Source organism: Miniopterus natalensis, chromosome 16 (assembly GCF_054644295.1).
Source record: "Miniopterus natalensis isolate mMinNat1 chromosome 16, mMinNat1.hap1, whole genome shotgun sequence".
NCBI lineage: Eukaryota > Metazoa > Chordata > Mammalia > Chiroptera > Miniopteridae > Miniopterus > Miniopterus natalensis.
The window spans coordinates 16,318,228-16,390,316 of NC_142096.1; positions in this window are offsets into that span (position 1 = coordinate 16,318,228).

Here is a 72,089-nt window from a genome sequence, read left to right on the forward strand (position 1 = left end):
GTGGCATATGGATACTGCAAACACCCTCTCAGTTGACTCACTGGCAGGATGCTTTGTTTTGGGGAGAACACTGCTTTATTGATTATCCCTGAAACTCCAGAATGTATGGGATGCCTGATAAACCCGCCAGAACCATATAGGTCTTGATTATTGGAATAACCATATGTAAAATATCTTTCATATCTTAAAAAATCACATATGCACTCAGAAAGTTAAATAATAATACGTTTCAGGTAACTGTAGAATCTCAAGTGTGGTTTTATGAACTGTGGAGGAAGTGAGGGTGTGATAGGCAGAATAGCAACCTCTTAAAGATGCCTGCATCTTAATCCCTGGAAGCCGTGAATCAGGGTTGCTTATCAAAGCAAGGCTGCTAATCAGCAGATAGAGAGAGCACCCTGATAATGTGGCGGGCCCAGTGTAACAAGGAGGGCCTTTAAAGGTAGAAGAAGGAAACAGAAGAGAGTCAGAGGGAGGTGAGTACAAAAGAAAGGTCAGAGAGATTCAATATTTTGAGCTTTAAAGATGGAGGAAGGGGCTTCAAGACCAAGAATGTGGGTGGCCTCTAAAAGCTAGAAAAGGCAAAGGGATAAGTTTACCCCTAAAGCTTCCAGGATGAAATGCATCCCTGCTAATACTTTGATTTTAGACTAGTGAGACCTATGTCTGACTTCTAATATACAGAACTCTAAGATAACAAGCTCACATTGTTTTGCCAACAGTATGTGGTAATTTTTTATGATAATCATAGAAACCTAATACAGAGGACTTAGTCTAAATAATATTATTTAACTTGAGTTTCCTAATGTACTGTTTTATTTATGGATATCCTATCTTTATACAATTTTCTCTCTCTCTTGCTAATTGCTGTCCTTAAATTATCCATTTTTCTATGTGTGACATATTGCACTAATATCAGAATATTACATTTTAATTGTTTGAGAAAGGGTGATAATGAATCAACTTATAGTTGCAATAAAAAATAGAAATTAGCCCAGCCAGGCGTGGCTCAGTGGTTGAGCATAAGTCTAGGATACAGGAGATCGTGGTTTGATTCCTGGTCAGGGCACATGCCCGGGTTGTGGGCTTGATCCCCAGTAGGGGGCGTGCAGGAGGCAGCCCATCAATGACTCTCTCATCATTGATGTTTCTATCTCTCTCTCTCCCTCTCCCTTTCTGTCTCTGAAATCAATAAACATATATTTTTAAAAAAATATAAATTAGCCTGGAGACAATATCTTTTCTCTTTTTCAACTGGAAATGGGACTAAGGAATTGGACACATATCTAAGGTATTTCTATTGCAGGAGAACTTAACCAGTAATGCGTGCACCTACTGTACCACCTTGAAACAGTATCTTTCATCATTATTGCATCTCTGAGGATTAGACAGAAAGTTTTATTGGTAAAATGAGGAACCTTTGGGGGTCTTTTCTCCTCCCAACCTCCAAAGAAAGATCTGACTGACTCTGAACACCAGCACAAGCTTTTCTTCCCATTTCATCTCCCATTCTTAATACTAGATGATTTGGTATAGTAATTTTAAGTCCTTTACTCTTAGATTTGAACTTCAATTTTTTTTCAAAGTAAAAAAATGATGGAGAGAGGGGAAAGCATCCTTGATTTTTTGCCAAATTTTTAAATTTATCCATCTTATTTAGTAAGAGGGTCATCAACTTCATTATTGCAGAGCAGTTTAACCAACAATAAACCCACAGTTGTTTCTATTGAAGAGACAGACTATCTGGAGACAACTGGCTGAGAAATAATTATTTATCAGTGTAACTGGAATTCTAGGAAGTAAAATGGTTCTCTGAGTTCTGTCAGCTGCTTCAGCAAACTAACAAACCCAAGGAGGAGCTCATTGGAACTTCTTATTTATAGCTGGTTGGTCAGAAACACAGGTGACACCCTAAGGTTCTGACTGGCATCTGAATTGAGGGGAGAGCAGTCTTGTAGAACTGAATCCTTAACCTATGGAATCTGATGCTGTCTCTGGGTAGGTAGTGTCAGAATTGGGTTGAATTCTTGGACACCCTACTGGTTTTAGAGAATTGCATGGTGGTGTGGGAAACAACCTCCACACATTTGGTGACTAGAAGTGAAGTGTTTTGTGTGAGTAGTGTAGGAAACTCAAAGGAAAGAAAGACATTGGGAAGAGCTGGGGTTTTCTCTAGACAGAAGGGGGAATACTGAGGTTTTCCCATTACACATTCCCTCTACACTGTCTCCTTTCTCTCAACTGGCCTCTGATCCTTTGTTCATCCTCCAAAAAATAACTTATAAGGCCCTTTGTGATTACCCTCTGCCTGTCTTTCTACTCATTCATAAACAGCCACTATCCCAAGAACATCCAGGATTTCTGCCCTGCCTTCTTTCCATGGCAGTTTCTTCAAGTGTCTCTTCTCTCCTCTGGAAGACCCAAAGTCATCCCCATTCCCAGCCCACTGCTTTGACCTCAACATCTCTTTCTCGAAAATTCTTATTTGTTCTCAAATCTTGGTTCTTCTGATACTGTTTTTGCCCTCCCTCCTTGCCTCAGATAATTTCTGTATGTTCTGTACCTTGACAGTTTGACCCTGAGTAACTTTACGGCTTAGTTGCTATAAATTTATCTTTTTTTATCCCCAAAGCTCACAATAGAACCTTCACATATAGTAGATGTTCAATAAATATTGAATTAGCAGATAAACAGGTAAAACAAAACCTGACATAATATTTTTATATTTCTCTAATTGTAGACTTAAACCAAATTGTTAACAGACGTCAATCTGTTGAAAAAAAACAAAAATCAGGATCAAGCCTGTTACAGCCAAGTACTTATCTTCCTCTATAGTTTCAAAGTTCTTTTAGAGAAGAATTAGTAGTTCTTTAATCCATAAGCACTATAATCCCTTTTCCCAAAAAAGGCAGAGGTCACCTAGATGTTGAATGGCTGAGCAAGGATTAAAACATAAGAATAGGGGAACTTTGGTTAAGTTAACTGGATCACTGCCTCCAAGTCCTTGTTAAATATGCTTTCTGGACCAGGACAAGAAAGAATCATGGGGGTCATGGGTTGAAGAGGTTAAGGGGGAAAGAAGGTTTATTGATTGATTATAATCAACTCATACTATGCTTCTCTTCTTCTGATTGGACTGCTTCTGTGTTTCAATCCACTCGCCTTCATTAGTGGTAGATAAGAGTCCCATGTCTCCAGATTTTTGTGATGCTTATTTCTGTTACATGGTTGCCATACTCTGGCAATCCCCATGTTAATAAAAAAAAATCCCCACAGTGTTTAAAAATGGGTGGCGAGAACTTTAATTTTTTTGAAGAATAAAAGATGATATGAAATAATCTGATTCTCTTTTGGAATTAACCGTTTGCCTCTGCCAAAAGAGATATTTACCTATAATGGTGAATTTCCCCTCCAACTGTAGACTGAAATCTCCCATAAATGCCACCAAAATTATTTCTCTAGTTTATGGTCATATCTCAGTGGACTGGGGAAAGTGAGGGAATATTGTGTCGATAATAACCTAAGCTTATGTCTTGGTGAATCTCAGTAGACTTCAGTCAAAGAACAGGCGAACTATAGGCCTGAGTACTTTATGTAACATACTCTATTGCTAATCTGAGCTGACATTGTAAGAGGCAGAGACAGAAAGAGTAGCTGCCTGAGACTAACTTTTTATGTACATTAGTCTGGCCATGCTTGTTGGGTTCCATGAAATCTTCTGCATCATTAGATAAAGCTTCCTTTTTTTGTTGTTTGTTTGTTTGTTACCTTTTTTTTTTTTTTTTTGACTGGGTGGTTATAAAAAAAATAGCAAAAGAATTTAGTACGCCAAAGAATCTTATCATGTTCTAAGGAGAGAATCAATACTTACTAGACCCTTACTCTGCACCAGGCACTCTGCTTGGAACTTTATATTTTATTTTTTCAGTTTTTTAAAATCATTTTTTATTTTCCAATTATAGTTGGCATACAATATTATATTTGTTTCAGGTGGCCACCCCAGTGATTAGATATTATGTAACTTACTAAGTAACCATCACAATAAATCTCATACCCATCTGACACCATACATAGTTATTAGAACATTATTGATATACTCTCTGTGCTGTACTTTACTTTGCATTTTATATATGTGTATAATGAATATTAAAATGTACATAATATATTTTGAAAAGTTAACTTATAAGGCAAGTAGTATTCAATCCATTTAACAGATACAGGAACTGACTCTAAAAGATATTAAGTTACTTGCTCAAGCTCTTCTATCTAGTAATTATGCAAGGTGAAACTAAAGTATTATTTAATCTCACAAAAATTTTGTCAACGTTTTTACTACCGTCAAAATGTGAAATCTTGCAGGAAATACAAAGGCAGTGGAAAATCTATAGAGAATGGAAAGGAAAACTCAAACGAACAAACAAGAGCATTGAGAAAAAATTGTGCCATTCTTCTAGACGTAGAATAGCATGAATTGTGTGATTGAGGGTGAGAGTGGGAGAATGTGAAGGCGAGGAAGAGAGGGAGAAACAGGAGTGGTCCCTTGATGGAAACTTTTCTGAATCCAAGTACTAAGGGGATTACCAAAGCTGAATTTTTTGAAATGTACTCTTTGACTTTGAGAACAAATAGAAGAAAAATGCTTCTCTTACTTAAAACTTAATAAAACATCGTCAATAAAACCAAATGATGCTTTCATATCTATCTTTCCCTCATTACACTTTATAAAGCAAAAAAGAATCTTTATGTGAATGATTTCAATATGCCCAGTTCTATGGTTCCTATTATGTCTAATTTCATTCATATCATTTCCTTATTGTTGGGTCCACAGCTTCTAAGTCTAGCTTCTGAAGGAGTTCCTTGCTTGTCTTGAACTTCCACGCACTTGCCCGGAGATTAGTGTTACCAAATTTAATTTCATAGCTGTAGTTTGGTACAGTATTAGCAAATACATGGAAGCTATGATTATTTGTGCTTGGAAAATATGAGGTTTAGCAAAGTTACACAGTTTTTATTTTTTTCCTTTGCTTATTAAATGACAGATATTCTCAGAGTCCATCTGAAACTTCATGTGCAGGACTTCTCAAATATTTTTGATCCCAGTTTCTTCTTTTAGAGGAAAAGCTCATGATGCCAGTGTTTTGGGAAACACATAACAGGAACTTGGTTGTTGATCAAGATTCCACAATACATAGACCTGGAAATATCAGTTGATCTTCAAACTTTGCCTAAGAGGGTAGGACTTGAGTTGTAAACTTTTGAAAGGGTAAGATCTTCCCATGGGATCTACTAGGCTATTGAGTTTGGGGGAGTGATGATGGAGATGATCACTGTACCCCTTTAATAGGCACATTTTGGGTCAAGAGTCCTGCTCCTGAAGCATAGTGAACTTCTGAGTGGTCTAGATATGACTTTTAAGTGTGAACACTGTCACAGATGACAACTGGAGAGAGGGACATTGGGGGGAACAAGGCAGAGAAATAATAGCCCAGGACACCCCTAAGATTATAGCTATATGCCAGCCCCTCAACCAGGAAAGAAGGAACAGTGGCCTCAAAGACCCTAAATACTCCTTCCATGTCAATTGGTTTTCTTCTTTATCTGGTTTCCCAAATGTGGAATACATAGGAAAGGTCAGGGAGAAGAGTTTGGTTCAAGCCAGCAACTCGGTTATTTAGATTTACTTTAAATTTTGGAAACAAAACAAAACCTTGGAAGGCAACAATTAAAAGACCCAAAACAATAAAGTTTTAGAACTCTTCTCAAAAATAAGTCACGCTAATTTAATATAATAATATTATGCTTTTAGAATTTAGAGTCATAACATATGGCGGTGAGTGCTTGATGCCAAAGCAAACTAGGAAAAGCCCTGCCGTTGGCCACTCAGCGCTAGAGGGGGCGATTGCACGCAGATAGAGCTCCGCTCCCGGGCCGGACGGTCACCCTCGCTCAGTGCAAACTTCCCGCCTCCACTAGCTGGTCGCAGCTTTTTGTTGCCATGGGAATCCCTAAACAAGGGATAAATACGTGGACAATAGCCATAGACAATTTTATTTCCGTCCCTGTTTAATGCATGGCAGCCTCGCAGCCCTCCGCCTGCAGCCTGATGTTGCTCAGTGGCAGGTTAAATCTGGGCAGCGCGAGCCACCCATTACTGCCAAGGGCATCACCGCACGTGGCCTATTCGCACCCTGTGGTGCACTGTAAAGGTCCCTCCCTGCTCTATGGAAAGAAAAACAAACAAAAGCCACAACTCTTTTTCCCCCTCCCCCTTTCCCTAGCTTGCTCCCTTTCCAAGCGCAGGCAAATCCTCAAATGTGGAGAACTCCTGAGCCCAGCTGTGTCAGGCCGGCAGGCACTCAGAATGATCAGACGCGGAGAAAGCCCCTATGATTTGGGGCAAAGAAGACCTGAAAAAGAGACATTCGACTCGGTCTTTGGGGCTCAAAGGTAAATGTTTGAGGTGCTGTGATATAGTTAAAATAATTCAACTTACTAAAACATATTCCTTTGAATAGAGTCTGGGATAAAACTAAAGCTGACAATATCGGTGTCTCTGCCTTCACTGTGCACTATCAAGACAGTCCAGTCTCTGGGAGACCGTGCTAAGCCATTAGGAAGAGCCCTAGACAGGGATGTAAATTATACAGAAAATGGGGCGAAAATGGGGCAGTGTTACCGGTAGCAAGTTATCTTATTACCTCTGCCTTGATCTCCGTGGTCGGGCTCACCATTTCCTAGGTACCTACAAGGTCTTAGGCACTCTTCTGGATGCAGGTGTTAGTAAGATGACCCTGCCTTTGAGATGACTACAGTGAAAGGAACTTTTTACCCCCTGAAAACTGGACCTAATCCAAAGAAAACTAAGTTTGCTCTAGCAATGACACACATTTCTAACTCACAGTTAGAGCCCTCCTCTCTTCCAGGCCCCTTCTCATGTAAGATGTAGGAAGAGCTCCCTTATTGTTGGGGGGCAGAGGAGGTGCAGGGATTTAGATCTGGTTCCTTAAGGCCCAGAACTAAGTCATCTGGTTCATAGACGTACCCTTGTGGATATGCCAACACATAGCACAGGAATAGACTTTCAATAAATTTGTGCTCACTAAATAAAAATATAGATGGATGGATGGATGGATGGATGGATGGATGGATGGATGGATGGATGGAATAATGAAATAGGGGAAGAACTTTGAGGATTCTTGGGGGACATGTTTAGAATGACAAAATATTTACTGTATCACAGAACATCAAATCTGGATAAAAAAAAATTAAAACCTTCAATATTCAGCCTTTAATTTTAGCTTAACTTCCCAAGTTTTATTTTTCAATGAGCTTAAATATCTTTTATTACTGTAACCAACAGAATATTTAAATTGTAGCACAAATAAATCCCATTTTACCATCTTTAGCATAGTAAAATTCATGTGTAAATTATTAAGGAGGGGAAAGGAAATTAAATAAGTGGCTGTCCAGTTTTGGGAAGGGGTGTTCCAAATGCCATTCCTGCAGAGAATTGCTGGCTTTTCCTTGAAACTTACATTGATACTTTTGGTTCCTGGCACATGGGAAATTCCCCTCTGGGTCTGAGATTTCCCAAAGAATGTATCCCTGGGAGCTTCAAGGCCATAAAGCTAAGAAGGATGGAGGGGTCTCTGGGTTGTGGAGCATTATGCAGCCAAGGATGATGCACTATGATGATTGCTGGTCAATCTTGGCTGCTTCCCAGAAGGGCCTTAGGGTGTCTACTTAACTGGAAACACACTCTGAAGTTACAGCCAAGAGGGGCGACCTTTCTCCAAATGGTTCTTGTTTTGTGATTCAGCATGTGAGTCATTTGGTTAATAACAACTTCCTTTGTGTCCCAGACACCCCTTAAACGATTTTTGATGTCTTGATTTGGAAAGAAATCCTGGGGTTATTTTGCTAAGGGTTTGAGACTACTTGTCAGTGGAGTGGAGACAATGGAGATATTGGAGATGTAGTCTTATAATGGATTCCACTGAAATAGACTCCCAGACAAAGAGTTTTGTGCAAAAGTTTATTGGGGAGTGGTCTTGGAAGATATATACCTTTAATGAAGTGAGTAATGTAAGAACAAGGAGGGTGGGGTGCAAAACTCACTCCCAATGCCATTGAAACTCAGACCTCAGCTATACTTTTGGTGAGCACTGTAGCTCTGATGACCCTTTAGATTATTTTGAATGGAGGCAAATTGGCAAAGCCTTTGTTTCTCCCCTTCAGAGAGTAATTTGTTTCATGCCAAGCTCTGGCGAGAGTTATAACCTTGAAAAAGGTAATTCACTGAGGTTGAGAGCAATTTCAAATAAACATTACAACAATGATCGAATTGTTACAATCAGTATTACCACCTGAGGGTGAGGGATGGGTACATTGGCCTTAAAGAAGGGATTTGGAGCACTATAGTGTTGATACTTGAGCATTGGCTCTTTGGGTTTGGTAACAAGACAAGCAACATCAGCATCTCTGGACACTTGCTTTTTATATGATGTTTTATTGAAATTAAAATTGTACCATCTCTTCCTATAACTTTATCTTGATTCCCTCCTCATTATATCTATTTCCATAAGTAAATTTCTTTGTATTATAAAATACATCTTATGGTGTCAGAAGAAACAGTACAACCAGCAAAGGACTAATAGGATTTTGTGACTTCAACTACTATATTCAACTTGTTTGTCAATATTACCTGAGTTAACAGGTAGGATATTTCAGGCTATAATACTTTCCAAGCAAATGCAAATTCTTGAGACCTTCCCCAGATTTACTGAATCAGAAACTCTGGGGGTGGGATGAGCAACCCTGTGGCTTAACGAGCCCTCCAGGTGATTCTCATGTACATGAGAATTTGGGGACCACTGCATCGATGATGTGTCTATTACAGGCCCCTGACAAGATGGCATCAATAAAAATAATTTGTTATCAGAAGACATTTTTTCCTGGTTAGACCTTTCTTTGGATAATACTGCACTGGTTTTTGCATCTGGTTATTTGTGTGTGTTTTTTACAGACTGGAAAATCAGGCATGATTTAATGCTTTAGTGGGTTTGGTTACAATGGCTACCTGTCACAATACCCACCTGTCAGGAAAATGTAGACTGCTAGTCTCTATCATGCTATGGGAGCCTAACCAAAGGAAATAGCTAAGAGGAGTGAGTGAAGAAGACCAAGAGAGATGCAGACATCATCTGTGTCCTTCTTTGTATGGGCCTGTGGAAGTGCAGCATTGGGCAAACCTCTCACTTGCATTGGGATGAATTTAGATAGGTACCAAATGTCTGCTATTTTGCTTTTGGGAAGAAAACAAACACAGTCTTCCTGTTCTTATAGAAAACTTATACAAACATTGATTGGCCATGAAGATAACACCAATAGCCATGGGAAAAAACCATGCTGCCAAATGGTAAATGATATGGTGTTTACAAAGTGTGGGCTGTCTATAGACCGTGAAAATCAGAACATATTTTTAAAACGAAGAAAACAGGAAACCAAACATGAAAGTGCTTATTCATGAAATCTTGTTTCTGAGTTCAGTTACAAAGTTCATTGCAAAGCTGGTATCCTTGCCTCCAAATATGAATCAGAATGCCCATGTTTTAGAAAGCTCTGAGACTTTGTGAATCCTTAGATACCACTTCAGTTTATCCAGTCTGGGTGCTATCTGTTTCTAAGAACTATTAGATAAAAAAAAAAGATTCAAGGGACAAAGGCTATATTTAGCCTCTCCCGTCCAATTTGGTATTTGCATTGATACCTGTGTTGTTCACCTGCAAATGTCCCAGCATATTAAAGAGCTCAGGGCTTAATCTTCTCTTCTTTTCTAGCAGCATTTGGACTTCATTTACTTTCCCAGCTACTACTTAGTTATTGGCTGGGCTGTTGCAGCTCCCCAAAACCACTTTTTACTGTTTGAGTGGGAGGCTTAGATAACCGGGAATTCTTAATTAAATGCAATATATTTTTCCAGTGAGTCCTTCATGGTGCACTCATTTTTAATAGCCTCTTAAGCTTCTTTAACTCCAGGACAACGGGTTGTGAATTTACTAACAGGCAGATTTATCGTGGAGATGTTAACTCTGGGAAGTCCAAAGATGCTCTTGTGTGGCTCTTCACATCTGTTGTATTTTGCAGCTTGGGTTCCCAGTCAGTCGGGGAAATGAAAGCATTCTCACTGCATGGAGGCTCAGCTATAAACTTCAATCTAAAGAGATGCTTGGCTCATTTCACAGGAGTCACCTTGAAATACTAAATTCCAGAATCCTCCACTATGGAGAAAATTAATAACATTCCCAAGGCAATTCTTCCTCCCTGAGATTTTTAAATAACAAAGATTGGTCTTTCAATGCATTTGAAGGATTTCCTAAATGGCAGGATGTTCACACTTATCTCAAAGAGAAGCTCTTTAATATCTACTCATATGGTAGCTCATGTTCAATTGGCTAAAGGAAATGGCCCCTTCATTTTCACATATGTAAACAGAACAGTGATTATTTCAGTTTCCGTTAGTTAATATTTGTCCAGTGCCAGCAATGCGCTGGATATTCTGAGAAGCACTAAATAATAGCCCCGTTTGTTTTTTATTTATTTATTTATTTATTTATTTATTTATGAGTAAAAGTAGTCTAAGTTAAATAGTAAAGGAATGTATGTGAATCTTATGTTGGTGCCTTAAAAATTGCTTAGGAAAAAAATTCAATACAGCATGCATGAAAATTTGAATAAAGAGATACATTAAATGCTCTTATTAATATAATTTATGAACAGTTTTCTGTTTGTTGTTTCTGTTGTTGTTAAAAGAAACACCATGCACCCTGGCTGGTTTGGCTCAGTGATTGGAGCACCGGCCTGAAGACTGAAGGGCCCCGAGTTTGATTCCCGCCGGGGGCATGTATCTCAGTTGCCTACTTGATCCCTGGCCCCAGGTTGGGGTGTGTGTGGGAGGCAACCGGTTGATGTGTCTCTCTCACATCGATGTTTCTCTTTCTCTCTCTCCCATCCACTCTCTCTGAAAAGTGGGTAGTTAATTAAACTCTTAAAATAATAAGAAGAAAGAAACACCACGTGTGAGAAACATGTACTGGTATTTTTTCCTGCATTCCATGAGGCAGCATAGGCTCATCTAAATTCCTCCTCATATGAGCTTGTGAGATACCCCGGTTATTGGCTGTGTGACCTTGGGGAAGCCACTTAATCGCTCTGTATTATTGTTTATGCTTCTGAAAAATGGGGGACAATAAAATCCTTACCTCATAGAGTTGTTATGAGAATTATATGAATTAAAATATGGAAAGTAGTTAGACCAGTGCCTGACACTTTGTCATGTAATGTTAGCTTTTATTTTTAAGTAGCTATTTTTATCTGTTATATCTAGTAGCTATTATTGACATGTGATAATATTCTCTCTACACCACTTGGTCCTCTAGAACACCAGGAAGGTCAAAATTTCTAGCATCTTTTGAGGAAAGTTATTACCATATGACTGAATTTTGGCAAATGCAACATGAATGAAAACTACAGGGTGGGGCAAAAGTAGGTTTACAGTTGTTTGTATGGAAAATAACACAAGAATTAATAAATAATAATACAAGAGTGAACTCTGTTTCAAATACTCACAACTGTAAACCTGCTTTTGCCCCAACTTGTATATATCATTTCCAGTCTGAAGCACTCAAAGGACCAGTGTGCCTCTGTTTGTAAATATGTTGAAACCAAAGGAGCTCTTACAGGCTTTTCCATTTAACTGATTTTATTTAACTAATTTTAAAGTAGTTTTTACTACTATGTCTGAAGTGAATGCCAAAAACAAATTAAGGGAACATCCTGTGTTCCCTTTGTACCCCAGCACTCAGAAATTGTACTGTGTACCCCAGGGTTTGTCAGAAAGTGGAAATATCATAGCTCAATGTTTAAAAGACATAGCATATGGGTCTAAAGAGAATTCTTAGAGTTTTTGTGAGGTCTGGGTAACAAGCAGTATCCTAAATAGTAATTGCTGTCATTATTATTATAAGCGTTTGATACGCACACACTGAGTAAAAGGCATGCTCCTACATCCTAGTCTGCAGCTGTGTGATTCCTGCTCTATGTACAGGTGCCCTGAATGCTAACACTGTGTGGTTCAATGATGACTAAAAGGACAAAATTCTGGATCAAAGTGTGGGCCTAAGCCTTTGCCTGACCTAAATGCTTTTTGTTTCTTTTTTGGTTTTTCTGTTTCAGCATTTTTGATGAACTCATTTTCCTATACTCCTAAAGAAAGAGGAGCATGTCAGTAGAAGGACTGATCAATACAAGGCCTTCCATCAGTTCTCAAATTATCCAAATCTGAATGAGATCAAGTGTCCTAAATAACTCTGGGTGCATTCTTTTGGCATACAGATATAGCTTCTTATGCATTTAAACTTGAGTATAACAGGGGTGAACTCCAAGTCTGCCTGGCATGGTTGGGTGTGTATGTCTGGCTCCTGTTATTGCCTGGGAAAGCCTGGAGGACAAGCAGCATCTCACCTTTATCTTCTGTTTTGCATAGTCCAGTCCTGTGTAAGATCTAAGTAAATAGCTGCTGGGTTGAACCGAAGAGCTGGATGTGGTGGGCTGCTGTTAGCCTTCAGCTGTCATACATGTTTCTAGTGTGCTCTATATCCCAAGGCAAAACCCCAGGGCTGCGTTGCCAAGATCTCTTTCCTCTGTTAAGAGTTTGCCAGTTGAGAGGTTTTCTTATGAGTTCTAGAGGGTGGATGAGAGGGAGAAGTCACTCCCGGCTGCAGCTGCAGCAGGATGCACGGGACAGAGCAGAAGGGGGTGGGCAGGGGTGCCTGGCTGCTGCAGGCCGCTGGTACCCACGGGGCAGCTCTCCTGCAGCTTCTGGAACTCATGAGGCTTCTCAGCAGACTCCTGGGGGCCACGCACACGAGTTCTGCTGGCACCCGAGATAATCACCTGTGTCTTCCCATAGTCCTAATATGTCCCGAGGTCAGGAACTCCAGGCGGCGGCTTCCCCAGCCCCATCAATATTGGTGTGAGCTTTTAATTTATTATGTATTGGCACTTGGAATACAATGAATGAGTTTTGCTTTATTTATAAAACTCTGTCTGATATACTGAGGGATAGAGAACCAACCAACAGAAGAATTAAGTTGCAGGTTCTTCAATGCTATCTGTCCCACATCGCCTAAGATTAAAAAAAAAAAAAAAAAAAAGGTTCTTGGTAATTTCTTGCTTTTTAGCTGCACTAGCTCAAAACTAATGCTTATGAGATTAGGAAATAAGCAAAACAGGCCAAAAAAAGTACAGAGCTAAATGCAGTATATGTGCCTTTCCACCAGCAATTCTCACACAATCATCCAAATCTGAATGAGATCTAAACCTATTTCAATTCTCCCTGGATTGCTGATGAACACAGAAAGGTCTCACAGAGGCGGGAAAAAAGAACATTACACCATTTTGCTTGTCAAAGATATTATCATTGGCATAACCTGGGTGCTCTCCTTAGAAACGCAGAATCTTGGGTATTTTAACAGGTGATTCACAAATGTTAAGAACCACTTCCAGGAAGGCTTTGTTAACACAGGTCGCTGGGTCCCACTCCCAGAGTTTCAGAGTTAATTGGTCTGGAGTTTGGCCTAGGCATCAGGGTATTTAAAAGCTCCTTGGGGGTTCCCTGCGCAGCCAAGTCTGAGAACCTCTCCTAGAGCTATTCTGGTATCTGAGACCTGCGGGAGATTTGGCGTGGCTGGTGAGTTAATTGTAATGGCATTTGTCTCCAGGTGCATTTTATCCTTAGCTGCACTGGGTCCAAGTCCTGGGCTCCTCTACAATGACTGGGATTTTTGGACTTTCGCCAGCATTTTATAGGGTTGCCTGGCTAAGTTAGCACCTCATTGTCTATTTCCTCCTGAGCATTGTGACTGCAGTTCAGTTAATAGCTACAAAGTAAATGGATGCTTTTTGGAGGGGGGGTTAGCTTTGCGGTCTAATGAGCTAGTCTTTCTAAAAAGGTGGGGTATTCATTTCCTATTACTGCTCTAAGAAATGACCACAAATTTAGTGTTGTAAAACAAGACAAACCTATTATAATACAGTTTTGGAGGTCAGAAGTCTGAAATGAGGCTTACAAGGCTAACATCAAGGTGTCGGAGGGTTGTGCTCCTTCTTAAGGCTTCAGCAGAGAACCCATTTCCTCGGCATTTTCAGATTCTAGGAGCTGCCGGCATTTCTCAGCTGATGGTCCTTCCTTCGCCTTCAGGGACCATCACTGCAGCCTCTGCTCCCATCATCACATCTCCTTTTTTTGACTTGGACTCTCTTATTAGGAGCATCAGGAGTCGATAGGTGAAACATCTATGGTAAATTTGAAACAAACATTTCTGTTCTTAATTACAATATTTGCTCATTTTAGTCTGCTCTTACTCTGACAGCTATCCCGTTAAGTTTATTATATGTGCTGACATATTCAGCATGCCTTACCCCCTTCCTGCTTAAATTTGCTCCATTAATAGCACTTAATCATACCGAACATACTATATGCTATATTTATTTTATTTATTGCATGTCTCCTACCCTTAGACTGCAGAAAAAAATGAGAGTAGAAATCTTTGCTTTTGGGGGTCACTACTCTCTCCCAGTATTTAAAATACAGCCAACATATAATAGGTGTTCAGCAAATATTTGTTGAATGAATGAGTCTAGTTCCACCCTTCTAATAACACTATCAGAGAAGTACATCATTGGGCCCATTTTACACATGATGAAACTGAGGTATTGGAAGTTAAGTACCCAATGAGAAAGTGGTAACAATTATTTCAAATCCAGGTATTCTGACTATCAATTCCACCCACTTGACCATTACTTTATAAGGATTCTCTCATCTGCTACACTATTGAGAGTAATTCTATAAAAGCAGCACTGTGGTAAGAAGCTACTCCTCACAGTTAGCTGTGTTGCCTCTGAAGGTTCCTAACTTGGTGTCTTTGGGCAGGTAAGATCCCTCTCTGAACTTTTAGCTCAACATAAAACAGAAACAACTACCTGGCACATTGTGGAAATGGTTGAGGGGTAGGAGATGATACATTTCTCCTCCTCTTCTTTGTTTTAATGAGCAAAGTTTTTCCCCCACAGAAACTCGTAATACAGGTGGGTGCAGGTGATGCAACGATTTCAGGGTCCCCCTAGTCTTTGCTCATGGCAGGTCCATGGACAAAGGAAAGGGAACAAAAAATTTGGGGATGAGAAAGGCATTTCAGGAAATAGAAGTTTACTCATCTCTGTATTGGGAACATTTTATGCAAAGGTGAAAGAAGTGTCCTTCAGGTTCCGAAAAGAAGATTATTTCTGTGTTTGCTGTGCGTTTAGAATGTTTAATTTCACACATGATCTATAACTTTGATGAATGTACCATTGAAAGGAAATTGATTAATAAGTATCATTTGTTTACTGATGGAAGGACTTTTTAAAAGAAAATTTAAGAACTAACTGTTGTTGCATGGTTTTTGAATTTGCTGACTTGCTCTTTTGAATGTGAATTAAGAATTATTAGTTATTTGCTGGAAGAGACAATATGTGGTTCTATGGATGAGGTGTGACACTGAACATTTTATTTATTAATAACAGCTTTGTGGAAATAAAACTCACATACCATGTAATTCACTCTTTGGAAGCATGCAATTCTTTGGTTTTTAGTATATTCATGTAATTGTGCAACCATCACCACTAGTTAATTTCAGAATATTTTCATCAACCCCCCAAAAACCCCCTGATCCCTTTAGCAGTCACTTCTCCGTTCCCTGTCCCCTCAGTGCCTAGCAACTGATATCTACTTTCTGTCTCTATTTATTTGTATATTCTGGACATTTCATATAAATGGAACAATGCAGTATGTGATCTTTTGTGTCTGGTTTCTTTCCCTCAGTGTAATGTTGTCAAGGTTCAGCCACGTTGTGGCATATATCAGAACTTCATTTATGGTTTTTTTTTCTGCATAATAGTTCATTGTAGGGATATACCATGTTTATTTATCCATTCATGAGTTGATGGGCACTTGGTCATTTGCGTTTTTTTCACTTTTTGACTATTATGAATAATATATGAACACTTATATACAAGTGTTAGTGTGGAAATATATTGTCTGTTATCTTGAGTATATATATCTAGGACTGAATCTCTGGGTCACATAGAAATTCCCTTTAACAGCATTATTCATTTTGGTAAAATGGGCATTCTAAGATGGAATCCATTAAGTAATTCAAGTGTCAGGGTGAGGGGCATGTCCCAAAGTCAGACACTTTATATTTACTATCCAATTCCATCTTCACAGTTGCTGTGAGATAGACACCCATATTTCTATTTTACAGGATAAATAAACTTAATCTTACAGAGATCAATGCAAGAAATGAAGTAAAAAGTCATTGCTGAATCATAATCTAGAATAACTCATTCAACAATAATTACTTGAATATAGTAGAACTACATATTCCTTTACAGAATCAATTTCTTCAACTCTACTTTGTTATAAGAAACTATCCCCAGTTCCATGTCATTTATTCACTCATTCATTCACTTATATAACAAAGTTTTATGATTACTTACTTTGTACCAAGAACTGTCCCACCCCCTGGGAACTTGTTGTCTGTCAGGACAATTTGCAAAGTGCAAAATTAATAAAGGGTAGAAGACTCCCTCTTCCTCTGTGACACTTGGAAGAGTAGTCCCCTATATTTCCAGTTTTGAAAGCTCTGCTAAAGTTTGTCTCTCTACTCAAGATTCTGTCTTTTCAAATAACTTCTTCCAAGTGGTATGAATGAAAGGATGAATCACCTAGCATTCTATAATAGTAGAGGGACCTTAAAACACGAATGAATTAGAATATATCTTTCAAAAACAAATGGCCCATAGAAGGCTTGCTTAGAGGTGTCTTCATTTGTAATGACATAGAAAGAACCCCAATAATAACTGAGTCAAAAAGACCCAAAGCAATAAATTGAAAACCAGTGTCAGAGGCAGGTGGTGAGGAGTAGAATGCAGAGCCTAGAGAGGCAGATAGAGAAGATGAAGGAGTGGAGTCTTCTACAATTTACAGTTCTTATCACAGGGACCGCTGTGCATTCCCACTTTCTAAGTCCCCATCACATGGCGGACCTGACAGTGTACACACACATCGGTGCATAAATAAGCTTGTGCCTCCTGCCCAGTCTTTTAGAATCAAAAGGCTTCAAGCCTGGCCGGGCGTGGCTCAGCGGTTGAGCGTCGACCTTGGATCCAGGCGATCGGGGTTCGATTCCCGGTCAGGGTACATGCCCAGTTGCAGGCTTGATCAATGACTCTCTCATCATTGATGTTTCTGTCTCTCTCTCTCCCTCTCCTTTCCTCTCTCTGAAATCAATAAAGATATATTTAAAAAAAAAAAAAAAAAAAAGAATCAAAAGGCTTCGAGAACTTGCGAGAACGTAGAGACCTCCCCAATGTCTATCAAGGACAGTTTACTGACCAAGGTGGGAATTTAAGACACTACAGAGCATAGTTTTTCTTATCAACTAATTATTTCATATTCTTCCTTTTGCATTGAAACTCTATGTGCATAAGTGGGTTAAATGTCTAGTTTATTACTTATTTGAGGAAAACTTTGGCATTTATAAATTATTATCTAAAAAAGCACTGGGATGTCTGGTTTCTTTCCTTCAGTAATTTTGCCTGCTTCCGTTTGACAGAGGCATATTTATCTCAGGTTTCTGCCTCTTGCCCCGTACAACGAATGACATTTCTTTCAGACATTTCCATTTCCAGATGTGATATTAGGTAGCTTCAATAACATAGAGAAAAATATCAAAGAAAGGAAAACCTTACATAGGAATGTTCTTTTAAACCAATATCTTTCTTTGTGATAATTTTGGGAAGACATCTGTTACAGACTTTTCATATGCACACACATATACACAACACACTTTTAATTTATAGGATGGTTTAAATTACATGTGCAAATAACCTGTAGTGAATCTTTTTGACATAATACATCATGGGCTAAGAGGTAGCTGGAGGGTCTCTGCTTTCAGTGTTATAGAAAATCAAGAGATATAAACATTTCATCACTCAATAGGTATTATTTTTTAAGAGTATAATTGTCCCTGGGTCTTGGAAATATTTTTTTCATCTGCCTTAGTCATGCTCAGCAAGTCAGAGGCAAATATATAAAATAACCCCAACTTTTGTTTGTATTGCTCATAATTCATCAATTTCTATTTTGGGGCAATATCCTTTGCAAGCCAAATGTATCCATCTTTCTTCTTCCAGCTCTTTCTTCAATGAAAATCACTTCACTCCACAGGACAGTGGCTAAGAAAACTACACATGAGATGCAAGGACAGTACATAGAGTGCTGAATGTTCACTACGTTATTGAAATACGAGTTACTATAGCTGCTCTTGAAGCAAATTGTATGCAACACCCATGTAGGATGATTTGTGGGAAAAAGAAAGTCCCATGGTCAAACATATTTAGAAAAATGTGTGTGTTTTCGTAGAGAGTAGGGTGCTAAGAATTGTGTGAATAAAAATACAGAACACTCAGTAAGTTTAAACTTCGGATTAACAACAAATACTTTTACAGCATAAGTATATCCCATGCAATATTTGGGACATGTTTATACTAAAAAGCTGTTTGTTGTTTATCTGAAATTCAAACTTAACTGGGCATCTTGTAGTTTGTCTGCCACCTCTATTAAAAAGTCTTATGTTAGCATTTTCATTGTGTTTTGTTTGTTTCTTTTGCTTTTAACCTCGATTTACCATTGAGGAATAGATAGGATTTCTGAGAAAACAACATAAAAAAAGGGGGGAAAAATAGCAGAATACTATGGGGAGCAACGGATACTTTTTTTTTAACCCCTCACCCAAGGATATTTTTTCCTTTGCTTTTTGGAGAGAGTGAAAGGGGGGGAGAGAGAGAGAGAGGGAGAAACATCTATGTGAGAGAGACACACTGATTGGTTGCCTCCTGCACACGGGGATTGAGCCTGCAACTGAGGTACATGCCCTTGGCTGGAACTGAACCTGAGACCCTTCAATCCGAGGGCCGACACTCTAACCACTGAGCAAACTGGCTAGGGCAGCAATGGGTGCTTGTGTTTGGCTTCACTCCCTGTAATAAATCTGAAGTGAGGTTGGGAGAAAAAAAGGGTAGAGAGATGCAATGGATATCTTTTGCTTTTATCTTACCAAAATCTGTGTCTCTTTTATTTTATAATATCAACAGTATTTCTTTGGGGAGCCATCTGTCTTCCACTCTCAGCTCGTCTGAAAAGGGTGGAGCTGATCCAATCTTAGTCTCATCATGGGCAAGTGATTGAGGCCTGACCACCCAGTGTATTTCTTCCTCCTGTAACTGCGATCGACTCAGGGAGAGGCTGCCAGCCTTGGTCCTTGGGTGGCATGATTTTAAAAGAGGCAGCACTTCCCCTGAAGTTGTTATAGGGTGGGCCAGAGGTGTTGGCAGCTATTTTTCCCCTTCTTTTGGAAGAACCTTTCCGAGAATGAAGCCAGCACAGATGAAGCCAAGCCAAAGGAGGGAGCAGGAGAGAACTCGGTGACATCACTGAAGCACTGGGATCTGGCTGTGGCGAGGCCAACGCTGAAGTCAATAACCTAACCCCTTCCTCTCCTTGTCTTTCTCCCTCCTCCCCTCCCTCCCTCCCTTCCTTCCTTCCTTCCTTCCTTCCTTCCTTCCTTCCTTCCTTCCTTCCTTCCTTCCTTCCTTCCTTCCTTCCTTCCTTCCTTCCTTCCTCCCTCCCTCCCTCCCTCCCTCCCTCCCTAACTCCCCACCTTCCTTTCTCTCCCTTCTCCCTTTTCTCCTTTTTCTCCTTCTGTCTTTTCTTTGTCTGAAGCCACTTTGAATTAGGTTGTCACTTGCAACCTGAAGACTCCTAACTTCCACATAAAAATAGAGTTGAGTTATTGAAGAACTTTGATGTTAGGCTAAGGGTTTAGGATTTTAGTCTGGCCTGTTACAGAATATCTCTGAGCAAGGGAAAGGCTACCATGAGGAAGAATTAATGAAAAGGAGGATTTAAGAAGAGAGAACATCAGTTAAGAGACTATCAGCAATTTTTTGATGAGCAGGGATGGGGCACTGGTCTGGAATTTTGGACACAGCATGGGCATAAAAGAGACAACAAAGAATGAAGATAATTTAGCCAGTTAAATGATGGCAAGGAGAAGGGACTTTTTAAAAATTTAGTTCATAGTTTTTTTACTAAACTTCTAGGGCAGTGCAACTTATTATCAGGGTAGATCTTGAAGTAGTTTCCCAAGAGACATAAAGAACATTTTTAAAAACTACAATGTGGAGGAATTAAAGGGACAGAATAGACCACTTGTAGAAATTCACTGGAACTTTGTGGTTCTATTACTTGATTATAATACAATTGTGATAGCTATTGCCAGAAGCTGAGACACTTCCTCTTTGGACTTAGGTCCAATTTATGTTGCTGAATAAACATTCACTTTTAAAAGCACCACCATTAATAATGTGTCCACTTGTACATTTTTCCAAACCACTATGTTTCCCAGTCTATTGGTTAGCATGTATGCAGTCACTGTTAAGCTTTTAATGGCAATTTATTTATTTCTGCAGTATGTTCATTTAAATGTTTTCATTGAACATCTAGACATTTATTAGTCATTTGTTTACCATTGCACAAATTTATGGAACCATTAAATGCACCATCTTGGTGAGCTGTCAGAGAAGAATTATAGCACAGAAGAGCACATTGTTTGGAATTTGTTAGAAGCTCATCCCAATACTATTAATTCTGTTTATTAGAGAACTGAGGCGATCTAAGGAATCTCACACAGACATAAAAATCTGACTTGAAAAACATATTTCCCTTCAAATTAAGAGGCTATCACTTGAAGAGAGAGAGAGAGAAAAAAAAGGGCCAGGAGGAAGATGGTGGTTTGTTATAGGAAACCATTAGAAAATGAACAAATAGCAAAATAACTGAGAGTTTCATAACACATAAGACTCCAGATATAATATTCTCTTCTGGGCCTATGTTTCAGAATGGCCAATGAAAGGGCTTTCTGATAATTCAATAATAACTCTTTCTTGGATGGGTTCTCAAACCCCTATTTAAACTGAAAATTCTTTGTTAGCTTTGCAGCACGTTTTTGAGCTCTTTCTCTGATATCCATGATTAATAAAACATGGTCTTTTAGAAGCAAACAAAAGAAATAAAATTATAAACTTTGAAAGTGAGTCATCTTTGTATTTGAATCCTATCTCCGACCCTTCCCTGTTGTGCAACCTTAGATAAGTGCCTTGAACTCTGAGCCTCAGAAGTCTCATCTGTACGATGCGGATTATATTTACTCCTTGTTGGAATTAGAAAAACTGATATAATGCATGTAAAACGTTTACAATAAGGCCTACCACTGTAAGGACATGGGGGAATATTAAGTGTTAATATCACTATTATTCCCATTCTTTCTCTTTAACATTATCTTATCCAGTGATGCCTTTGGGGAGGTTATCTGTGCGCTGCTTTGGCTGATTTAGTGCCTAATACTTACACAGCATCAAAAGACATTTTGCTGGCCCACAGTTAGAGCATGATGACAATTTAACTGAATTTCTGCTTTTACTCAAGAGTTAAGTTAAAGCTCCTGTTCTTAATTTAAATCCTAAAGTGGGCTTTCTCTGCTAAGACTCCGAATACTGTATTTTAAAGCAGCATACAAGGAAAGTCACAGTATTTAAATGGGGGTATCCCTCTCTGCCCACTCAGGGCCTCTAGGTCAAGTCTGGAATGTCAGCAAACTTTCCTCCTTGGTTGGGCTCCAGCCCTCACAGCTGAGCAGGGCCCCGGAATCGCTGGCTCCTGCATGTTCTTCCCTCCCACTGCCCTTCCATTCACTCAAGACAATCTCCCTGCTCTCTTTGCTGTTAAGTCCTAACTCAAGAATGAGCTAATGCCTTTTGATTATAGCAGAACGTCCACAGTATTTTAAGACAATGAAGAGGAATGGAAATAAAAGATCGATAGGAACTAAATGGGGTCATCAGTTTATGTTCCCATCTGGCAGATTGGCTTAAATGGCCTCTAATCAGCATCTCAACTCAATCGACTAAACATAGCATGGACAGCAAGATTTTCGTTTCAACAAGAAACCATGTGTTGCACGAAATATGCATCAGTCCTCAATTTTAATTGTTCATCAGAATGACCTGTAATTCTTTTGAAAAATACAGCTGTAACCTCTAAAATCAATAGGTCTGGTAGGTCTGGGATGGAGCCTAAGAACTGATTTGTGTTTTGTTTGTACATGTCCACTGATTTTTTGATGCAGAGCTAGGACTGAGAATTCGTGAATTATGAGAAAGCTTGTAGGTTTGGCACTAACAGAGGGTAGCTAGTTACCCCGCAAACTAGCCTTACACTATTACAAAACAAGATTTTAAGGGATGAGGGGACTGACACACATCAGTATGGAGGGTCTTCCAACAACTCATAAGAAAATTGGTCCCCCTTCTGAAAGATGTTACTAAAACATTTACTTCTGTCCAGTGTGACCATTTCTAAACCATTGAAAGTTACATAGCCAGAAATGAACTCTTGCAGCTTCTCACCTGACAATTCTCATCAAGTCTGACAGGTACAGTTGTGGCTGGGAGAGGAGAGGCAGTTCTATAATAAAAGGATTTTTTTGTTGTTGTCGACTCAAGTTATCTATGTTTATCCTAAGCAACCACAGACTTGAGTTTAGATTGTTTTCAGTAGGAATGTTATTGGACCAGAGTTCAGATACCATCTTTGAGTTTTCTCACCTACAAAATAGGATTTAATAACATTTACTTTCTAGGTAAACTACAAGGATTAGAGATATAGCCTGTTGAATACCTGTTAATATAAAGCTCTGATGTTATTACCTAGTAAATCCTGAATATAGTTCTTTTTGTTTGTTATTTTTGTTTGGTTTTGTGAATCCTTACCCAAGGGTATTTTTTCCATTGATTTTTAGAGAGAGTGGAAGGAAGGGAGGGCAGGGGAGAGAGACAGAGACAGAGAGAGAGAGAGAGAAAGAGAGAGACATTGATGTGAGAGAGTCACATTGATTGGTTGCCTCCCACACATGTCCTGACGGGCTGGGGATCAAACCTGCAACCCAGGTACATGCCCTTGACTGGAAATTGAACCCATGACCCTTCCGTTGGTGGGCTGACACTCTAACCACTGAACAACACTGGCCAGAACTGAATATAGCTCAGGAGTAGGAAAAGGTACTAGAAATTAGGGTTTGGTACTGGGTAAAAGCCATCAGCACCTACACAGTGAAATCCCCTGCCATGTAGAGTTTTTCTTAAGGAGGGTAAAGCAGCATTCATTTTGACAACTATTAACCCCAGTGGCTTTTTTTTTTTTTTTTTTTTTCTTTTCACTTGGTCAGAAGCTCTGGACATACTGGAGATACCATTTGTTAACATCTTAACATTTATGTCCCAGTTTTTCATTTTTCATATTATAATCTTTATAGGGATATAAGACAGGCATGTTTATGAAGACCCACCAGCATTTTCCAATCTAAATGGGACAGTCAGTCATCAAAATCCATGGTAGGTAGCATTTTCATTGTGTAAAACACAAAAGAAAAAAGGTCAATTTAATGTGGTTATGAGTATTTAAGGAGGCTCCTGGAATATTGGAATTTTCAGGTTTAAAACCAGGACAATCCTGGGCAAAACATGACACCCTATTTGTTTGGTCACCCTGTCACTCCAATTTCATTTTAAGTTCATGCACACTAAAGCCTCTCCCACAGGGTGTAATTTAACAGCTAGACCATAATTGGGAACCAACAACAATGTGTAAAACTGCTTCCCATTCTCCATCCCTCACCCTTATCGTGAGCCAAGGCTAAGTTAGAAAGACCAGGAATGCCACCAAATGAAACAACTAGGAAGGCTCCATATTGGTTATCACTGGCAATCATTCATTTTTGAATATTCACAAAAATTATTATACAATGCCTACATATTCCCAGATACTATTGTGTCTGGAAGTCTTTGAAAATGACTAAGCCCATATAAACATTCCGTGTTATTATTATCACTACAGAATAAAGGCACTTGTCTTCTGTGAACATTATAGTTTCTTGTTATTTAGTAAGTATCAATAGTGAACTATTTAACATCCAAAGTGTATGCTGATGCAGAAATCACCTGTTTCCAATGTGACACAGACCGATTGTATAAGAAAAGTTCTACAACTGACTTTGCTATCAACATCTGCAAAGAAAAGAGAAGATTTCGCAGAGAAAGGATAAGGCTATTGAAATGAGTTTCTTTTAAATAGTTGAAGTGAAAGTGAAAAAGGCATAACAAAGCCCAGATGTTCCCAGGGCAGCGATGGGAGGGTTAATTTTATTATGGATTTCATAGCACTGGGAAGTGTCAATTGATTAAGGGCGTTTGCAGTTCTGAGTGTTTTAGCCAGCCACCCATCTGTTTCACAGAAGTTTGTTAACACAGCTGGAAAAGAGGGAGTTCCCAGAGCTTTCTTAAGCCTTTCAAGTCTCATCTTTTTTTTTTTTTTTCTTCTTTTTTTTCCTCCCCCCCACCCCAGTAAAAGAGTTAAAAACAATTAGAATGTCTTCTCCAAGGAATTAAGGGGGGGGAAAGTCTTTTTCTTCTCTATTCCTTTGCCATGGCTGGATATTATCCATATTTTTGGCACTATTAAAATATAGATACAATAGTAGTTTTTAGCAGAATTGAATATGCCTGTCAGTTGCTCTTTTATTTTTTTAAATGAATTATCTCATGGTGTTCAAGTATACATCATCACAATTTAGCCAGAGGCGAAAATCCCCCCTGAAAAACAATCTCTGTAGTTGAATCTCCCAGACCCAGTTTTAGTTTCCAATTCACATCTCTTGCACATGGATTGGTCCTAAGCCACACATAGTCCTAAAATGGCCATGATCGAGAAAATACTTTCTGCCAACTCAAGTTCAGGGCTGTACTCATTACCCTTTTAAATTCCAATTAAGAACTGCCATGCTCCCTAAACATTACTAAGAGTGATCACCAAGGCCAGGGGGTAGCGACTGCTTGCCAAAAGCTTCCCTGGTGGTTTTAAAAACAATTTCCTTGAACCAGGGAATCAGGCAAAAAGGGGCTATCATTCATTGACTGTCCTCTCCAGCCAGGCAGAATGCAAGTTCTGTATTTATATCTTCTTATTTAATTGTGTGCTCACAATCACACTGTAACATTGCTATTGCCTTATAGATGAAGAAACTGGAATTCAGAAAGTTCAAGTAAATTGGCAAAAGCACAGAGCTAGTGAGTGCCTGTCAAGTCTAGAGGGTTGCAAAATCTGTTTCTTTTCCACTATATCAACTTCTTGGCCAAAACATAGGAGTTCTCACTGGGAAGGTTTTAAGGCCTTTTACTTGTGATAAAGGGTATTAGACACAACTTTTCTATTTTCTTTTTTTTCAAATCCTCACTTGAAGATATGTTTATTGATTTTAGAGAAAGAGGAAGGGAGAAAGAGAGAGAGAAACATTGATTGGTTGCCTCCCAGTCACATCCTGACCGGGGACCAAACCCACAACCTAGATATGTTCCTTGACTGAGAATCAAACCCACAACCTTTTGGTGTACAGGACAATGCTCCAACAAACTTTTCTATTTTCATGTTTAAATAATTGTGGCATTGAAGTGTGCTTAAACTCTTTGTCTTTCAGTTTCTCCATAAGAATAGGACTAATAACTGTGTCTTTGATATTCAATCTTTAATTTTCAGTTATTTAAAAATAATTGATTATGGGCCTGTTACATGCCAGGCACTGAGTTCAATGCTATAATACCAGAGCATGACCTCTGCTCTCAGAAAAACATACACTTTAGTAAAATGGTTCTTGAACTTTAGTGTCAATAAAATGTACCTGAAGCTAACCTCCCATAGTCATGATTCTGAATTTCTGGGATGGTGTCCAGGAGTCTGCATTTTAATAAGTCTTTCAGGTGATCTTTATATGCAGAGAGGTCCTTAGAGAAATACTGGGAGAGACAGACTTTAAACAAACATTTAGGTTGCAAACTGTATTCACAAATCATGTTAAGAACATTGTAGGAGCTGAACAGAATGCTATGGAAGAGACTAAAAGAGACATTGAGCTTAGATGAGGCATCAGAAGAGGGATCTGATTTTCACAGAGAAAGCAGGAATTAGCCAGGTAGTGCCAGGATTGGAGAAAAAAATGCAGCTAGGACAACGAAAGGTGATAAAATTACTGCAGATACTCTATAAAAATGAGTTGCTTCTTTGAAGATATAATTGCTTTTACTGATTTGTGCACAGAAATTAAGCTTTGCATAATGAAGAAGCTGACATTTCCACCAGTATCAAAACAAGGAAGGAATAACTTTTTAAACTTAAGTCCTGGACTATGTGTGGGCTTATGAGCCCCTGAATGAGGCCACTGCTCTGGAATCTGACTTCAGCTCTTCCCTGTTAATTCTGAACAATCTCAAAAGGAAAGATCACTTACTGTAATCAACCAAGCTCAGTCCATTCTCATTGTTTTGATGTGTTGAGGAATTTTTCTGATAACTACTTCCTGTGAGAGAAGCCTGGCTGATCCTCAAATTTCTATTATGAAGCGTCTAAGGGGCCATAAACCGAATGCTTAAGAATCCAGATGTGGGGTGAGCTTTGAGACTCGCAAACAAGTAATATTGTGTGGACCTCATGAATGTGATCATTTTGTGTGGCCTGGTGAGGCAGGGGCGGTTCTATGGTCTGTGGAAGACCAGTCTCTACAATATAATCAGTTCCTCTGAGGCTCCAGCCAGGCCGTGTGACCACACAGTGGAGATGTTGTCAGAGTCCTCAGTTGCTCACTATGCCCCTGGGCTTTGCACCCCCCTAATATAGACTTCATTGTGTCATGATGGTACTGTCCAGCTGAAAGCGTCGTTTGTACAATATAGAAGCAATGGGCCTTCATAGCTAAGCCTCCTCAGTAGGTGGCTTTGGGAGACTCTGGACAGAATTCAAGACACTGGGTAGAAGCAGGTGACTAGATTAACTTTACAGGTCAATAAATCCTTCCCCTACCAAAAAAAACACCATCACGACACACACTAAAAAAATACTCTTCCTCTCCTTCCTTCCTTCCTTCCTCCCTTCCTTCCTTCCTTCCTTCCTTCCTTCCTTCCTTCCTTCCTTCCTTCCTTCCTTCCTTTCCTTCCCCCCTTCCTTCCTTCTTCATTCTCCACTTAAGGAAACATTTGCAGAGCACCTACTGTGTGCCAGGTGCTCTGCTAACCAATGGGGAAATGGAAAATGCAGAATCCCAGCTTAAGTTACCATGGCAATCTAGTGAGTGAAACAGATGTGTAAATAATTTGTTGCATTAAAATAATATTGTAGTAATATAATTGTTATATTTCAGATTTAATAAGCGTTTACTATGTCAAACACTACTTAATATGTTTTATAACAATTGATTCATTTAATTCTCACATGAGTCCTAAAAGATAGTTACTATAGATATCCCCATTTTACAGAGTAGGGAACTGAGGTGCAACAGAAACAGGAAATTGACTGAGTCCATATTTAACCCAGGCAATTTGATTCTAGAGCTAGCTGATCATCCACTTTGGTATCCTGCTGTTCAAATATGAACGGGATATAGAGGGCACTGAGGAGGAAGTTATTCATGCTCCTGGGGATCAATAAAGGCTTCAAAGAGTAGGTTTGGATCATTTGAGCATTGACTACTAGATTTGAGCTTGTGGTGGGAGAAGGTAGCATTCTGTTACTGAGATGAATAAGTGACCCTTCCTGACTTCAAGGAAAGCCTTCCCCTTAGTTTTCATTGACCGGTGTTGGGCCACATGGCATTCGCCAAACTAATCACTATTCTAATCAATTGAATTAACTATGATTGGATTGGAAAGATTGTGATTCAGTTGAACCCTTGGACAAGGAAGGTCCCCTCTCTGAGCACAAGGGAGAGTAATTATGTGGTCAGGGAAGAATGCAGGGTGTAAGGCTATTTGGTAACTAGTGGTCCTTTAGGGTGTCTTTTGGACCCTAAGATATGTCATTAAGTGACCCAGTCACCTGTCCCCCACAGTCAACATTTGTGACTTAAAATAGGTAGTAAGAGAATGGGAACATGGCCCTTGTACATTTTGTAGGCCATGCAAAAGTGAATGCATATTTTATAAAAGAAATAATAATAGGGAATATGAACAAATGGTAATCATTTTTAAGTCTCAGATGATGTAATTGTGAATGATATTTATTTCTTTTTCAATGTTTTATATTTTATCTAAAGTTGTACTAAGTTGATACTAACAAAAATAAATTCACATTTGTAGAAATAGCTATCAGTTGGAGAGGATTTATAGGGGCTCCCTTGTGCTTACTATTTTCCAGGTGCTGTGCTTTAAATGTCTTATCTCATCTGAAAGAATTGGTGTTGACATGACACAGCTACCCAGGGTTTTATCTTTTATTTTCTTACCTTTATTTAAAGCCTCTTTTCCCCTGTTCTTCTATTCCTATCCAACCTTATCAGCAGTGCAGGTACTTTCTCTTCCATGTGTATTGGAAATATATAATTGCAATTGCATAAGAAAGCCTAGCTGTATTACTACACATTGCTATAATAATACCTTCTGAGGAACCAGAGTCTGAATGCCACAGGAGAGAAAACATTGGTGGTTGAATTTGAGGCAGCAGGCATGAGCTGGTCCCAGGTCTGACATTCAGTGGCCCCAGACATCTTTGATTACTTGGCCATTGAATATGAAATCTAGGAGTGTCAGTCATGGGCCGATAGCTAGAAGGAGAAAAGCCTCACATGCCCCCCTTTTCTTCTCTCTTGGAACTGTTTCATAAACAGGTAGGCATGGGCCCCCAGGCGAGGGCTAAATAGTAACAAGCTGCTGGGGAAGGTGATAGAAATCCTCCAAGGATTAGTGATAATCAGATATTTAGTGTGGTGTGAGTATGGGGGGGAGGGAGGGGAGGTAACATCATTACCAAATTATAAAAAATGTAGAAATATTCGTCGTCAAAAACAAGCCCAGAGTTCAAAATATTGGCATTGTCTGTACCAGTTTGAGAAGTGGAAATATAGGAAATAGGACTGAAAGTAGTTGTAGCATGAGAAAGAATACAGGATTTATGATCCTAAATACACTTGCAATTCTCAGATCTGCCTTTTCTAGACTATGTGATTAGAATCAAGTTAGTGCCTAAGTCACTGCCTGGCATAGAACAAAATTTATGGATAAAATGAAAAGAATAACTTGGGATATTATGGCAACTAATAGTAAAACAGGACTAGAAAATTTTTATTACAGTATGATTTTAACTATGTGAATATATGTATATATGCAAATATATATATGTAATATGCATGCATATGTGCCTATATATTATGGGGGTTATATATTTTTCTAGACACAGAAACAGAGACAAATTGACCAAACTATTTGTAGTGGGATTATGGCTAATTTTAATTTTTCTTCTTTATGTCTTTCTGTGGTTTCAAAATGTTCTGCTTTGAGCAGAGCTTTTATAATCAGAAGAAAAAATAGGAATATATATGTATACATATATATATATATATATATGAAAGAACACAAACCACACACACACATACACGCCACATGCCTTAATTATCATTATTATCAATTTCTTCAACAATTTTGAAAAAAATTATAAATCCTGGGGTTATTTTGAAGGTTTAAATACATATACAAATATACAACATACTACTTAAAATTGCTAATATGACAATGAGAATTAACTAGGTGTTTGGAAACTAGGATTCGGGATTATACCTCAGATTATTAATTAGCCTCATAATAACTGGATATTCTCTTAGTTTACCAGATTGTCCTTACTTTTTTAGTTTCTTTCTTTCTCTCTTGGACCTACTCAAGTAATAAAAGTCAGTGAAGCCTGGCTGGCATGTCTCAGAGGTTGAGCATTGACCTACAATCCAGGAGATTGAGGTTCAGTTTCTGGTCAGGGCACATGCTTGGGTTGCAGACCTGATTCCCAGTAGGGGGCATGCAGGAGGCAGCTGATCAATGACTTTCTCTCATCATTGATGTTTCTGTCTCTCTCTCCTTCCCCCTTCCTCTCTCTGAAATCAATAAAAACATATTTAAAAAAAAAAGTCAGTGAAAACTATTATTTTCTCACTCTGGCACAAATTCCAATTCCAATGAGTAGTTAAGAACTCTTTAGTTTTTATTTAATTTTATTTATTCCATTAAAATCAAACATCTAGTAAAAAATGCTAAAAACTTATAAGTCATCTTTGAATTCATTGTTGGTTCTTTCATCTCATTGCTTACCATATTTGGTAATGATGATCTCTCGTGAAGAAGTAAGATCACTCATCACTTAGTCTACATTTTTGTGGTTACCATCTGTTTCGGGTTCCTGGACCCAATTCCAGTGTGTGTGTGTGTGTGTGTGTGTGTGTGTGTGTGTGTGTGTGTGTGTGTGTGTGTGTGTGTGTGTGTGTGTGTGTGTGTGTGTGTGTGTGTGTATGCTTCCCTACACCAATAAGCAACTCTTGGACACCAGCAATGTGTCCAAGAACTCAACTTAATTCTGTCACTATCTACCTGGAAATAGCATCAGATTCCACAGTCCCACAAGACTGCCCTCCACTTCACAGGCCAATCACATGCCCAGGTTGTTAGCTGCACTTCTGACTGACCAGCGACAAATCAGAGGTTCCCACTACCCCGTCCTTGGGTTTGATTAATTTGCTAGAATGGCTCACATTACTCAGGAAACCTTTTACTTACTAGATTAACATTTTATTACAAAGGATATTAAAAGATACAAATCAACAGCCAGATGAAGAAATGCTTGGGGTGAAGTCCTGAACAAAGGAGCTTCTGTCCTTGTGGGGCTTGGGGCCTGGCGTGGGGGCACAGGTAAGAGTTCTGGTTCCTCAACCCAAAAGCTTTCTAAATCCCCACACCCCACCCCACTTTTTAAATGGAGGTTTCATTACACAGGTATGATTGATTAAGTCATTGGCCATTGGTGATTGATTCAATCTGTACCCCCTCTCCATCCCTGGAAATCAGTGGGTGGGACTGAAAGTTCTAACCTTCTATTCTTGGTTGGTTACCCTGGCAACCAGCCCTCATCCTTAGGTGCCTTCCAAAAATCACCTCATTAACACAAACTCAGTTGTGGTGAAAAGGGGCTTGTTATTCATAACAAAACACCCATTTCAGCTTTATGGCTCAAGCATTTTCGGGAACTGAGGACAGGATACTGAAGATTATAACCAAAGACGCCCCCATTGCTCTACTGCTCAGGAAATTCCAAGGGTTTTGAGCGTATGAGCCAGGAACCACAAATGAAGATCAAATATACATGAGACATATATTTCGGTCATCTGAATGACCATATATATACATATTTCTTATAAGTCACAATATTATAACACCCTTTCTCTGACCATTGGAAATGATTAGTAAGAATTGTAGTTTTTATATTAATATTATTTTTGGTCTCCCTCTTCTCCTTCTTATCCTGTATACCATACGACCGTAAAGCCCCTAAAGCATGACTCCTATCATGTTATGTCCATGCACTGGGGGCTTCCATTGTTACTAGAATAATGAGGGTGGAATTAAGACATATCTAGTAATATTTTCAGGTTCCCAGCAAAAAAAAGAGTAAGGAGCTTTAATGAAAGGATTTCCTCTAAATTATGGACAAAATTAGGGAAACTGAGGAAAGCTGAGGCAACTGGAGACTAGCATCAAAGGAAGCTGCCTGAGCAGGGAAAGAAATTATGTGATCAGAGCCCAGTGATATCTGGTCATGGAGAAGCTCCAGGCCTATAGGAGCTATTGTCATGGAAGGACACAGTCACTGCCTCAGCAGGAAGGGGTGGGGAATACTTTGGTTTATACCTCTTCTCACTTTCAAATCTCCTTTCAGTGCCTTTCATTGGCCAGGCCCATGCTCAAGCCCAGGTGATGCAGTCCACAGAAGCCAGTCTCCATGGGCACAGAATCAGGCAGAGAAGGACAGGCAATGGATCTGGAGGGTGGGTGGGTTAGCGGAGGGTTCATAACAAACCACTAGCATGTAATGGCTAAAAGTATTATGTTTTTATCTTTTCTAATTCCATCAGCATTCTTGGAAGTTATTGTTATCTTTGTAATACAGTTTGGGAAACTGAGATTCATATTGGTCAAATAAATTATACAGAAGCTGGTCCCAGAAAATTGATAAAGCCAGGGTCCAAACTGAGGTATATCTAAAGTCAAAATCAAAATCTACATTTTTCATAAATAAAACCCTAATGTTTTTGGTCTAGTATTCAAGAGTTCAAGTATCTTGTCAATCTCTTACTTGAATTCCTTTTCTAGCCAGCCAGAATCTGTGTCAACTGAGCAAACATATCACTCCTGATAGGGAAGCCCTACCTTCTCATTAACAATGATCAACTATAGTTATTTATTCATTTTATATCTTTATTGATTTCAGAGAGAGGAAGGGAGAGGGAGGGAGAGAGAGAAACATCAATGATGAGAGAGTCATTGATCGGCTGCCTCCTGCATGCCCCTAACTGGGGATCGAGCCTGCAACCCAAGCATGTGCCCTGACCGGGAATAGAACCTCAATCTTCTGGATCATAGGTCAATGCTCAGCCTCTGAGCCACGCCTGGCCGGGCATGATCAACTATATTTATATCCATCTCTCCAAGCCCAACTCATATTATTCCCTCTTTGTGAAACCTTCTCAGAGTGTACTAGCTGACAGGATTCCCTCTTTCACCTAAAATCTTATACTCTAAGGTTGCTCATTTAACACTTACCCTAATGCTGCCTAGTAATGTTATTGATCTGATGGCTTACCAACAAGTAAGGATAGTAGAACTCAAGTAGGGCAAATAAATTTATCCTGATAAAGTACCTAGTAGGCAGTAGAGATGAATTTCCATCCAAGCTCATCTTGATTCACCATAATGAGATATATTTTCATGATGCAATTGTAAGTGTAGAGGTATTCTGGAAACATTTTACCTAGTTATCAGGTATGTAAAAGGATCCAGGTAATTTCTTGAATGAGAGTTACAATAGAGTTAGAAAATTAACACTCAATGAGAGGTTTTGAAAGTTTGTGACCAATGAAGTGATGTGAAAGGAAATATGACATGATTTATGAAAAATATATATCAAACCAAGATACTTTTACACTTGCCAATTGAGAGACCCTTGAAGCTGTGTCCCTGTTTGGCTGACACTTTCTAGGTCTTATTGTCTAAAAGTTTAGAATCACAGAGTCCTTATTGGGGACATTTGAACTGGTCTCTCCAGTTTTCCAGGCCTGCAAAGCATTTATTTATTGTACCTTCTGTGATGAAGCACCCATGGATGTAAGTGTGAATTTCAGAGTTTTCGAACAGAGCGTACGCATCACTGCATTTCTAATGAGCCAAACTTTGAAAATTGAAGACACCAGTTTCTTTCTTCCATACCCTGTTTGGTCTGCTTCAGACATACAAGCAAGTAGACATCATCTTAGCATTCATTCAGTTCAACAGTGGAAAACCAAAAATGTGGTGTTTTAGGAGCTGAGATATTACTGTTATTCCACATAAGATTTGGGGATTAAAAAGTCTCTAAGTCCTATTTCAAAGGTTCTTAGTCAACATAACAAAAACATGCTAAAGCAATAGTGACCTTTAGGGAGTTTTTGGAAAGGCTCCTTTAAAAGGTTTCATTTTTCAGCAGAGATTTACTACAGCCTATTGATAGGGGGGAAAAATGGCTTTGTCCTTCTGAACATTTTCAGTTTGACAAAATGATTTTTAAATTAAGGCCAGACACAGATAACAAATTTATTCATTCCAATTTTTGTTTTTATTCTTGTTACAAAGCAAATTTAAAACCTCATGGGTTTATTTTTAAAAAGTGAGAGAAGAAATGATATAAATATGTGTCTAAGGAAACTTTATATATAGTATACAACAAGTACAGTGGTTTTCAGTAAAGATAGAATTTGTGGCTTCATGAATTAATCTCTGCTTCATGCCAGTTTATCTAGAAATTAAATAACCAGTAACAGTATAACAGTATCACAATTGCTATTTATGAAGTGTCTACTGGGTTTCAGACATTGTGTTAAATACTTACATGTACCATCTACTTTAATCATAACATCTATCCAGTAATGTAAGCAATATCATTCCATTGACCATAGGAAGAAATGTGAAGCTCAGAAGGTTAAAAAAGCTTGTCCAAGATCACTAAAAAAAAAAAAAAAAAATGACAGGATTTAAACCCAGCATTTATTTGATCTTGATAAATACTTGATGGAGTCAATCAACTTCTATTACATGGTCAAATCTATGTTTTAGAAAGGCAGTGATGTATATTATGAGTTAATAAAAGGGAAAGACTAGAGAAAAGGAAACCAGTTAGGAGGTTATTGTATTTGATCAGTCAAGAAAAAAAAGAAAATTTCAACTAGGTTTCTGCCAGTAGGAATAGAATTGAAAGGTAGACTATGAGAGTCCTCATTAATGAAGCCTGGCCAACACTTGTTGACTCATAAGGTATATGGAGACAAGTGAAAAAAGGAATCAGATATGGAACTTAAACTTTGAACCTAATGAGAAAATATGAAACTTAACAGAAATAGTTGATTCAGGAGTTGGAGCTGACTTGTTCAAATATTCAAATAATATTTTTGAGGGATTACTGTGTCCCAGGAATTTTTCCAAGATGTTTGCTAAACATTAGATACAAAACAGACCAAACCCCTGCTCTTTTTGAGGTTATACTCTACAACAGGTAGGAAGAGAGAAGAATAAGAAAGAATAAACAATAATTAGATTAATTATTTAGTAAATTTTAATTTTATGTATTATGAAATAAAAACAGAGTATGGTAATGTGATTTGGGGTACAGTGGCAAGAAATAGTTACCATTTTATTTATTTATTTAATAATATATTTTTAAAATATATATCTTTACTGATTTCAGAGACAGAAAGGGAGAGGGAGAGAGAGAAACATCAATAATGAGAGAGTCATTGATCGGCTGCCTCCTGCATGCCGCCAACTGGGGATCGAGCCTGCAACCTGGGCATGTGCCCTGACTGGGAATCGAATGGTGATCTCCTGGATCCTAGGTCAATGCTCAACCGCTGAGCCACATCCAGCCAGGTAACAGTTGCCATTTTAAACATTTTAGGCAATTGGTTGAGGTGATATCTGGAGAAAAATTAAGGAGGTGAAGGAAAGAGGTACTAGAAGTTATTTGTGGTGACAATAGATGCAGTGTGGATGGGTAAGAAAAAGAATGTCTCTCTCCTCTATCTGAAGACTAAGGGTAGAACTTTGGGGAACATCTACATTTAATGGCTGAAAAGCACAAGAATAGTTATGAAGAGACAAACGGAAAAGCTTTATACTTATTTAGAGATAAAAATGTGATTTAAAACATCTACCTGCTTAGAAATTAGGCCCAGGCATTTAAAGCTCTATTCAAAACTTTCCAGTTTCTACTTAAGTTTAGGAAGAACTGGTTGCCTTCCACAAGCCTTCCACAAACATTTTTTTTTAAATAATAATTTTTATTGATTTTTTTAGAGAGAGAGGAAGGGAGAGGGAGAGAAAAGCATCAATGTGAGAATGAAATATCAATCGGCTGCCTCCTGCACGCCTCCTTCTGGGGATCAAGCCCACAATCCAGGCATGTACTCTGACTGGGAATTGAACCAGCAACACTTCGGTGCACAGGGTGATGCCCAACCAACTAAACTACACCAGCCAAGGCTCGACGAACTTTTAAGTTCTCATGTAATAATTTAAAAAGCCAGAAGATAAAACTGCAATTGTAAATAAAATTAAAGTGAATTTTTCAATTTGCCTCTATTATCCCTTAAATCTACCAGTATACTGATCATAGAATTTGGAACTAAAATATTCTCAATGCATGTTGCTTAAGTTAAAATTAACCTGATCAATGCCCAATCTTTGGGGAAGTGTATTAATTATGAGGCTATGAAACTACCATTTAACAAGAAACATGAGTGATATTATTTGCCAGCTTTGACTTAGGGAATCAACCTAGTGTGGAGACCATCTGCTAATTCAGGACTGGCATGACCTTCCCACACAGAGTAGGGTCCCCAGCAGGTCAGGAGCTTCAGTTCCCTTCCTCCAGGCATTCCAAATCTAAAACATCAAAGCTAGTGATTATCTGTTCTCTTCCATTAAAGTAGATTCTAAAACATCTTGTGCATTCAGGGCAATATTTTATTGAACCAAACCTCTGTTGATGGAACTGAAGTTTATTTCTAATTGCTCTACTGCATGTTTGAGTATGTAAGAGATTCTAACATTTAGATACTTCCTGACTACCACCCTATCAATTTGTTCTCAAAAGAAACCATCATCTAGTTTCACATCACAGCTAAACAAATTCTACATTTTCAGGACAGATTTATTTACAATACACTTAAACTTTAATTTTTTAAATTTGCTTTTCAAGAATTGTAATATTGGATGAATAGAAACTTCAGATTTGGTTCTCTAAAAATTCCCTGTCTTGGCTCTTTTGCAGGTGAGAAGCACTAGCAATAGAAGCTTGATTCCATATTAAATAAAGAGAGAGAATGGGGGAGGAACCTGCTCTTGATTTTTTTTTTTTTTAACTGAGATTTAAAAGGTTTCCCCAAATGTTTTCTCTATTCAGATAAGGGAGCCAAAGGCTACGATAGCAGCTTGTCTGGATTAGAAGGTTGATTGTTTGCACTCTTGTTTAGTTTTGTTCCTTAATGTAGACCAGGATGTCAGGGGTCTCCTGTGAGAGAGGCAGAGGAGAGCAGAGGAGGGTGGGGCCTGGTGGAAGCTTGACGGAGAGGTATATGTGAGGAGAGGGGCAGGGAAGGAAGCAGACATCAAAGAATCATCCAGAGCTCGTCAGCCTTCCACAGCAGAAAAGCCTTTGGCAACTCTTTGATGTCCAATTTGCCCTCTGCCCCCATCAGAAGTGTGCCTAGGGACTTAAGTAGGACAGATTTGGGCAGAGCCATTTTATAAGTCTATAAGGCAATATTATCTCTGAGTATATCCTATATGATGTGCTAAAAAAAAAAAATCACTATAATTCCTGACCTAAAGAAGCTAACAGTCTAGTTCAGTAGACAAAACCTGAGGGATTTGTACAATTAGTTTTGCCAAGGTCCTCCGACAAACAACAAAAATATTTGATTATGTCATGGTTGTGATTTCTATCCTTAACACAATAGCTTACTAAGTCAACTCTTCTCCAGAATAAAAAAGCACCTGAACACAATGTCATCATTTTGTTGACAAAATGGTAGGGTGGCCATCCTCAGTTATGTTGCTATATTGACCGTCTTTTTCTTCTCTGTGATCCATTTCTAGAGTGCGTTTTTTGTTTTTTTGTTTGATTTTTGTATTAGAAGTAGGTGTGAGTTCTATACAATGTTGTGGTCCTATATATTTTTTTCTTCCAGCAAGTAAAATAGTGTCTTACCTGCCCTCTGAACAACGTGGACTTTGGTAGGACAACTTACTGCCAACTCAACCTAAAATTAAGAACTCTTGAAAAGACACCTTTGAGTAAATATCTCTGACAATATGGAAATGATATCTGAAAATGACAACTCAGATAGCTGCTGATTTAATGACAATTAGTTTACCTTAGTGTATTGCATCTCTACACTAGAAAAATCCCATGTATATCATTAAAGCAGATTTGATTTTGAAAGACAATTCCAGCCAATCATTGAATTGTACTTTGAAGACAATAAAAAAATTGATGATTCTAATATCTATCAATTTTCAGTCTTCAGAAGAAAATGCTAAGATCATGTGTCTATATGTCTGGAGAAAGATGTATCAAAGACATTGTTTCAGATAGAAAGTGCTCCACAAGTTGAGATTGTAATGAACTGTACATAAAACAAAAATTACTATATAAGAGAAACTGGCTGTAAACCAAGATCTATATATATATTTTGTATTTCTATAAGAAAGGCCTATGAAAAAACTACATGCCTTTTGACACCTGGAAGGGTGGTTGTGGTTTGAAAATGTGTGTGGGTATTTTAATGGAATGATTTGACCCTTAGGGAATGTATACTGACCAAAAAAGAAATTTGTGTGTATGCGTGTTAGTGGGTGTATGAGGCAATGGGGGAGAAAGAAGGGAACCTGGTAGGGCTCAATGTGCATTCAATTTCAAACCTAGAAACTAGGCCAAGAGGCCAATATTCTTAGATATACACTAGGATTAGTATAAGCGTTCACTCTGGGGCTTTTAAGAAATGTAACAGTCTGTAAAAAGGAACATTGGGCAATCTGTAAAAATAACCAAAGGGATATATAAAGGCTTGGTTTTTATCCCCACACTTTCAACCAATCACCAAGCAGACTTTCTGCTTCAATTACTGTGGATTGAAGAGAAATGGAGTGGGTTGAAGACAAATGGATAAATGTTCTGGAAAAATGTGAATGGAGTGTGAGGATTAGGAGATGAAATTAATTAGTTACTTTAAAAAAAAAAGTGATTATGATAGAGGTTCATCTCCATATTGATCATAGTTTGATATAATTAATGAAACTTCATATTATGAGACTGAATTTACAAAAGAGAAGACAATTGAGTGTTAAACATTTTATGTTAAGGAAGATCCAGTCACCAAGACAATAGTATTAAATTCAAGTGAATAGAAAAAATAATCATAGTGTAGAATCTTAAAATTGCCCCTTGGATTAACTGTGAAAAATAGCATGTGAGGCCTGACTTCGAAGGCCAACAGAGACCAGATGCATCAAAGTCTGGGTTATATTACACTAATCTCTTAAGGGTCTTTTATCTAATCTCTTTCTTGCCATTCCTAAGTGCTAGGGATATGATTGCCACTATATAAATATCAAAGATTATCTAAACTTCTTAAGAGAAATCCATCTCACAGACATCAAAACCAGTCTAGGCATTGTGTCTTTCTTTGACAAAACAGACACAAAAGTAAATCAAAGCTTTCCTTAACAAAGAACCTGTAATTTACCAACCTCTAAATGTTTTCACTTTCATTTTACCTTCCTGCACCTATAATAGGATTTTTGAACATTAGGTTTTCAAAAAGCAAAGAACAATAGAGAATATTAAATTTGCTAACTCCTGAGTTATATAGTCATGCAAATTAACTCTAATCTATAGGCCTGGTCCCATGGCAGAAAATAAAAGCCAAGATGTTATGATATGGAGAAGTGAGCACTACAGTAAAAATCATAGTGATCCATTCGGGGATTCAGCCCCGCCCACAAAACATCACAGTGACCTATATTTCCAAATCCTCTGTCTTGATGCACTTAGAATAACCATGTGCTTAAGCCCATAAGCTTTGCAGTTAAATACCCATGTGTCTGAGAACCATCTCTGCCATGTGATAGCGGTAAGATCCTAACCAAGTTATTCATTTTGAACTCTTAGGTTTCTCTAATATAGAAAATATAGAAAATACAAACTGCACAGGGTTGTTGTGAAAACTATGGAAGGCTGCTTATATAAAATGCTTGGCATAGTACCTGACGCCTGGCAAACACTCAATAAAGAGCAGATGTTTTGTGTCCAGCCGGCACGGCTCAGTGGTTGAGCATCAACCTAGGATCCAGGAGATCGAGGTTCGATTTCCGATCAGGGCATGTGCCCGAGATACGGGCCTAATCCCCTGTTGGGAGCATGCAGGAGGCAGCCGATCAATGACTCTCATCATTTATGTTCTTATCTCTCTCTCTCCCTCTCCCTTCCTCTGTCTAAAATCAATAAAGACATATTTATGAAAAGAAAACAAAAAGAGCAGATGTTTTGTTCCCATTCCTTGTGACCAGTAAAATATGTAAAAGAGTGAGGTTTCCCTAGAAAATAGGCTTTTTGACAAAGAAAGGGACACTTTCTTATGTTTCTAAGGAAAATCAACGGCGCAAAAGTACTGAATCAGACATAATACAGTAAACAGGGTAGATCTAGTTGTATACCTTTTCTTTATAACTGAGTCCTGGCTTCCCATTTCTCTTTTGTAAAACATGAGCAGATGTAGATCTGTGAATCTGTTTTGATATGATTTTCTCATGATAAAGTGTGTTGATTCACTCCTTATAAAAATATGCCATTTCTCTCATCTGTCTTAATGTCTAACAAAAATGTGTGAAAAACAGTTGTTATTCAAAAAGTATTTGATTGACTTCATTCAAACGCTACATTTAGTGCTGTCCCTTTGTTAAAAAATTATTAGGTGTTTTGGTTTCTTGAAGTATGTTTGTACATTTAATTAACTTTCCCCTTTAGTTCAGTATAGGCTGAATTAATACATGAGATCCTTAAAAGGCTGTGCAGTTTACCCTTATAACTTTACTTTTCTGGTTATACATAGTAGTGCTAAAAATCCGATGGACTTTTATTAATATCTCAAAAGAATTTACTGAGAATTAAACTGCTTAGGATTTGACCCTGAAATTGGCTTATTTGTGCCCCATGACTGCTTGTTCTCTAATTCATTATAATACTTTGTCAGTACCTTGTCTAAGGTGTGTACTTGTCCTCGCTTTCCATGCAGTCGCAAAACAGTGAAGGGCAGGATCGTCTTATGCATTTGTTTTCCCTTCAGTACCTGACTCAGGCAGTGATCCTTGTTCAAGAGCAAAACCTTAGCTTCCTGCCTAACTCCCTCCCAATTCCATTTTTCTTTGCTTAGCAGCATTTCCATTGAGTAAAGAGGGCAAAGGCTCTCCTCCGTTGACATTTTTTCTCCTATGGTTTTCTGGTACAAGAAACAGGAGGCTCAAAAGGAAAGCATATTTATGTCAGGAACCTAAATTGGCCCACACTGACCCCTAGCTCTCTGGGTGCTTGTCTATTTTACTCAGCAGACAGTAAACTAAATTCCTGCCTGAATTTGATGCTTTTCTTTTCTTTTGCCTGAATATCAATTTTTCTTGTTTCTACTAATTTGTAGAACTATGTATGTCTTAAGAGTATTAATCCCTGTTTTGTGTTTAAATTTGATTAGGTTGTCTTTTCCCACTGGAAGGTTTTTTGTTTTATAATTTTATTTTTCCTTTATATATTGTTGCTTTCATCTCCCTTTACCTCAAGGTTCTGTGCATTTATAACTTATTTTTTTAATGCTTATATTTGTATGATTGGAACTTTTGTCTTAAATTTATATTTGATTATGTGCACACAATTGGGGCTACATTTATTTTCTGGCAGTCAATAATGATTACCTTAATAATGATTGTGGTAAATCCAAAATTTCTCCACTGATTGATAGGCTGGTGTTTCATTTATCAAGTTTTCCTTTGCATATGAATTTTTTCTGGCTTTTAGATTCAGTTCCTTGACTTAATTGTATATGCCTGAGCAATGCTTTATTATTTTGAACATAGTAGCATTATACTAAGTTCCAATAAACAAGAAATACTCTCATCATATTACTATTACCATGTTTTTAGACTTTGAGACAATTCTTGCATATTTTTTTCCCACATGGACTTCACAGTTTATCAAATTCTAAAAATAATTGCAGCATTTTTAAATTTTAAGAAGTTGGGGACGCCAGGCCGGCGTGGCTCAGTGGTTGAGCATTGACCTAGGATCCAGAAAACTGAGGTTCGATTCCAGTCAGGGCACAGGCCCAGGTTGCGAGCTCAGTCCCCAGTAGGGGGTGTTCAGGAGGCAGTAGATCAATGACTTTCTCATTGATGTTTTTCTCTCTCTCCCTCTCCCTTCCTCTCTCTGAAATCGGTAAAAATATATTAAAAAAGAAAAAGAAAAAGAAGTTGGGGAAAATATAAATGTCTATAAGTAGGACTATAGTTGAACAATTTAGTGCTTCTAAATTACAGAATAAATTGAAATCATCCAAATTATAGAATACTATGCTGCTATGAAAAAGAATAAGGTGGACAAGAGGTATACAGAAGTCAATACATACGTATATGTGTGTGTGTGTGCATGTGCGTGTGTGGAGTATAATAAATATAACGCATTGTGCTCTGGCCAGTGTTGCGCAGTGGTTAGAGCATTCACCCATGCACTGAAGGGTCTCAGGACAAGGGCACATACCCAGGTTGCAGGTTCAATCCCCATCCCCCATCAGGGCCTGAGTAGGAGACAACCAGTGGATGTGACTCTCTCTCCCCCTCCTTCCCTTTGACCATCTCTAAAAATCAATGGAAAAAAATATACTGGGATAAGGATTAACAAAAATAAATAAAATAAATATAAGATATTGTAAAAATTTAATACAATTTTGTACTTGTAAGAAAAACAAAGCCAATGATCCCTACATATATGCATATGTATTTAAATAAGCAAAGAAAAAAATCTATGAAGTGATACAAAATTCTTAATAATGGCTTTTGGGAGTGTAGACTTATTTCTGTGGGGATTAATCATTTGAATTTAGATGCTTTAGATTCCCTCATTCATGTACTACTTTTATATTTTTATATTTAATTATATTTTTTAATTAAAAAAATTAAATGTCTAAAATTAAAAGAAAAATGTATTCTTGTTATATGCAAAAAAGCAAACAACATCAAGAAACAGGAGTTAAATCCTCATTGATTCTTACAGTTTTATACTTTGCAGAATCTGTATTAGGCAGAGAACTCCTTGTCATGAGGTAGTCATGAGGTAGTTTACTCCATTGTCTACCATAGCATACAATCCACACCATTCCTCTATTTGTGTAAAAATCTCAAATAGTACATAATTCTAGGTCAAAGTATCTTCAGATATATTATAAAACAAGTTTCCCAAAGTATAGATGAAGTGTCTAAAATATTAAGTGCCTTGGCCAAGAGTAACAGGCAATGTGCCCAGGTAGAAATAAATAAGCTTTATAAATAAGTCTTCAAGTGGTTTTGTTGACTTGTTCTGCTTATTTCTTGATCCTGCAAGTCACTAATGACCACAGAGGACTGAACTCCACACACAAATAAAGAAAACCATATACAGTTGACCCTTGAATAACATGAGGGTTATGGGTCCTGACCCATGGGCAGTCAAAAGTCCATATATGACTTCTGACTCTCCCCAAATTTAACTACAGTCATCCCTTGGTATTTGCTGGGGGTTGGTGTCTGAGGTGGAAGTCCTAGTCCTGTCTGTTTTCAACATGCCTATCTTCTGGAAGGTCATAGTACCCTTAAATGGTAGACTTGGGACTAATGTCAAGCCTCTTTGCCCCTTACACTATTGTCCTTTACAGTTCCCAGTCTTTGATTCTGTGACACCACCTAGTCTTTCTTCCAGAGATCTAAATATTTTAAATAGCTGAGACAGATCACTTTGCTCAGCTATACTTTTTTTACTAATATGAGATCTAAAATTCCACACTATAATTTATTCTTTTCAACTTAATGATTTCAAAATAACTCCTACAAATTCAAACAGAAGTCAGCTGTTCAAAAACTTTCCCTACTGAAAAGGGCTCCTAAAGAATTTGATTTAAGCCTGTGACCTTAGAAATGTTGTGTTTTCCTATCTAAAATCGAAAGGGAAATGACAGAGCAAAGAGGCTTTACAAATATTTTTGGTTTCCTTCTAGTGCTCCTTTGAACTTTTGACTTCAGCCTTCTTGAGAAAGAAGCATACTGCTGCTGGAAATTAAAGTTCTCTAATGAGACCAAATGGTAGAACAAGATCTCCCACTCCCAGGTCTGTGCTGCAGGGACCACCAAGGTGAGATGCGATTTTAATCTCTGGGCATACTATGATCTTGGCCTTTCTGCAGAAGCTGTCAACAAGGGTGCTAACGACTGTCAACTGTTATGGGAGAAACAGGAATCCATGCAGAATTGAGCTGAGATAGCTGCTTTATTTCACTCCGGACATTAAATCACCTTCTGCTGCCAGCAGCTTTCATCTCCTTTTAACATAAGCCAAGTTGAACCAGTGACCCACAAGGCAAAATTACCAAGCATCACAGTACCAAGCCAGGCAGTCTGGGATCACATGGACTGGTTTGCATCTCTTAGGCTAAGTACCTCTCACATCTGATTCGATTTTTCCTCTGGCCTGTAGGCTTGGCATCACCTTTCATATTTTGTCCATCTTAAGAGTGGAAACTACCACTGGAAACAGTAATGGTTGATCAGATGGCCCACACTATATATAATATATTATAGGAATTTAGAAGGTTTTATCTTCCACCCTTTGTCTTATACAAAGTTGCTTACAGGAGGTAGAAAGGCAGAGAGACAAATTTCATGGAGATGTTTTAAAGCCTTTTAACTTGAATATCAGGGAAAATTCTCTAGGGACTATCACTTTGAAGTGTTTATATTCACAAGGTGTCACTAGTATCACCCATATGGTTAATTTTAAATATATATATTTTTGGATAAGTGTAACATAAACTTGATATTTCCTCATATAGCCTAAATTACTTAGGAAAAAATTAGGTCACTTCTATTTTAATACTGAAGACCCTTGGCTGTGGTACTGGTGTATACGTGAATAAATGCAGTGATTTGTAACATTTGCACATTTTTGTGGTGTAAACAGTACTATTGTAGCCAATTTTAAGCTACCAACATGACATCGTAAAAGGCAGAGTTGGGAAAAGATGTGTCGTAGCACAGTATTATATAGTATTCCCACCATATAGATATAATAGACGTAATCTCAAGAGCCTAAATGACAGTAAAACATAGTAAAATCATTAGGATTTGAAAATGTGGTAATATGATATAGTGATAGTAAAGCATATAGTATTAACAGTAGCAATATTATTAATGATATTGGTATTATTCATATTATTTATTAATTGTATTTTTAATTTTCTCACTGTTAATATTATTAGCATTACAAATAAAATGGGTCACAAAGGTACCAAAGGATTTACTTTTATCTTTAATTTATTTAGTTGGATGTTTATAAAATTTAATGTTTAATAATGACTACACAATGAAATACTATGCAGCTATAAAGAAGGATCTCATACCCTTTGGGACAGTGTGGAGGGACCTGGAAAATATTATGCTAAGTGAAATAAGCCAGGCAGAGAAGGACAAGTATCACATGATTTCATTCATATATGGAATCTAATGAACAAAATAAACTGATGAACAAAAAAGATCCAAAGATATAGAAGCATGGAACAGACTGATGAATCTCAGAGAGAAGCAGGGAGGGGTGGGTGGGAAGAGATTAACCAAAGAACTTATATACATATATTTAGAGCCCATGGACACAGACAAGAGTGCAGTGAAGACGTGGTGGGGGGTAAGGAGGGGTCAATGGCAGGGAAGGGGACATCTGTAATACTTTCAACAATAAAGATAGATTAATAATAATAATAATAATAATGACTATGTTTGACCACTTTGAAAATTTTAAAATTGGCTTTTGCAATTTGTTCTGATGTGGCTCCAGCATACTGTTGCTTGTTGGGAAGAAAGGAAACCGTTGTGGTGACCTGGAAAGGATGCTGGGTTGAGAGATGACTGACCTCATAAGGAAATAGTGGTTAAGGGCCGAGGTTCAGGAGCCGGGCTGCTTGTGTCCCCAGCCCAACTTTTCTTGTGGCCTTGGACAAGTTGCTTAACCCCTCTGAATTTCAGTTTCCTTTAAGGTACAGAGGGGATTATATGGGAGCCCACCTTACATAGATATTGGGGCTTTAAGGAAGATAATGTTTGCACAGTGACTGCATATTAAGCAAACAATAAGACTATTCCTACCAAATTTTAGCTTGGCCAATAAATGCTAGGTACTTGTGAGCGATTTATTTCCGTCACCATTTCTTCATATGTAAAATAATGGGTTAAATAAAAAATGATTTATAAGATTCCTCCCAGTTCTCAAGTGCATGATGATTATGAACTAGAGCTTTTAACTCAGATGGCCTCAGTTCAGACCCTGGCCCTCTTCATGTGAACCGTTCAGCTTTGAAGTCACTTCATTTCTCTTACCTTTGATTTCTATATCTGGGAGACAGGGAGTATCATAAGAATTTGTTGCACAGAATTTTTTAAGGTTAAAACAAGGTACATTCAAACAAGGTCTTAATCCAAGTTTGACACACAGTATACTCAAGCTCTTTTATTAGTAGTATTACTATTGTTATAGCATATAGTGATATTAATAGTAGTGTTATTTTTAGTATACCATATAGTATTAATATAGAATTAATATACTATATAATATGCTGAATATATTGCATATACATAGTAATAATATTATATTACTATTATTTAATATTATTAAGATTAATATTAGATTATTAAGAAAATGGAGCATGAAAGTACAAACATTTATTTTTGTGTATGTTATGTCTTCCAACCCAAATTTCCATCCAAAGAACATGTCCCATAACATCAAAATTTATATTAATAATAAAATATCTATGCTAATAATAAGCTAGTTAATATTATTGGGCCTTTTCTAGATGTTAACCATTGTAGTATATATGTGCTTCATATTTAATTTAATTAACCTCTTTGAATCTGTTTCATTATTCATAAAATGACTTTAATACCTATCATGTAGAGTTGTTGAGAAGATTATAAATATTATAACACTTTCAACTCAGTGTCTAGAACAAAACGAACATGCAATAAATGGTAGCTAGTTATAATAATTGTAACAGTAATGGAATCTGCCTTCTAGGTGGTGAGAATATATTTGTACATTTTGAAAAATGTTTATCATAATGCTTAGTGGACTGTATATGTTAATGCTTGCTGTTATAGTCATAGAATGAAAATAAATGATGGGTATTTCGCATGATTATTTACCATTTACTATCAATTTATCATTGAGAATGGTTTGGCAAGTGAGGGTGGAGGTCAAAGAACAATTCTGAATTTGGAAAGAGCTCCTGTTGTGCTTTACTCTCTTGCTGCTGTGGTGGAGGCGGGGGACTGTGAGACTTTTTCCTTGAAGGGGGGGCCACCACAGGACCTGCAGCAGAAAGTGGGTTCGACACTGCCAGCACTGGGCGGGGGTGTGACTGTTGTAAGGAAGAGGTGTTAGAATAACACTGACATAAGGTGACGGCTGACATTGATTCTTTCCAGTCCATTGGTGTTGAGTTAGGACAGTGGAGTCTTTGGGGGGATGTGTTGACAGCTGTGGGTTTTTTGCTGTTGTTCTTTGTTTATTTGCTGATACCATGCCTTTGTCTCAGTGTAGACTCCTAACTGTAGCTCTGTCCAAAACATTACCAAATTACTAGTGATCCCAATTTTCATGTCTTTGTGTTTATCCACTGTACTTACTCTGAATCATCTTAATAATTCCTTAAAATATTGTTCCTAAATCAGTCCATATGTCTTCTGATCTCATACTTAGTGATAAACATGGGGACGTACAGTTATAAAATGAAGCCTTTCAGGATGCTCCAGTCCTTTTTTCTGCTGCCTCTCGAAAGAACAGAGTGAGCTGACTCAGAAGGCCAGTAGGAAATGAGAGTGATTTCATTCTCTCTCTTGGTATTGGCTGCCATCTCCTTGGGGAATAATTACTTAATAAACTCAGGCTTCCCCCTCAATGGCTCCATAAAGCCAGCATTCCTTTTTCATAACACATTCAGAATTAATGCTGCTCATACCTGAGAGCAGAGGAGCCCAAATAGATTTGATTCTAAGGAGTGGTGTCAGGAAACCTGATTCTCGGGAAGGGTTTTTCTGGAATATCTGAGTCTGAGTTCAAAGCCAGGGTGGAGTTCTCAACCAAATCAAAATTATGATTACATTCAGAGAAATATAAACTGTAGGGGCAGGCCCAGAAAGATAAATAAAATTGCCATATAAGGGACACACCCATGTACATATGCAAGTTGGTGAACATTGAGAAGTAGGAACATGTGTGTGTGTGATACACATAAAATTTCAACAACCCTGGTAATCAAAAATGCCAAATTGAACAATAAGAACAACCGATTGCGCTCATGAAATTTGAAAGCTAAAATAAATAATGCCCGATGCCCTTCAAATTGTAGTGAGAGAGGTTGCGCTTAATATTGCATATGAGAAAGTCAATGTTATAATCTTTTTAAAGGCTATTTAGAAATAGGAATCAAATGCCTCAAAATATGTATTTTTTGATAATTTCTCATTTGCGACTGTGCTTGAGAAATATACAGAAACTCATGACTGTGAAATTTACAATAGTAAAAATATTGGAAACTACTGACCAATCCAACATTAGTTAGCAATAAAAATGCTTTTGAAGACATTTTTATAATATGTAAATTACTCAGGGTAAAATAATAAGGGTGAAATGATATATATGAACTATATTAAAACATATAAAGAAATCCAAGAATAACGTTATTTCTAGCTAATGGGATTATGAGTCATTTTTATCTGAGTATTTATTTAATGATCTTCATAGGGTATATCACCAGGAAAACGAAAGCAATTTAAAAAACGGTACTTCATGGTCATCTGGAAAACATCCTGAAATGTGTGTAGAGACTCCATAGAGAAAACTAAGGACTTAAAGGTATACAATATGTTGGAGGAAACTGGGTTGACTTTTCAGAATTGAAATAACTTTTTCCTTCACTAATTGCCAAATTGCTTTTTAAAAAAATACTTCCACTTTGAGGTACATTAAGTCAAAGGGAAAGTTTTAAAATAAGAAGAAAGGTGCCATTTTTAAGCAGGGTGGTTTCCGATGGGTTTGGCTCAGTTGGAAATGTGTCTTAGAAATGTGTATACTATTTCCAGATAAGGAAAACTGTCGCCTCGCACTGCTGGTGAGTCACTGCACGTCTGGTCTTTCTGTGCTGGGACACGAAGAGCAGTGGGAAAAGAAAGACATTAAAAGAGAATGGGTGTTGCTTTGCAATCAAATCTCAGACTTATTTACTTATTCCATGCTTACCATGTTTGGGGGGAAAAAATTGTAAATCCTGTTTGTCCGCTCATGGGAATGCAGCATCACAGCCTGACATGCTGTCACTCGGACCTTCCTGTCCCGCCAACCCTCCCTGGTGGAGGGGACGGCAGCTCTGGGTAGGGTATCACCTTGGTACAAAAATCAGCTCAGGCAACTAACCAGCTTCATCCCAGTTTCTTTGAAGGTTCCTCTAACTTTTCCAGGTGCTAAAATCTAGAACTGGGCACTTTTCTTGCAGTTGAAATGCCCCAATTTACCAGCTAACTTTTAAAAGTAAAGATATAAGTGAAAGGCCCAGAGGAGCAGTTTTATATCAATCAGAATTATTGGATTAGTTAAGGTTTGGGGGATTTTTTTTCATTTTCATGATATTTTAGAGTAATAGTCACTCTTTTTCCTACGGCAAAGAAACATTGAAATGGTCCCTGCCTGGGCTGAAATGCTCAGGACCGTCTGGGTGACGGGGTCTGTTGCCACGTGGCAAAGGCCAGTAGGCTCACAACAACCCTCCCTTCTCCTTCCCTCTCCCTCACCCCTATGGGTGTCTCAGACATACAGTTTATTTTTGCTCAACTTGATATTTACTCATTTCAGAAACAACTGTTTTCTTGGGATTTTCAAGATGAAACAATGTAGCTTGTCTTTCTAAAAACATTTTTAAAATATGACTTTCCAATTGTCATTTTTCCCTTTTCTTCCTTTCTTCCTCCCTCCCTCCCTTTCTTTCGATTTTTAATCACATATTAATGAACTATTGTATGTCTGGCAAAGAGTGGGATGCCAGGAATATAAGAGGGAGGGAGGAAAATGACATATTATAATTTTATATCAGTACTATAAAGAATGAGCTGGAGAAAAATTAGATTGGATACAGAAAGTCCAGATGGAGCCCCAAAGCTGTAGACTGTTCATCAGTTGATTCATGTACATTTTTTGGGAGAAAGTTAATTATAATAAATTGAATTCTCTGAGTTGTTTTAGGAGAGGTTAGCAAAAGCCATTTGTATTTGAGAGCAAAATATCATTCTCTTCTTTTCAATTACAGTTTGTTGAAAGTTTGGGTATTTCTAATGATGCAACCTGTCAAGGAGAACAGACTAGTTAAGAATTTTACTGTATTTCTCAGTGTGAGCATTTGCTAAGTTTTACATTGTATAAAATCATTTGTTTCTGGGTCCCTGAATAGGACAGAGAGAAAAAAAAAATGTGTTTTTTTTTTCTTTCTCATAGTGATAAGTGGTGTTCTCTAAAGGAAATAAAATATTTAATTCGGAAGTGCAATAAACAATGTGGAGTTAACTCTAACAGAATAAATCTATTCAGTCATTGGAGATTTACAAACATTAGTAAACAAAACAAAGCACACAAATGCATTCCCACCCATAAATCTTAAGGAAGATAGTGCTTCTCAAAGAGGAAAAACGATTCGCTGGTTTTTTGTTCTTCTTTGAATAATAAATATTAATCCAATACGGCTGTAGTAAATGACAGTATTTAGTTTTCCAAGGATGGCGTGGGAATACATAGTTAAACGGGGAGTATGGCCAGCTGTTTCCTCAGGATAGCAATATTCCAAAAGTGATTTTAAAATGCTTCTACTTTTACACAGGAAGATTTGGGAGGCAAGCTCCCTTTCTGATTACTTTTGAAATTTCATGGGTATTGAAATCATTCCAGAATTGTCTGTGAGGTTTCAAAGTGGAACATTAACATTTTAGAGTCTGACATTCTTCAAAATATTGGTTGGTGATCCAGAAAAGGAAGATTGTCCCCGTTTCTTTGCTCATATGATGGATTTAATCCAAAAATGCCAACGTACTTTACACAAATTAACTCATAGTCCAGGCCCTTTAATACTCTGAATGCAGATTAAGGAGACTCCTGTTCCACATATGGTATCGTGGAGTTTCTGGAAACCTTGGATGAAGTGAATGAGACATGACATAGCTGCCAGCAAGTTTGCAGATGAGCCAAGAATAGCAAATAAGATTTCCACTTTACTGTTTTAACCAGCAGACACACAAAAATGCGTAGATACTACGTAACTAAAGCTACAGGCTCAGAAACATGGTCTAGAAGAAGACGTTCTTAAGTCCAAGGCTGCCTATGTGTGAACTTGGAGAAATCTTTTCATTTTAATGGTCTTGGTGGTCTCATTTCCCCACCCGGGGCAAATAGATTGCTAAGATTTCTTCCACATTCTGATACTTAAATTCTCTGTGGTCTTCACTCTGGTAAACGGGTACTGGCGAAAAATAGAAATAGAAATTATTCAAAATATTTGTGGAAATAGCATGGCAGGATGTTCCTGTGTATCTCTTCACCTTTTCTTAGCAATATTTACAGAATTCTGCCTCTTTCGTGGTAGCCCTCAAAATGAGCTCTTGTTCTCTTTAAATTGCTATTCCCCTAACTTGTTTCAAACAAAGGCAGTTACAAATAATGTTAGCTATGATATTCTCTAGACCATTATATCATTAACCTCAGTCTTCATCCTTTTCTCCAGGGGTAAAAACGGAGGTAAATAAAAGCAGAGTGGTTAACAATGCAGGTTCTGGCATCATACTTCCTAAGAATAAAAAATAGCTCTGCAGCTTGTTTGGTGTGTGACTTTGGACAAAAAATAGTCCATCCAAGTTCCGGTTTTCTCATCCCTGAAATGGGAAAGATAAGGTACTACTATTACTAATGAATGGTTTGTGTCAACTAAATGAATATAAAGAATTATCACAATACCTGATACTTACCCCGACTTCACTTAATGCCATCCTTTGTCTCACAGGCTGGAAGCCTAGGAACTACATTTCCCAGAATCCATCGCCATCACTCTCATTCTCCTGGTTTAAATTCCTTTAATGAGACATAGTTGCATGAGGTTTTGAAGGCAGAAAGGAAATGGAAATGAATATAACTCCTCCCTTATGGGCAGGCAGGTTCCCGAGCTTTGGTAGTAGAAAAGTAGGAGGTTTTGTCAGTGGCTTTAATGAGACCCCTTGAAAATTACTATTTTGCTGCTATACGTAGCTGAGATCATCAGTTTCCAGCAATTTCTGTAATATCCCAATTTCCTGAAAGAAAACAGTAGTTTCTCTTAAATGTCACTTCTTCATATCTCTTGTAAGCACCTAATTCCCTGAATTAAGTGCCTTCCAGCTTGAAGGGTTTCTATTTTCTTTCTAACCCATGGCTGGTATAGGTTTCCTTCTTTACCTCCTGCTCTTTGAATTCTGTCATAAATTACTGAGTAAGAAAGGGAGGAAGGAAAACAATAGCAATAATCATAACTTTCAATGTCCAGGTCTTTACTCATATGACATGTTTTTAGTGAACGCTTCCTGACTACCCTATCTACGCTTTCAACCCTACTTCCATTTCCCTGCTCTTTGAAAATCTCCTTAGCATATTTTCACTATTTTAAAATAGTGGTAGTGATCTTGCTTGTTTATTTTGTTTATTGTATCTCTTTCTGGGAAATTATTAAGCTCATGAGGCTATTTTTGACCATGTAGTTCACTTTGGATCTTCAGCTCTTCAAAAGGCATATCTGTCAGATAGTAGGTGCTCAATAAACACTTGCTGAGTTAATGAATGGGGTACTTATGTACTAAACGTTATTCTAAATCCTATATGTATATCATCTTATTTAATCTTTCTAAAAATCCTATCCAGTGGCTCTGACTATTATGCCCAATTTATAAGAGCAAAGACTTAGACACAGAAATGGTGAAGCAAAGCTTTGAACTGAGATTGAGTCCTATACCTACGCTGTTAACCATGGTACCACATTTAATACCTTTTTCTGGATTGAACTAGGTGCTTGATATTGTCTTGAAATCTCATAAAGATATCATGTGGCATGCATATTTGTTCCACTTATAAAATGAGAAAATTGAGCCTTATAGAGGTTAAGCAATTTTTACAAGATGATACAGCAATTTGGTGGCACAGCTCAAATCCTCAGCCAGGTCTGTCTGCCACTAAAACCCAAGGACTATGCATTTTACCAAACTAGGGACCATTTTCATAGATTGTTAGATGCTTTTCTCTTGAATTCAGATAAAACTTATAAAGAGAAGTTATGTTATATATACTGCCCATGAGTAAAAGCAGAGACATAGGTTTGAATCTGCATATGCTTTTATTAGAGCAGCCACATTTTAGTACAAGGGAGGTCTCCTTGTCAGATGTTAATATAATCTTGGTTATAGCATATTATTTTCATTAAGCAATAACTGTTTTCTCAGTGTGAACCTATTTAGCTTATAATAGGATCCTGTAAATACTGTGCTCCCAATGGCAAAGCTCAGCAAAAGCAAAACAGTTGTCTAGTATGAGGCATCTTTATAGGATGAATGGACATCCTAGCTCGTATTGTTAGGAAAGAGCCCCAATGTCATGAAACCACACTTTAAAAAGCAAGTTGGGCCCTGCCTATTCTCCTTTTCTTTGTTAAGCAAAAGAAAAAAAACAAGCAAAAGATGATGCAGGCAGCAATATCGTCTAGAAAATTTCTAGTTAAGGATGCTTCTTTGGAAGACACCCTGCCCTCCATTCAGTAATCATATAAATATAGGAGGGAGAGTTTAGCAAAAGGAGGGATAAGATGCTTGAAATAGTGCAGTTTCCACTGGAGATGGAGGAACCGTTCATGCAAAGCAGTAACAGCTGATGAATGTTCTTCATTGACTGCAGTCACCCAGTTGCATCCAAGGAGAAGTTGTGATTCGGAAATGAGCTGTCCTTTCTCCCCGCTGTTCCATCCCCTCCCAAATTTCCAAGATTTTCACACTCCAGTTATTAGAATATGCTAACTTGGAACTTGTGGGTAAAAAACAATTTTTTCTTCATTAAAGGTACATATGCCTCATTCCTCACTTGTGCAGCCCTAACCTAATGCAGTAAGTAGGCTTTTCAACCATCTCTTGTAATGTTTGCTTCTACCAGTCTGCCAGGGTCATGTTTTTAGCTTAACAAGTATTTCATTTGCAGAGATAAAAAGAATTTCAATATGTAAGAAAACACTTCCCTCTGTGTAATAATACTGTTGTTGGATGTGGTCAGGTCTTTGAGAGTTTTATGTAATGGAGAATCGCAGTAATTAAGAATATGTAAAGTATAGTTTAGTATCTGGATATGTAGAAAGAATTCTAGACTGGGAATCAGGAGACCTAATTCCTGACCTTGGCTGTTCCACTAATTAAGGGTGTGACCTCAGATAATTATTTGAACTTTTCAAGTCTTTAGACTCTTGTTCTATAAAAGACAGAGACTATGAAGTCCTGAAATTGTACTATTTTATCTCATCACAGAAGAGAAGGAAACAACACATAACCAAAGTAAAAAAATCAAGATTAGATGAATTAAAAAGTTTACTTAACAATCAGATTTTCATATAAGTCACAGAATGGTTTCCTTTATCATTTATGCCAGGCCAGTGATGACGAAGAATGAAACAGCTTATCTAGTTTAGTAAATATTAATAATCATAGTAAACATTAATAATAGTATCTGAGCTTAATTATGAGGTCAGTTCAGTAAAATCAGATGAATCTGAGGTTTTGTAGATTGCTGTATTGTCCTCTTGTAGTTATTGCCTATAACTACAGATAGGCTTCAAGAGCATCGCTCATGTATACTTATGGGAACTGAGAATTAGGATCTTTATTTGTTCTGGTAAAGGACTAGCCATCATAATGATGGGATACATTTAACACACCAGGGTGAAATGAGTGGTGCATAGACTATCCCCACACTGGAATAGAGTGTTAGTTAAGACAGATTTTGGGGTCCTGGAATTACATTAATTTTTTTAAGTTGGTAAAACCATTCAAATCAATTGTATTTTTAGGAGGAAATTGTTTGATAAACCTGATTACATAATGACTTTGAGATGCAGAAGGACCTGTGTCTCTGACGAGATGAACTACAGCTTGTCTGTTCCTTAGCTCTTTCTGCTACATCCAGCAGGTGCGGTGGGTTCGAGCTCAGAGGAATATCTAAAGGGATAGATGGCAATGAGAACAAGCACAGTATGTGCTATGCTTTTTGTAGCCTGGCCTTTTGGAGTTTGTGAAATCGCTTGGAACAAGTAGGTGGCATGCAATGCCAAAATGCCTACTCATGCTTGGCATTAAGGGTTTTCCAAGGTCCCCAACTGGTGACAATCACAGGGTGTGTTTATACAATTTAGACTTCAGTAGAATACTTCTTTCAAAGGAATACTTTGGGCAGTTTCCCAGGTTCAACTTTTTTTAATCACTAAAATATGTTTTTGTCTTGATTCAAATTAACGTGTTCTATTGAGCTGCAATTAAATGTGTACAGCTTGGAAACACATTTCTGTTTGTTTATTTGTCCTCTGCAACTCAGAGGCAACCCAATCCGCTTTGGAACAAGGCTTTTTAAGACACGGATGTAGCTGGGGTGAGGCGGATTCATCATTATTTCCGTGACCTTTTCCACTTTCACCCGCTCCCTCCTGCACCCACTTCATCGCAGCGGTGGAAGCGCAAAACAATACGGCCGGGTATGTGTTAGAGGCCTCAAGCATCCACAGCACAGCTCTTTAAATCTAAATTGGCAACAAGAAAGTGAGTTGACTTAGGGTTCCTAAAGTTATCAACATCACACAATAATACAAAAATAGTGTCACCCTTGTAAAGCAGCGTAAGTACAATCCTTTTTGGGAATACGTTTTTTTAAATTTGAGAAAGCTTGTGACAAACTCAAAAGGAAACCTAGAAATAAATATATTGTTTGAATGATTCGACTAGCTCTATAACTTCACTTGGTTTACTTTATATTATCAGAATAGCTGTGCTTATACCAAAGTAGGCCTGCGCGCTAGCTCAAGGAAACAATAAATGAGGTGTAATTGGGTGTGTTCCTTAGTCTTTGTAGTTTTTCGGAGGAACACTATGGGAAGTGGGAGAAAGAAGCTCCTAATAGAGACTCTTCAATGGTTCAGCCATCGTATTTCTTTTATTTTTTGGCTCAAGTATCATCTTCAGTTTTAATCTATACGATGAATTCACTTAACACAAGATAGCTGCATTCCTCGTGGACATGTAACCTCAGGCCACCTTCTCTCTAGACTAAGGTCACATAAGGAAAAGAGGACTATTTGTGGGTAAACTTTAGAGAGGCCATAATCTCTGTGATTAGTTTGTAAAATTTGAAACACATGAGCATTGTTCTTGGGAGACAGCTCAGGGTTATACTAGTCCTCAAAAACAGAACTTAGGAGAAATTAAGAACTCTTCTTTAAATAGAAGGTTAGCCATGTGGTTCAGGGTTCCCAAATTTTATATGCTGAGGTACTTCTTTGCTCCTATATTGCAAGTCATTTAGAGCACACCTGGTAGCAGTGCCTGCTGACTGAGAAGTGGGAATGAGAAGGCACATAGTGTGAAGACATGTGCACTGCTATCTGCCCATGCCTGTGGCTTTCCCCATCTCTCTCCATGTAGGAAACTCCCATGACACAAAGAAAGTAGAGAAACTGTCAGTGGTTTCCATTTGCATGTATCCACCAAAGCAGACTTTTAAGAACCCTTGACCAGAGGGAGCAAGGCGGAGCCAGAGCATTCATGCTCCCCTAACCTATCTAGATGTCAAGGGCTCTTGATCAAGCTTGAATTGCAATGGCATCAAGAGTTGATATGGTCTCAACTTGACTCTTGCCAGATAGCTACCACCTTGCTTCCTTGAAAGATCATTTTCTTTATAAGCACCAAAGATTCTGACAGATAATTGATTCTTGTAAACACATAATTTGACTTGGTGGTCATCCAGGGCCGGTTCCAATGATTGAGCTGATGATGTAAATGTACATAACTTAAGATGGGTAAAAACAGCAAAGACACACCATAGTTGGCTCTTCAGGGCCACTTTGTAACAGACTGAGCCAGCAAACCATTTATTATGCTGGTCTTTCACGTAATCCTCTGGCTTTGCCACAGTGTCTTTAGCTATCATTTGTCCTATTATAAATGCTATTTTGGGCCTATCTCTCCCACTAAATAATATATCTCATATTTTATTTCCGTACCTTCTGGGTCACAGGTTTATCATTGAGAAAGAGCAGGACAGGAGTATTAGAGTAATTCATTCTAACATTTTTTAAAGCAATCCTTTCTATCCTTCAGATGAAACCTTACATGGACACACAAGAAAAAGAGTAACTTTCTTTTAAGGATATAGTGGCTCCCTAGTGGGTGGGTGTGAGGAGCTGAAACTAGGGCTCTAGGGAACCCAGTTAGAAAAAACACTAGAAGATATGTTCTCTAAGGTTTAGATTATGATATCTTTAAATTATTTTAAAATGCTTCAGCAGATACTATGTGGGAAACCATGTACATTATTTAGTTTAGCCTATAACCCAAATGCTTCTAGTATTTAATAAAGAATGCACAGTCCAGAGATCACCCATGTTGTGCTAATCAGGAATGCACTGTCCAGAGCTGGGTCCTGGCCTCAGAAGCAGCTACTTCTTCCAGCAGCAGCTACTTCAGATGTTTTGTTACCTGCATCCAATCAATCACTGTTACTTTGATAATTAATATACTAGCTGTCAGAAATGGGTCATTTATTAGTGAAAATAGTGGATTGTTGACAAGGATAATTAATATTTAAAATGGGTCCTTGTTAGAGAATTTTAAAACATTCAATGTGTATGTATTGGCAAAAAAAATATTTAGAAGAGACTTTCCACACATGCATGAACAATAAGAATTCAGGAAGTGTTTATAGCCTACACCCTTGGAAAGATGTTCTAATCTAAGTCCCCAAAGACCCCTGTGTCCAGCCTTGGAGGCTAGAGGATTCTGATGGTTTGATTCAGCCATGATGGTGACAGAATCCTGGCTCTGGAAAGTTGCTGTGTCTGCTTCTAGAATATTGCTCTGTCTGTTTCAAGTGAACTTTTCTTGCAATTTATAAAACAGTATCTAAAAAGACAGTGAGCTGAGACTTCCTCAAGCCAAAAAAACAGGTGGTAAGAACAACTTTTGTTTTTGCTTTCTAACCATTCTTTTTTATGTGTTTTGTTTGTAGGTATAGCAGAATTAGACCAAGATCTCATTTCATGGTAACTGGTAGCAAGACTGTAGGTGGAGTAGTTAGCTCTAACTCACCTCAGAGTTCATTGTTGGTCACTGGTAGAGATCAGATAGTTATCCATTACCAACGTGGCTGAAGTCCACTCTCCATTGTCTCTCACTGCTCGAAACGTCTTTGATTTCAATAAGAGCAGAGTGGGCACAATATTTATATACTTCCAAAATGACATTATTTGAATTTGTCCCTGATTTATTCATTTATAACTTTCCCGAGATAACTTGATTTAGTGCCAAGAGAACTTCCAGGATCAGCTGACAGCTCCTTTAATAATTTTTTCCAGTTTTATTAAGAAATAATGAACACATACCACTGTATAAGTTTAAGTTGTACAGCATGATGGTTTGATTTTTTTTGATTTACATATATTGTGAGATGATTGTCATAATAGGTTCAGCTAATCCCCACCATCTTACAGAAATATAATAAAAAGAAAAGAAAGAAGAAATTTTTCTCCTTCTGATAAAAACTATTTGGATTTACTCTCTTAACTTACCCATGCATCGTATAGCAGCGTTAACAGCCCTGCTCTCCATTACATCTCTAGCACTTATTTATTTTCTAAGTGGAACTTTGTCCTTTTTGACCACCTTCCTCTAACTCCCCCTCTGCCACCTTCCACTTCTGGTGACCACAAGTCTGAGGTCTGAGGTGGTTGGTTTTTTTTAGATTCCACACCTAAGTGAGATCATACAATACTTGTCTTTCTCTGATAGATGACTTTTGAAGCATTTTCTAGATGCTGTTTCCCCCTGGAATAAAAAATATATCTTTCCTTAATAACTAATATTTTATTGGTGAGATAAGATATTTATGCAGAAAAAATACTTATAAAATATAAGGAGATATATAATAAGTAAAAAATAATTGATGAACAGTAAATGTAATAATGAATCAAAGACAGATAACTCTGCAACTATTGTGACCAAAAAGATACATGTATTGAAGTAGCTTCGTCACATGCTTGAGATGTAGACAGAGCTGAGCACAGGCACTGAATCACTCCAATAGCCTTTGGGAACATAAGCATACTTATGAAGTATGCTGCCTTGCAGGCTAAAGAGCTCAGGTTCTATTTTTCTCTCCAATAAAGCCCTTTCATTCTGGATAGAATGAAACCTAGAACTTTTTGAAAGGGTAACAACCCACCTCCAGTAAAGAGTAACAGGACTGAGCAGGGAAGGCCTTCAGGCTGCTGGTGTGGTGCCTGTGAAAGGAAAGACGGGAGGAGGCGGGGCGGGACAGGAAGACTGTGATGCAGATCTGACAGGCTCTGCCAACCAACAGCAAGCTCTGGAGGAGAAGCTGATCATTAGAAAGGTCTCATGTTGGGCAGAAATAACCAGGCCCTGGAACCCCTGCTGTATTGAGTCATTGCAAGGGGCTGCCCGGGAAGAGGGTGCTCTTGTCTCAAAATGTAAGTGGTTCTGAAAGCAATACGGAAGCTGTCAGCTAGCTGCACTTCTTGCAACTAGAGAGTCTGTCTCGAACAGAGATCTGGACTCTTGGGCTTTTACTAGTCTCTGTCTCAGCTGTCTTCTCTCTTGACAGATGTCACTGCTAAGCGACAACTGATGCCATTCCTGAGGAGTTTGTCACTTTCTCTTAATGACACTGGGATCTTGTCTTCTCTGACCTCAAAAGAACTCAAGTAATAAATTGGAGAACCTATAAAAATAACCCAAAATAGTAAGAAATATAATGGAGGTCTGGAACAAGGACTGTTTGATTAGTGAATTCAGAGCAGTCTTCATAGAGGTGGTGATGCTTATGTTCTAATGTGAGTTCAAAGTCATTTTCTAGGTGACAGATCCAGGAGTGAAAGGCATTCTGAACAGAACGGTTAGACTTTCCACAGACATAGTGGTCTTATAACTGCATGTGGTGGTGGTGAAGGCTTGTGTCTGAGAAAGAAGATACACCACTTAAAGAGCTCAGAATTTTTCTATCAGAAATGGATAGCCAGACACAAATCTTGAGCAGGGACATAATATAGATCTGTATTTTAGAAAGAACACTCAGACAATTGAGTGCTTCAGTGGTTCTCACACTTTAGTGGCATCTGAATCACCTGGAGGGCTGGTTGAAACTTAGGTGGCTGGGCCCACCTCCAGGGATTATGATCCAGTAGGCCTGGGATGGGACATCATGATCTGCATTTATAACAAGATCTCAGCTGCTGCTGGTGTTGCAGGTCTCAGGATTGTACCTCCAGAACTACTGACATAGAGGGTAGAATGGAGTCAGGGGAGGCCCCCAGGAGGTGTCAAAATTAGATGCAATGTCTCTATTTTATAGAAATTTTTCCCTCAATCCTCTCAGTAGCCTTTTAAAAAGTTAATCTCTGCTATTTTCTATCAGTGAAAATTCTTTACATTGTTGTCCATTTTCCAAAGAAATGAATTATCTGTATCCTTAAGAGTCAAGAAGAAGAAGAAATTAAGGAAAAACATTGTTAGTTCAAAACAGTTTTTAAAAATGAGGTCTCTTCCGTTTTCTGTTTTGTGGCTATGGAGAAATGTCAGGCCTGAACCAGCTCGTGCGAGACAGCAGTGTGGCCCAATGGCTTTGGAGCCAGACGAGACATCTGTTCCACATGAAGCCCTGTGCAGGTCCCTTATCTTCCTCAAACACTTATCGTTCCTCATCTGTAAAATGTGATTAGTAACCCTTTCCTGTCAAACTTAGTGGAGCGATAAATGAGATCATGTATATAAAATTCAGATACAAATTGGTCAGGCAGATCATATTGATTCCCCTCCTTTTTTGGACCTAAATAAAGCTAAACTCTGTGCGCGTGTGTGTGTGTGTGTGTGTGTATTTGCTTTGGTTTTGTTTTCTTTTTGGTTCTATTAGGAGTGTGCACCAGATGTGAGAGAGCAAGAACCAGGGTTAAAAAATTTGTTTTTTCTTCTGCACTGCCCATGGGTTCCCTATATGTTTGACTTACCTCTTAGCTTTCTTGGGGTTAGCTGAGCTTAAACTATGAAGTCAGAGAATGATGTCACCACCACCATCCCCGCCCCCCACCTCCCTACACAGGAACCCTTTGCACATGCTCACACCATTCATCTGCTCTCATCTGTCCCTGGAACCCAGAGGAGTCTTTGTTCCTCTGGGTGGGTGGGCTCCTTGGAGGTCATTGAGCCTTAATGACCTTTGCTTCCAGCGGAGAGTATACCCTGCCTGGCTGTCAGGCCAGGGCACTTGCTTCCTCACATCCCATCTGCAAAGACGGTGGAGGTTCTGGAGCCCAGAGTGCAAGGCTGCTCCTTGCATTACTCGAAGAGGAAAGAATGACGAAAACCACTTGTTCATGATGCAGCTCAGCCCTGAGAGTCTGGCTCTTGCCAAAGACACATAAATGCTTACTGGGCTTTTTAATATCCCCATTCAGAATCTGACATGTGAGCCATAGTCAGTGTTTTCTTGATTGCTTCTGGATGTCATTAGTTGAGTCATTTTTAATCAGATAATGTCATGCATATTCCTATAAGTAACTCTGTCTTTTGGGAGCTGGTTAAAAATTATAAAGCAAAAGCCAGCCAATTATCTAAGGCAGCTGGGATGTGGTAGGAAGAATGCTGGAATTGCATTTCTAAAAAGCTGCTTGTGAGTCCTAAATCTGCCCAATAACTTAGCTGAGTAAACTTGGTCACATTGATTGAATCACCTCATTTCCTCCGCTGTTGGAAGGGCATAGTAATACTTTCATCCCAGGGCAGACTCGGTGAGAGAATATATATGAAGCTATATATATAGCGTGTGCTATATCATAGGTGATGTATTCTCTATTACATACTATGTATTATACATTACAGAGATATTACGTCATGCATCCTCTTCTCTCAAACTCACTATAACCATCTGTCCCAGCCAGTAATTCCTCTCTGCTATTAGAAGCAAGTGAAACTTACATCACAGTAAAGACTCAATAAAGAACTATATGTAAAATGACTTTTTAAACTATAAAATATGGCATATATTAGGAGTATTACTTATTTTAATATATTAAAGCATAATATGTATAATTATATATCTTGTGTTATGTTATATAATGTATAAACTGTCTTACATACTATGTATTATACATTATTTAAAATATAATATGTCAAACACTACATATATTATAATATATTATGTTACATTAGTATATAATATACATAATAGGGTATATTATTTATGCATGGTTACCTATTATTATTTGATATTATAAGCTAAGTGTTTCAGGCAATGGGATCATGAGAGGATGCAAAAGTCACTTTAAAGTGGCTTTAACTGTTTTAATAATGATACTACTGATGAGAGGAAAACCTGGAGGGTGAGCATCATCAACTGCTTTTAGAGGCTGCTTGAGATCATTTTACTCAGACTGGCAGAATCTAATGAGCAAGATCTGCAGTCATTTTGTTGATTCTCGTAAAAAACCTGTCCTTGACTAATTCCTAGCACTCATAAAGTCATGACGATAGTTTAAAATAAATTAGTTCTAAATATTTTTCACTCGCATGGATCTGCCTTTGGCTCATCTTCAGCTTGAGGGAACTTGGAAGTTAATTATCTTCTTGCGTGTTGCTTATCACGCATGTGTGCTGTGTGCTGTGTGCTGTGAGTTATACACTAGACGTTTGAGCATTTCAATTCTCTCCACCTCCTAGGTCACCTCTATGCCATTAAGGCACCAGGTCAAGCGCAGCAAGGACTACAGATCCTTTGTCAGGGGGAAGGGCCATGCATTTTCCGATGTTATTACAGAAACGAGAACGTCTTTATTGGAACAGCTAACAGAAATGATTGGACAGTAAAACTAAACCTAATATGACTTTCTAACACCCACCCATTTACAGGAGCCAGCAAAACAGGCATCACCTTAGACATTTTCCTCTACTTCCCTTGAACATCCAGTGTTTCACCAAGAGCGGTCAATCTTTCCATCTGGAAATCGACACAATCTCCCTCTTCTTTCGGCCTCTGCCGGGCCACCAGTTCCGCCAGTGTCGCCTCCCCACGGGCCCTCAGCCATCGACTGCTGGATGTTCTCTCACCCACTTTGCTCTCCTTAGTGCAACGACCTTTTCACAGAAGAAATGGGAATATGTCTGCCCCACTCTTCACTCCTTCCCTTCACTCTCTTCAAGCCCTTTAAAGGCTTCTCTTGGTTCTTTGGATAAAAACCAAAATCTTTTACTCAGTTTACAAATCTTTCGGTTTTCTTCCCCATCAACCTGTGACTGTCACCTGCACTTTGCTTTGTAATCTGTCCTCATGAAACTCATTTCCCCAATCGTTCCTATGTACCAAGGTCCTGTCCCTTCCGCCATCCTGTCTTTCTACATGCTTCTCCCCTGCTTGGAATATCCACACCCCAATTCCCTTTATATCTGATGAATGTCTATTCATCCTTCATATTTCCACTTATGTCACTTTCACAGGAAACTGTCCCTAAACACCCAAGGCAATGCAAGTCCCCTTGTTAATTCACTCTAATCACCACTGGATTTCATTTTATAAATTTCTGTTACCTGTAGCAATTATCGAGTAGCAATTAGACTATTGCTACTTACCAGGTGTCTCCAACACAGCAAAATGTCTGACTGCGACAGTCTTGGGCAGGCAGGATGAGTTGGTCACTCTAGTGTGCACTCAAAATTGTATTTAAAAATTAAGTTTAACAGCATAGGGAATATAGCCAGTAATATGGTGCCAGGTGGGTACTAGATTGATTGGGGGATCACTTTATAAATTACATAAATGTCCAACCACTATGCTGTGCACCTGAAACTAATATAAAATAATATTGGAAGTCAAGTGTAATTGACAAATAAAAAAAGAAACGTAACTTTTTGCAGTGAAGGGTGTTAACTAGACCTGTTGTGATCCTTCTGCAATATATACATATATCAAATCATTATGTTGTACACCTGAAACTAATATAATGTTATATGTCAATCATATCTCAATAAATTTTTTTTTAAATAAAATAAAATGAAGTTTAAGGATTAAAGTCTTTTTCTTCAATATGCTGTGCTTATTACCAGTCCTTAATTATTAGGATCTTAAACCTCTCTTTTTCTTTGAAATTTAACGAAATATTTCACTCGTAAAGTTAATCGCTTTTGTGCCACTTTCATAAATTTCCCTAAGTGGGGTTTAAGCTTCCTAGCTGGTAGAATTCATTGCAAGGTAACTTTAAAAACAAAGTCTGGTATTTTTTTGAAGGAAGGCATTTATTTACACACCAGTTCTGCCATTTACTCTATGACCGTGAGGGAAAAATATGTTCTCCCATCTATAGATCTAATAATTCTAAATTCACAGGATTGTGATAGCAATCAGATACAATTATGTATATGAAACCCCTAAAATAGTATTTGCCAAGGAGTAGGTACCCCATGTGTCTGTTTGTACCTCTTCGCTCAGGAAGTGCCCGATGTGAAGAGTGAAAGCACCCTTCCTTTTCCTGTGGTCATTCGCGGGAGCCGAGGCTTCGCTTAAGTAGAGCAATTACTTTATATGTATCTTAATTGCCCTCTACCAACCTGAAACCTTTGCGATTTGCAAGGAGGTCATTGTACGTCACTTCCCAGAGAATGCTTTAAATCAAATCAATTTTTTGTTCTTTCAGACATCTATAAAGCGGTTTTGTGCTTTGGGGTGATTTTATTAGTACATGCTCGGTGTTCGTCTAAGACATAAGCAGTCTGGGGCAGAAGGCCATGTGCCAGCTGCAGAGGGAGCGTGCCCTTCTCTGTTTCAGGTGCAGGCCCCGTGCTTTTGTTGCCATGAGACTTCAAGGGAAGGTTCCGAGGCAGTATTTATTTGGTTTATGGTAACCTCTCAGATGTATTGCATCTGCTTTGCAGTAAAGGATGTGGGGCTCCCTTCTGCTAACTTGCTGCCTGGTGCAGACAACAGGCATGCTTGTCCTCTCCAGCTTTGATCTTTCTTGCCTGGTATCTAAATGCAGCCTTTCTTGTGCCTTCAAAGCTAAGTGACTTGTTTGGCTTCCAGTTACAAAACAGCTCTTCTCCTGCCACCACTGGACTTCCCCCATCCTCGCTTCCATTCTCGCTACTGCAGTTGGCGGGCTGTGGGGAGCCAAGATGAAGTGTAACCGATATGTAAAAATCAAGTACAGCTAGCAAGAGAGAGACGGTTGGTACTTGCCAGGCTGGTGCATGCCCAGAGACTTCATTCACCTGGTGGTGAGACCTGGGAGTTTAGGTTTGGGGGTAGAGAGGGGAAGAAGAGACCAGAGGAAAAATTGGCATCCTGAAAGAATGCATTATTGTTATGGCTAAGAACAGGGATGCCAGACTCAGGCAGCCTGTACTGTGAATTATTAATAGCTGCAATAAATTCTGCAAGTTACAAGCCTGTCTTGCTGTCTATTAATGAAGGGGGATGATAGTACTTACCTGTCTCGTGATGAGTCCCAGATGAGCTTGGTGCACCTCTGGGCATAGAGCAAGGACCCGGTGAACAGGACTTGGTTATTAATAGCAGTGATGTGCATTTTTATCAATATTACTTAGTGTCCAAATGAAATGGTCTCTTCCATTCATTCTCCGGGGAAATGGTATTGATTCATGAAGGCCAAATTCAAATGTCTACTTATGTGAATATTCCCCGATATCCCTGCCATCTGGTCAGCATTGATGCTGGGTATTAGAGCTACATGCATTAAACATAGAGTCTGCTTTAAAGAGTTATTTACTCTAGTTCCTGTACCCCTAAAGCTCATTATTTATAATTTGATTATAAGACTAACTGTGGTCTGAATTGAACTAGTTATTTAGTTAACTGGGTAGTACAGAAGACTGTAAGCTCCCTGAGGTCAGGGTCCTGGTATCACCCACTACTGCACCCCAGCTCCCTCTACAGATATTTGATCCTAATGAGCAGTTATTGTATGGTGACTAAAAGCTCAAGCCACCGCTGACTAGCTGTGCAACCTTGAGCATGCTGCAAGACCTTTCCGTTCTTGTTTCATCTGTGAAATGGGACTAATTGAACCTGATGCTTAAGTCAGCTGTGAGAATGAAACATGACAACATATACAAAGCACTTGAAACATATTGACTGCCCAGTGTTAATTGTTATCAATATATATTATAATAATGTAGACGGATGACTTGAGTTCTAGAATCCTGGTGTCTTCTGTGTCCTTTAACACAGATAGGCTCCTGCTATATTTCATTTTTCTATTTTGAACTATATTTAACTTATTAATTTTGTGGTATGTATTTAGAGGGAGAGAGTGCAAATACATCCTAAATAAATAAGTAAACAAATAGAGAATGTGGAGGACTTTTTGGATGTGCTCATGTGTATGTGAAACCAGAATATATTCATGATTTTTTAATGTCAGGTGGTTCCTCACTACATTTTACTGGGTTTATAGGACAAACAGGACTTCTCAGCAAGTTTTATTGGCTGGTTTTACAGTTCCTTACATTTCCTCTATTGTAATTCCAGCACTTTTAAATCTCCCTCCACCAAAGTCCTTTTTTCTCAACTCCATTTCTGTGACTGGATGGTGCTATTTCATTACTTGCATAGAACTTAAAGCAGAAAAACAAATAGTATGTGTTTTAATCTTATCCCTTTTGTTTTAGTTTTGACAGCAAATTGTTCATATGAGGGTTTCCCATTAAAAATGATGGTGAGTAGATTTTTCTACTCCTGCTCATGTTTTGCAGTTTTAACTCACTGATGTCTCAGTGATGTTTTATACCACATAGTGGATTAATAAATATATAGGATCCTGAAATGTCCCTAATTTCCTCTTAAATACAACCAACTAAACTATTGTCATTAAATACAGATTCTTTGTACTGTTTTTTTTACATATAAAGATTAAAATAAGACAAAATCCTACTGTGTTTGTTTATATTTATAGTTTCTTAATTAGATTAAGATGGCTGACAGTGATATTAGAAAGAATGGAAATATATTAAATAATATTAGGTAATAAAGACATTAGAAAGAAAAATAATTAAAATAATTTTTTTTGCTCTCTAAGGCAAAATATGAGCTCAGGTTTTCCATATTTATTTAATAAGTATATGAGTATGATAAAAATTATGTCATCATTTCATTTATCAGTGATTCTCAAAATTTTTATTCAGAACTCTTACATTCTTAATAATATTGAAGATACCAAAGACCTTTTGTTCATGTGTATTATATTTATTGATATTTCCTATTATTCAATATTTTTATCAATTTATTTTAAATAATAAATTTATTATATGTGAACATAAATAATCTATTTTTATCAATAATTAATATATTTTCCAAGATAAAAAAGTGTTTTACTGAAAAGAGTAGCATTGTTTTACATTTCTGCAGATCTCTTTAATTCCTAGTTTAAGAAAAGAGAGCTCGATTCTACTATCTGCTTCTATATTCAATCTGTTGCAGTGTGTTGTTTTGGTTAAAGTATATAAAAGAAAAAATCTGGTCCCACACAGGTATATATTTGGAAAAAGAAAAAAATACTTTAATAACCTGTTTAGATAACGGTGTTTCATGTGGTATTGTGAGATATACAAGTATAACATCACCAGTTTCTGCTTTAACTGGAAGGCAGAGAAGGGAGCTAGCTTCTAGGGCAACTACTACATGCATGACACCTTGATCCATGCTGTGGATAAAGCAATTAAAAAGTCAATTAACACCAAGGGTGGCCCAGACCTCTCCCCAAGCTGAAAAACTAGGTTCAGTGAAAATTTCTAAGAAATCTTGGACTATCCCTATTAAACCTATCTGATAACTACAGTCTTCCAAAATAAGAAAATGCTTCTAATGTTAAAGAATTAAACATTTCACATCTCATGACCTAGATTTTTTCCATTTGTTTCTTTTAAGAAATTGTGTAAGGGAAAATAAATAGTTTATAAGGCAAATCTAGGTATGTTTCTATTTTTATGTTATTTTAGCAAATAACAGTTATGTTAGGAATAAAAATATAATTCTAAAACAACTACTTAGTGTTTAATTTTGTTTATAAAATTAGATTTGGTTAAAATTTAACTGTACTAAACAAACTTTAAATAGAAACTTTGTGTTAGGCATTTAAAGAGCATTTAATGTAAGGTTTTGCTATGTGGGGGGTAAGGAGCAAGTCATCTGTTGGTTTGAGAGTCCAAAGACTTGCAAGGATTTTACATTGTTTTTCTACAATAACTAAAAGAAATAAAAACTGCCATGAACTTTGCCTATTAAATTTGTTGTCATTCACACAGCAGCAATCCTTGGTAAAATATTTTTTTAAAGTTGTTGTTAGTAATCAAATAATGCAAGTGATCAAATACATTCATTTTTAAACTCACCATCAACTAGAACATCTACCTGTCCTGCATTTTTTCCTAGAGCCTTGCACAGTACCTGAGACAGTAGTTGCCCAACATTTGTTAAGTATTTTTAATGAAAAAGTATAAAAGGGTACTGTCTGTATTATTAATTTTAAAGAAATTTTGAAATACTCAGCATATTTTGGTCTTCCTTTACCCAGGTTTTTACTATCTGGATGCCACCTGTAAGACAGGGATATGAATGAAGTTATTGCAGAGTCAGTGGGGAGAGGCCATGGATCAGACTGAGCCAGGAGAGGTACCGCCTAGGGGGTCACTGGTAAAAACGCAGAGCCAAGAAAGAAAGCAGAAAGCCCTGTCTAAGAAAATTGCTGAATTTGGAAGGAAAAGGGCCAAGAGAAAAATGGAGAAGTGAGACATTATCTGGAAAGGAATAGCCTGTAAGGGCAGTAGGCAGTGGCATAGAGAAATTAGTTAATTGAGCAGCGAGCAAGATATACATTTATGCATATTGGCCGCGCAGTGTGCTGTTCCTTTTGCATGGAAGTGTCCATGCCTTCTAAGGAATGGGAGAACCCCCAGGCACCCCACCCCAGCCCGACACCACAGTTATTCTGGTTCATGCTTCAATGGAGGAGAATATTTCTTTTCTTAAATTAAATGTATTGGGGTGACATTGGTTAGTAACATTACATAAGTCTTGAGTGTACAATTCTGTGATGCCTCATCTGTCTATGTGTGCTCGCCACCTGAAGTTTAGTCTCCTTCTGTCACCATGTGTTCGACCCCCTTTACTATCTCCAGCCTCTGCCACCAGCCCCCTTTCCCTCCGGTAACGACCACACTGTTATCTGTGTCTACGAGTTGGTTGGTTTTGTTTGGTCACTTGTTGCCTTTTGTTTTATATCCCACATGTGAGTGAAATCGTATGAGTGTTGTCCTTTTTCCATCTGACTTATTTCCCTTAGCACAATACTCTCAACACCCATCTATGTTGCCGCACATGGCAGTATTTCATCCTTGGAGGCGAATATTTCTGAGAGCAAGATATGACCCTCTCCCTGCCTGTGGGACTAAGCAGAGTAAGAGTAGAGTCATTCCTCCAACCAAAATCATCTTTGCTGCACCCTCAGTGGGTCTATGAAAGCCACAACTTGGGAGACTCATCAATATTAGAGAGAGAAGGCCTATTCATTTAAACCCAGAATGGTTACGCCCTCTTACACCTACCAACCTAGTCCTCTCCTCCATTCTGAGATTAGAATCCATTTAACACTATACTTATTTAAATGTAACTTTATTCTTTCTCCCACTCTTCAAGTTTAAACACCTGAACTTGAAAAACATGTAAGTCACACCTGCTCCACAAAAAGACATTTGACCTATAGATGAATGAATTCATCAATGCGTGCATACATGCATGAATGAATGAATGAATGAATGCTACTTAAATTTAGGACAAGAGGTGACAGGTTATTTAAATATCTGTACTCTTTGCCTATAAATAGAAGATACAGTGTAGTTTCAAGAGTGATTATAATGACATAAATAAGGAAAAATGAAGTAGAAAACGTGGCAAGCTTTATTATGGCTTATTTGTTAAAACAAGCTATGAAGCCCAGCCAGTGTGGCTCAGGGGTTGAGCATCTACCTATGAACCAGGAGGTCACAGTTCAATTCCCATTCAGGGCACATCCCGGGTTGCAGGCTTAATCCCGAGTAGGGGGCATGCAGGAAGCAGCTGGGCGGTGACTCTCACTCATCATTGAAGTTTCTCTCTCCGTCTCTCTTCCTCTCCCTGAAATCAATACAAACGTAAAAATTTTAAAAAAACAAAACAAGCTATGAAGACAGAGTGGCTAGATTGGAATACTTGATCTGCCACTGACAAGTCATGCCAACTTGTTAAACAGAGGTAACAAGAATACCTCACCTTATAAGGTTTGGGAGAGAACTGACTATTTTAGAGCAATAACTGGCACTTAGTGTTTTCTACATCACACATCCAGAAAGAGAATTGTGTCCTTAAATGCCACAGTTTTAACAACTGTGAACAACTAAGCTGTGCTTAAAAATGAATTGCTTTGAAAGAGTCCTGGTTACTGCACTCTTACCTCTAAGAAATCAACCACTACATTCCAGAGCTGTGCCAGGAACCCATCAGTCCTCTCTAGGGTCAGACTCCAGACTGGAGGTGCAGGGGGACTTCTGGCAGAGGGAGGGACAGCCATGTCAGTCTTGTCTTTCTCCACCTACCAAAACATCAGGAAATGTGCTCATTTCAAGATCAGGATCATTTCGGCTCTGAATTAGAGGATTAGCATTCCTCTTGTGGATTTCAAAACACACACACACACACACACACACGCACGTGTCACTAATAAAGGTTTTAGGAAGATTTTTAGATGACATGTTCCTCTCTCTCCATCTCCTGTATTTCCCTCCTCCCACCCTCTACTCCCTTTCTGGCCTTTTATTTGTTTACAAGCCTTGCATTTCAAGCCACTAAAGAACTCAGGTCATTTTCACTTAAAAATGACTTTTCATTCAGGAAGAAAATTCATAGGAGCAGCAAGGCTTAGCTGAACCCTTACTAAATAGTTTCATGTCCCAGTGATTCAAGGAACTGGCACTTGGGCGATCCATGGCATTATTCTCTGAATGCCATGACCTATATGTCAAAGTGAGAGGACGCTTGGGGATGTTTCTTGTCTTTGAAAGGCAATGCTCCAGGGACAAAGAGGCTCTTTTACTGGGCAGTAATGATGGCCGCGAGGTGGGAGCCATAAACCAGGCAAGCCTGGGCAGAGCGCATGCTGACAGTCTTCATTCCTAATATCCCACAAGTATTTCAGCTTCAACAGAGCCTCTGTGCAGATGAAAAGGAACTTTTTTGTTTCTTGATTTTGTTATATTATGTTTGAAAATTCCTACCAGCCTCCCAATTACCCATTTGAAGATAAACTGGCAGAACTATTTTCACCACCTTTATATCTCCCATCTTACAAGCAAAAAGAAACATCAATATTGGTGGTGTTTTCTCACCAATATGAAATCCATACCTCTTCCTTCCCTAGATGCTTCACCTTTTTTGCCTGTGAGGCTTCAAAATCCTATTGTTCAGCCTCACCCGCCCACAGCCGGGTCCCCAGTGACGTGCAAGTAAGCAGATTGGATCCCAGACATTAAAATTTTAAGGAATAAAAAATAAAGGCAAGGGCAACTTTTGTAAACATGAATGACCTATTCTGAAAGACAAGAACAGACTTTTTGCACAAAGACAGATTGAGATGTGTGGGGGGCAAAACTGCCAAAGTCAGCAGGGGGTGGATGTATGTACCGTAAATGTCTTTAAAAAGCAGCTGCAATGCATTTTTTTTTTTTTTGAATGGGAGAGAAATACAAGATTATTTCATACCTTTGATAAGCTCGCTTGTTATTGGGTGGCTTGTTTTCTCCATCTAGCCGTAGTCAATAAGACCTTTGTCTCCTTCCCAACATCAAGCACTCAACCTACTTCTTTGGAGGAAAACTCCATTCAAAGCCTCCCCCCCCCGCCCCCTTCTCTTCCCCCCTCCTTCCCTCCTTCCCTCCTTCCCTCCTTCCCTCCTTCCCTCCTTCCCTCCCTCCCTCCCTCCCTCCCTCCCTCCCTCCCTCCCTCCCTCCCTCCCTCC